Source organism: Papaver somniferum, chromosome 5 (genome assembly GCF_003573695.1).
Source record: "Papaver somniferum cultivar HN1 chromosome 5, ASM357369v1, whole genome shotgun sequence".
In the NCBI taxonomy this organism is placed as follows: domain Eukaryota; kingdom Viridiplantae; phylum Streptophyta; class Magnoliopsida; order Ranunculales; family Papaveraceae; genus Papaver; species Papaver somniferum.
Window position 1 is genome coordinate 166720001 of NC_039362.1, and position 72089 is coordinate 166792089.

Consider the following 72089-nt stretch of genomic DNA (forward strand, 5'->3'; position numbering starts at 1 on the left):
TCGTAGTTGTTGGTGTTGTCTGTGTAGTTGGATTTGAAGGTGAAAATGTGTAATGGAATCTTTTAGAGGTTTGCATTTCTAGCAAACTATTCTAAGAGCCATGCAAACTTCATTCTTGTTGTTTCTGGTAGAGCCGTCTAATCGTAGAGAAAAGTATCCTAATTAGGTGAATCTCTTACGACTGCTCGTTTAAATACTTTTGTGGATCAAGAAGCTCTACGAGTACCATTGGTAGGAAACTAGATAATTGCAGTGTTATTAGTTTTCGATTGATTTAATTGACTAACAGTTATTGAAACTTTGGTTGCACCTAGTTTGTTTATTCTTGAGAATCTTCTTTTCTGATATAAGATTCACTCAAACTAGATCGAAATATCGATGGGATCTTTAGAACTGTTTGTAGATCTAAAGACATCTTGTGATAATCCATTGTCAACAGACTTCGTTCTGTGTGTGATTGATACAAGAGATTCAAGTGGTGTTATGCAGGTTTTTATTAAAGATTAAAGAAGATTTGAAGACGAAGAAGATTTCTTGGTAGTTCTCGTATCTTTCTGCGTGCACAAACCTTGATCGGCTGAGATCCAACTAGAATCGTATTTATTCGATTGATTAGTTGCGCGAGATCGGCTCAATATATTTCTTTGAGATTTATTTTGATCGAGTGCGAATCTAAACTTAATTGCTTTGGTGGTTATTAGATAGATTGATCTAACCATGCAAAGGAGTTTATCTAACTAATATAAAGAAAAGAGGCTTTTTCTCCGGTTGCCAGTTAAGTTACTCAATTGTCCTCCCGTGTTTTTAATGTATGTTGGTTTTCCCGTTGATTCCAAAAATATCAGCACCTAAACTAGACTTTTCTGCTTTCTCTTCTTTCTTCTTCGTCGAACAACAGAGAAACCCAACTCCAAAATCATAGTTCAATACCTAGGGTTTCCATTGAAATTTTCTCTTGTTTCTTCGTCGTCCCTAAATCGAATAGAGAAAAACCCCAAACCCAAAATGAATGATCTTTTTTTTTCTTTCTTCTTCGTCCCCTGAATCGAACAACACAGAAACCCCAAAATCATTACTTAGTTCAATCCATAGAAGTTTCGATTGAAATATTGGTCGAAATATGTCACATCCAACCTAAATTTAATACTTAGAGTTTCAATTGAAATCTCGGTGACTCTGTTTGTGGAAATTCCGGTGATTTGAAGATTTCAATTCGTTCCATTTTCTAAAAGTTTGCCAAACTAATACAGGTGCTGATGCATGTTGATATATTGTCTTTTACCACATTTTGGTTTATTTGACGTCCTTTAGAATTGTTTCAATTGCACGAATGGATTCAGATTTAATGGTTTTTATGACATAGATACAATTGTGTAAGATACAACTTCTTTTACATTTACATGAACTTCAACTAATTCCCCACTGAAAAACTTCAAACTACAATTCAAATATTTGAGGTTGAATATTGAATTGAAACTCAGTTGCTTGACAATATTAGAAGACTTGGTGACATAAGAACATGACCTACCAGTATTTTGCAGTTACAATTGGTATTTGGGGTTGGCTGCTCAATTGCTCTATTCTCACCCGGGTTAGAAAGAAGGTCAGTCCTCTTTACATTTCTCCAGCTGAAATATACAATCTCAAGAATCAATTATATTTTGATGTTTTACTGTAATAGATTAATAGTGCTCCCTTCTGAGAGACAAATGGTAAACCAATGAAAGCCCTAACTCGGGAGCCAAACACTATAGCCTGACTGGGCTGCTTCCTTATGAAAGCCCTCCGATGACCAAAGAGAAAGTTTGAAGATTTATTTTTTCGATACTTGAAAGCCAAATTGGCAGAGCAGTGGATTCATGTGCATGGTTAGATGGCCATGAATTACTGTATATCTGAAATGGTTCGTTACCATTTTAACTGTGCAAGTTGGATAAAATCCAGTTAGATGGGAAACTTCTATAACGAAAATCGACAAAATAGCTTGCTAGACAGGTTTTTTTTTTTTAAATACTGATTCATGAAAAATATGTAGGTCACAAAAGTATTCCACACTGCTTAATTTCTAGAACAACATACGAGAAACCTCTTCATTGTGGCAGAAACAGAAAATTAGAGTCAACTGTATTTGATATCAAATTGTTTTACTTGTGTATGGAATCATGGTACTCGAAGAATTAAGACAAACCAAATTGATATAATCCTGGGAACTATCCGAACTGCACAGCTAACTCTAAAGTGAAGCATTAGAATGCTAGCGAAGAAAAAAAACTTACTAAATAGAGATAACTCGGGCAAGTAGCTAAGTTGCTGATATATAATGTTAAAGTTACCCAAGGAACAACATAATTTCGCGACTGATATGCATGGGATCGCCGCCTTGACCATTGTATAGGTAGGGATCAAAAGAGTATGGTGTGTTTGCATCCAATTTTAGTATGCAGTCATAAAACAGTAGGTTCAAAGAGGATTCCACTCGATACTCACATGTTCTACTATTATTGTAGGTTGTGGAGAAAATGTTGTTGATTAATTTGGTTGTGTTTAGTTTTATGGTTTCCTTGGAATGATTTGGTCTTCTTATTACGCAAGAGGTTACTAATTTAAATTCTGGATAAATTTTTAGTGATATACTGAATTCTTAATCTTAATGCCCACATTACCTTCTTTTCTCATAACTTTGGGTGGTATTGAACTCGAAAAGCTTTTCGGCTGGAAGATTGAGTCGCAAGAAGTTGATACCTATGCAGAACAGTGAACGGATTGTTGTTTATGTATCCAAATTGTTGCGCAACTGAAATATGACTGAAGCTGAAGAAGGTGTTGCAGAACCTGCAGGTTTTTTGTGTGTGCCACAAAACGGAAGTGAAGGTATCTATTATGATGAAAACAGTTGGTGTGAGAATTCACGACGAAAAATGTCTTCGCTACTATATATAGAACCGCCACTTTGCATACAAATATACTACATGTTTTTTAAGTAGGTAGATTGTTTACCCAATTTTGTGAAGTCTCAACCGCGAGCACGTTAATATGTACCTCTGCAAAAATTTATTCTGAATCCATTCTCAATCTTTATAAACAGGAAGTATATACAAATATACTTATTATATAATCAACAAAGCAAGTTTTTTGGTACCATGTTTTATAGCTTATGTCATCGAAAAGTGTTTGATGGTTAATGGATGGACCGTATTAGATAAAGTGAACAGGGGGGCAGGCACATTCCGCGTGCGTGGTATAGCAGTTAAATTAAACGGAAGAGCCTTTGCATATGATCTGGGATATCTTTATCTTGAAAGAATCGAAAGATTTGTTACTAAACAGATTTGTTATTCCTTTACTGTTTGGAATACGATCCAAAGGAATTGTTCCATTGCTTGCACTTATTGAACTCGGAAGCGCAGGGATACTGAGGAAACTAAGTGAACTAGGGTAGTTGTTTGGTCTCAACTATATGAAGTTGGTATAGATTTCGTATAGCGGCTTAATTTTGAGAGTATTCAATTCTGGACTAGGTCCCGGGGTTTTTCTGCATTTGCAGTTTTCCTCGTTAACAAAATCTTGCTGTGTGATTTACTTTTTTTTTCCGCAATTATATTTGTTTATATAATTTAAAGTAAATTACACAAACGTTAACTCCGATATACTTGATAGTGATCCTATAGAGTTTGGTTACGTCCGAACCTATTATCAAGTATCACACTTTGGTTGTCGTATTGTCTCGATCTCGTATCCATAGACAATCACACAAAGTGTGAATACTGATTTGTTGCATTGTCTCGACTCTGTCCATAGACGATCACTTTCGGTAAGAGGACTTATAGGTTGAAAACAAAAAGATAGTAGTGTATTTGGGTACCCTCGTCTTTTCACCCTTTATAAATCATGAAATTTAGAACGATGACAACTATAATGCAAAGTGGTACAATTTAATTTTTGTTTTAAAATCGACAAGCGTCGTCGTGGTGAAACTTAAGACCATGACGGTATAAGACAACCCCTCTCGAAAACAATTTTTTTTTTTAAAAGAATCATCACGGTCATATTTCATCGACGGATTGCAACATTTTTTATATGAAAAAAATAATAATATACAATTAAATAAAAATATCTATCAAAAATTGTAAACAAAAATTATAAAAAAGTGAAACAAACATTTGAAGTAAATTCACAAATGAAACGGCACATGTCACAATCTTCGAAGTTAGGGTAATGTGGTCCGTTTACAGCATCAGACACCCCTTATCAGGATACCATGAATGTGACTAGATTTTATGTGTGCATCCACCAATTAAACGAGACAAATTAAAGACGAGAATTCTACATGTTCTTAGAAGGATTCTTGTAATTCTAAGACTAGATTTGATGTTTTTTCTTTTTTTAACTTTCTCTAAAGCATCCTGAAAATATATAAAAGTCTCAAATTTGTGTTTGATTAAGACTTAGCAAAATATTTTTCTATACGAAACACTTCTAAAATTCCACGACCTTTAAAAATTGGGAGAAAGCATTTTCCGCTTACCTTAGTTTTCGTTTATGATTTTCCTTTTCCATCTTTAAAAAGTAGTTTAAAAATAATAATAAAAAAAAGAATCAAACTAGAAGTTGATGGTAAGCGAGGAATTGTTTCTCCCCATCTAAAATTCCAGGAAACATTTTTTTGTTTTTCCCTTTCTGTTAGGAAGAGAGAATTTAATTCAAAGAAGAGGAACGTACAAATCACTACAGTAAAACTTCGCTAAATTAATTCACGATAAATTAATAACTTCGCTAAGATAATTGTCAGTCCCGATTTGGTCAAGTATACTAAATTAATAACCCCGCTAAATTTATAAGATAATAAAAATTTTAAGTTTTCAACCGTCCCAACTAATATATAAATTAATAATCAATGTGATAACATTATATTATGGTGTTTATTAAAATAGGCATCTACAGTCATTTGTTTTTCTTCATATTTATAATACATTGGACTTCATTTTTAATTTCTTGTACTCCCGTGAAAAGTTCCGAAATGATTTTATTATTTTTCTATTTTTCTTATTTTAATTTTTAATGTATACATTGATACACATAATATGCCATAAAATAATTTGAATTGAATATAAAATATCCAGATGTTTGATGCTACACAGTTATTTCATAAATTTACAGTTATATTTAGTATGTTTCGATATAATAATAACTTATTAATTTATCGATAAATTAATACTTCGCTAAATTGATAGAATTTAGCAGTCCCAAGATTATTAATTTATCGAAGTTTTACTGTACCAAGGTTGTAGTATAAGGTAGAAAGAAAAAAAAGAGGAGAATTAAACAAAAACAAGACTGTAATTGTTTACAATATGGGACTGGTTTAAGTGAATTCTATTACCAAAACAGACAGTCCAAGTTAGCAGTAAAGATTTGGCGTATGTGCATAGTTTTTCTTCAGTTTTGAAACTGTAATTCTCTACAAAGGTATGACAGTTCCTTGCCCTCCTTAAAACCCAAACAACAGCCGCATGAATGAGGTCCCATACTACTTTACCATTTGAAGATATATGATTATTGAACCGTGATCGTGATAACTTAATCATTGATTCCGGAAATACCCATTCCCACTGATCATTAGGGTAATAGAAAACCAAATCATGTAAGCTACTTTACAATAGAAGAAGATGTGATCTTGATACTCAGTACAATCACCACATAATTGCACGAGCTATAAATATCAATCCTCTTGTTCTACATCATATCTTGAGAGTTTAGATTACCATGAACATCACACCAAAGTAAGAAGTTGAATTTTGGTGGAATACCAGATACCCAGACGAATTTACGAGGAAAGTTATCTATTCCAGCATCACAAATCATGTTAGCTTATAAAGATCTGACTGAGAAAATTGCACTTGAGTGTAAAGACCATCTTCTGGTATCGGGAAAACCATCAAGAACATGAAGGGTTGAACCAATAAGGTTTAAAAGAGCTACTATAGAATTAGTTTCTTCATTTGTAAGACTTCTTTTAAAATCAAACTTCCAAGACCCATCTGCAGTGATATGCTCAACAATACTAGCATTCTTAAACCTGTCAAGTTTGTATAACTTATCGAATAAGTCCATAAGGCATGACTCTCCTTTCCTTCTATCATGCCAGAAGGAAATATTTGCACCTGAATGGATGCGAAGATAATAATTTGCAGTGGCCAGAGAACTGCATTCCAACATGATACTCCATGAGGAGTTTTGACTATACCAGGAGTTCAATAGGAGAAGTTAGAGCCGTATTTTTCCACCATGAGTTTAAACCACAAATGAGATTTTTCAACACCAAATCTCCAACACCAGTTTGCTAGTAAAGCTTGGTTCATCAATCTCAATTAAGAACCCCAAGACCCCCTCTCTCTTTAGTGGCCATAACCATCTCCAGTTAATCAAATGAGAGCACTTACTGCCAGAATTATTATGTTCCCAGAGAAAATTTCTCATTTCTTTTCCAAAATATTAATAATGGAAATAAGATCTTTGAAGAGAGAAAAATAATACATTGGTAGAGAACTAAAAATGTGCTTTAGGAGAGCCAATTTACCATCTTTTGAAAGAGAAATTTTATTACAGAAAGAGATTCTTGCATCAAACCTTTCAAGAATAGGATTCCAGTTAGATTTGTTATTATGCTTTGCTCCTATAGGCATACCAAAATACATAAATGGCAGTACATCGGTCTTGCATCCAAATTCATCATCTCACTCATTCAGCTCTGGAACATCACCAATTGCAATTAATCTTGTTTTAGAGGTGTTAACCTTTACACCTGCGATGAATTCAAAACAATGTAGAATAGAAAAAAAATTTGTAATTTGTTTTTTTTTAATGATCCATAATGGTATCATCAACATAGTTTAAGTGATTCACTACAAGACCATCCCCCACCACTGAGAATCCATTAAACATACTTAGATTAGCAGCTCTATACAAGTATCTTGAGAATCCTCTATAGCAATGTTGAAAAGCAAAGGAGAGATAAGACATCCATGTCTAAATCCTCTTGTACTTCCAAACAAACCAAAATCATATTCATTGATCAACACAAAAAAGGATGCAGTTAAATAGCAGAATATGATCCACTCCCCCCACTTGTTACTCAAACCCATCTTTCTCATACCATGCTCCGGATAACTCCAACTGACCTTATCAAAAGCCTTCTCAAGATCAATCTTGTAGATAATATCGCAGATTAACCAGATTTAAGTCTTGAGTCCACTGTCTCATTAACAATTAAAGTGCCATCAAAATCTTCCTCCCTTTTATGTAGGCACATTGCACAAGAGAGATGAGCTTAGGCATAACAAGTTTTCTAGTAGCCAGTACTTTTGCCACTATCTTGTATATGCTGGTGAATAAGCAGACAGGTATGCAATCTTTAATAGATTTAACGAGATTCTCTTTAGGGACAAGAGCAATAAAAGTAGAGTTGTGCTTCACATCAATACTACCTTTTTCACATAATTCTTGGATTGTACCCATGATATCTGATTTTAAGAAGTTCCAGCAATTTGAGAAGAACATGATGTGAGAAGTTCCATCAGGTCTCGAAGCTTTATCTTGACCCAAATCTTTAATAGAAACCAACACTTAATCCTCAGTGATGATGGCATCTAGAATGTCTGATTCCATTGTATTAATGCTATCAAATTCCATGTCTTCCAACACTGGTCTAATGATCTCCTCTTCCCTGAATAGATTCTTATAATGATCCATAATGTGTTCTTGCAACTGGACTATATCATCTTCTAGCTTTTCATCAATATACAACTGTCTAATCCTGTTATGTCTTCTTCTTGCTGTTGTTTTTCTCATGAAAAAATGAGTATTTCTGTCTCCTCCGGTCAGCCAAGTTGAGTTTGATTTAATTTTCCAAACCACTTCTTCTATTTGGGTAAATTTATCAAATTCTACTTTGTGTAGAAACCTCTCATTCAATTGCTCAGCAGACAACTCATCTTCTTAAGCCATCCTGTCTAGGGTTTGAATCTCAAAAAGAATGTGCTTTATCTTAGTAGTATTATGCCCAAAAGTATCTCTATTCCACTCCTTTAACTTGTCTTTTAGAGCCTCCATCTTACATCGGAGTATTGTACTTGGACTACCTACAAAACAAAAAGAAGACCACCGATCCTCCAACATGTTAATTAATTAATCTATTCTCCAAGAACCACATTATTTCAAATCTGAAAGGGATAGGTCCCCAAGAAGGATCATAAATGTCAAGAAGAATAAGAATATGGTCTAAGGTAGGTCTAGCCTTGGCTAACTGAGAGACAAAAACGTAATGGGTTTAAAAGGAGTGAGAAATTAAGAATCTATCAAGTCTTGACATGATAGGGTATATCTGACCATATGAACAGGTGAATCTAGCACCTTTAAGAGGAATACCAATATACCATGATTGCAGATGAATTTATTAAATCTCTTCATACTCTTTGAGATCTTAGTGCAACCTTTTTTCTCAGAACATTTGGTAATTGTGTTGAAATCACCACACAAACACGAAGGAAGATTCCATAATCTGCAACAATTAACTAGTTCTTCCCATAATGCTTTCCTTTCATGTGGATTGTTGGACCCATATAAATTGGTTACAACCTATTCAAAATCACCACTCTTATCTTTTACATAATATGGATAATGTGAAATCATCGACAAGAGAGTCGGATACCTCCAAAATATCTTTATCCCAAAATATGATCATCCCACCAGAATTTCCAAAATATTATACAAAAGTTGCATAATGTCATAGTATGTACAGTGCATCATGTTTGTTACCTGTAAAATTATGATTGGAGCTCGGATTAACTGAATCATCTTCTTCACTATGAGTCTTCTATCTGGAGAGCATAGCCCTCTCAATTCCATGAGAGAATTTTTTAGACTCATTGATCAACAGAAGAACCCCTATTTTTCTGTTTTTTGTAATAAAAATTCCAACTTGTTCAAGAATAAAATGTAATCGTTTGCATTCAGTCACAAGTATTTTAGGATCTTTTGAGACTGGACTTGGAGAGCATGCTTCATCCACGATATCATCATATATAGGATCAAAACCATGTGGATACATTGGTGTAACAATTGAAGACTCTTTGTCAGAAGCTTCACTATCAAAACTAGTGATGAAGGTGTCCTCTAGACCACCAAGAGGAGGAACTTTATTTTTTGGTTCATGGATAGATGTGCGTAAAACTTCATCAAGCAAGATTAAGGTTTGAACTACAAAATCCTATACAATTACCGGTTCTGATGTGATGTGATCTTTTATTTTAATAACCAGACCATTTAGAGAAACTTAGCCATGCTGATTTTTTTTTAATGGTTAGATATCAAATTAAAACTGGCATTCAAAGTAACTCCAAGTTGAAACGGTTTTTGGACTTCTGTAATAACTCAGTTTGGAACGCTAAAATGCTGACGGTTGTTGTTTGTGAAAGAATGGTAAGGAGGCACGGTGTAAACTTGTTGTGGGGTGTTTGATGTTTTGGATGTGGGTGGTGTTTTGGACATGGGTGGAGTTGTGAGAATAGGTGTAATTTTGATGATGGGTTCAGTAGGCATGGGAGATTGCATGATAGGGATGGTAATTAGTGGATTGATGGTTCTAGGTATTGGTTGAATGATGGAGTAGAGTTTTTGTGGGAAGGTACAGATGATTTTATGTGTGGTTTTAGGTTTGGTTGGAGGTTAAATTACAAGATTCTCAGGTACAACAATTTTGAAAGAAGGTATAACTTCAATGTCCATTTGCGTGACTTCTATTACTAAATCTGATTTCTTTGCCCAGTGATGATTTTTGTTTGGCTTAGGGGTTTTCTTCTTTCTCGACTTGGAATTTTTCCTTTTTTTGACTGTTTGCTTGAGCCATGATGAGTTGTTTTCTGTTGAGCAGGTTTTGGAAAATTTTGCTTATATGGCAAGTCATGCGCAGAAGAATCTGCCACTATAGTCAAGTCCTGAATTGACCTAGCTAAACTGCGAGAATTAAGCTTAACATTACCTTCTTTAGGTTGACTGATCTAAATCATTGATGTTCAAATTTATGGGTACGTGAGAGGTAGGTGCTTCAGCAATGAAGATATTTACAGTGAAGATTCCTGACTCAGTGACCAAGTTAATTGCTCTAGGGATGTGATTTATTCCTTTAGAATTTCTTATCTTCATTCTGATAGCAAGGAGATCCTGCAACTTCAAAGTGGATGGGTTTATCAACAGAATATCACCACAGACCTTGCCTAATGAATGCATAACTTCGGATGACCAGAACTGATATGGAACACCAAAGATTTCGATATTGAAATCTACTGCCCTTATATTACTTGATTGCCATAACTGGTTGTTCCATACAAAGACAGATAAGTTCACATTTAAGAAAGTGAATATGAATTCAAAAACAAAGTCAACTGTAAATTTTTCTTCCACATGAAAAATTTCCTGAAAAGAGTTAATTAGAAAAAAGCCTTAATGGAAAATTCCGTAGAGTCTAAAATTGAATAGCATGACCAATGCTATCCCATGAGATGATTGGCATCGGTGATGAGATCATAAAATCAACCTTCCATTTACCTAAGGGATGATGTCTATCTTATTGTTTGATGTTAACAGTTGCGTACGTTTTGGATGGTGAAACATGGATGGGTGCGGCGAAACTGTCACAGAAAAATGGAGAGGTTTTCAAATCTTTGGATTTAGCTGGAGTAGGTTTTAAAGGTTCTGCTAGTTAGAAATTCTTTGGTTTTGAGATCGGAACTTGGGAATAAGATCGATTAACATTGTCTTTAGGAGGTTGGAAGTTCACATGTTTATTAAAAGATGATTTAATCTCTAATATTTCCCCTACAACAGAAGTAAAGGTGAAGCATCCTTAAAAAAAATTACCAGAAGGAATGTAGAAGGAAACTGGATCTGCTTGTTGATTATGTTTGGATAACGTAATGAATAGGTAAAATCCATTTTTGTTTGACTGTTTGTTCACTATGAACCAGATCTTGTTTCTCAAACTTCTGTGTCTTTTTACCAGCGTCTCCTTTTTTTGCTTCTTCGAAAATAATACTATGAAGATGCTTAGCTAGAGATAATGGAAAAACGCCATGTGTTGAACCATTGGAGCAGAATTCTGTTATGGTTGTGAGTATGGAATGAATTTTTTGAAAGACGGTTTGCAAAAGAAGTTACGATTAATTTTTGCATATAGATGTTTAGAAGGCATGATGATGGACTGATGGATCAAAAGGAAATCTAAAATATTCTAAAAGGATTTAAAGGATCCAAAACCTAAAATTTGAAGAAGAAAAAAAATGCAAAATATGGAGAATGGAGAGCGGAGAGAAAGGAGAGACAAATTCATTTTTATTCCCTAAAACATTTTTCGTTAAAGTAAAAGGCGACAAATAATTCCTCAGTAAAGTAACTTTTTGATTCCTCGTTAGATATTGGATTCACGGGTATATTCCTCACAACTACTGTAGGTGCATGCAACTGAAAATGGGTTTGTGGCCGGATCGGTGCCACGAAGCTTGCAGAGAGAATTTTCAGGCGTTTGGCGTCGGATATGGACCGTCAAGGAAGTAGGCGCCCATTTTTTTTTCTGTGGACCGAGGAGAAGGGGGCTCAGCGGTAAGAGGATTGTACCATGAGATAAGACAAGGAAAAATCTGGGTATACTAGAATGAATCAATTGGTCAAAACATTCAGTGCACGACCCGGTGATCAAATTCTGGGCGGAAATCATCAACTCTATAATATTTTAATTACGGGTCACGCTTTTTTAATGATCTTTTGATGGTTATGCCGGCGATGATAGGTGGATTTGGGAATTGGTTTGTTCCCATTCTGATAGGTGCACCAAGTTTTGTATCAACTCCTTTCCTATGAAGGTGTCATAATGCTCATTCTTATGTTGGACTGAATGTTAACTTTCCATTACATATAATGAAAATGAGTTGGTGTTCTTAGCGACTCACTTCCACCTAATTAAGATCGTAAAAACTCAAGTTTAACCTCATTTTCTCCAATGGATACATGCCTAACTTTGTATAAGTACCCCCTCCCTTTGATATTAAGATGCGGTAGGGTAACAAGTGCGAATGAAATTCATCTCTTCCTATTGTGCTCATGCTTTAAGTATATGCCATTTCATCTCTTCCTAATATGCCATTCCGATTCTACCTTCCTCATGAGTACCATCTATGTTTGGTTTATATAACACCCAAATTATATTTACATAGGAAAAGATTTAAATAAAAAGAAAAAATGAAGCACAAGAAGAGATTTAAAAAAAAAAAAAAAAAAACTTTTAAGCATAGAGAGAGATAAGTCTTCATCAATGATAATCAGTTGAGTCGATGTTTACATAACACCCAAATTATGTGTAGAAACTGATGCAACAATCAGGCATCAAAACCGTTGCAACACAAGTCACAAACAAATTGACCCAACAACGGTAAAAAAAGTAAATGCCATGAGTATTTTCTAAAGGGTACCGCTTCTGGGTATTCCATATTTGAATAATACTCTAATGCGGCTCCCAAATGTTCAATTACCAGAATGCGATTAAGATTTGGCTAGCCTTGCTCGACGTTCAGTGGATAGAACCTTAGCAAAACGAATTAGGGCGTCTCCGTAGGTGCCTGCTCCTTCAACCACCTCAGACATTCCAGTATCTAAGTTAACCCTAGAGAGGCCTTTATTCAGCTGAGCTTCGCCTATCTTAATCAAATTTCGCATATTCTCCTCTGTTGATATGTCTGCTGATGAGGTGTTTCCTACTAAGTCATCTGTCTAAGAATTCATAACGAGAAAACAAGAAATCAGTGTGAATTGTGTTTATACGACAAAACATAACCTAAAAATATAGAAACCAGAATAATTGGAAAAATGTATGGTAGATTGAAGCTAATGTACCTGAACGCGTAGGTAGTTTTCCTCGCTTTGGAGTGCATTGAAGAGAGTGGAGACATGAATATCAACCATATCTCCACTTGCTTGGGTGAAAGCATCAATGAGAGGAACATTACCTCCATCATATAACCACCCTAAAACACCCCATTTTGAGACAACTGAAGTACTGTATTTCTGTTCATTCTTAGCATTTCCTGTCCCTAAGGATAAAATCAGGTATTTCTTGTAGTCTGTGGCTCTGACTGGTGCTAAATCTTCACGTTTCATTAATAAATCATTTGTGACCGTATTCATCGCCAGTAGAGTCTGCAAACATGTTCACTCAACCCCACAATCTCAACAAAAGGAAAACCAATTTTGTTTTGGAAATTACACATATATGTACTTTATAATAATGCAAGTATGATTAATGATACTAACAGGGTTACTGGCTGCAACTCCACCATCTACGAGGTTGAAACTCCTGATGTTTCCTTGTGAATATTTGGTTTCAAAGTAATGAGCTGGGAAAATTGTAGGTGCAGCAGATGTACTAATGCACACATCTGCTAAGAAGGCATCCTTTGAGACATCCCTGTTTGCCTGTGTGTCAAATGAAAAATGAAGTTTCATCACTTTTTCCTTTTGTTTCTCGCTCGAAAAATATGCAATATATATTAGAGATGACATATGCATATTGGTGTGTTCATTATGTTATCCTTGTGTGATAGTTTGGAGCATGACAACCCAAGCTAGAAGTCATTTTCAGTAGTCAAGATTAAAGGGAAAAAATTTTGAACTCGCAATCCGAGTTCAAAACTGAATTTGGAGCCCATAACCATCGGATTAACAAAATCCGATATCATGTAACTATGGCTTTTAACCATAGTTATCTTCCCGGATATTTAGTGACGTGTGTATCTTTATCGGATTTTCACACTTATTCAAACTATTTCTTAAATCAATCTGATTGCTTCCATTTTCATAAATTTATCAATTCCAGTTAATGCTTACTATCGATTGACTGCCATTATCTTTTTAGCGTCAAAAAAGATTTGGTACATAAGGAACACGAGTTCATGTTACTAATTTATACTATAATTTCAGATTATATTTTTTCGAGTTTCTGCATATTAACTCTTATGATCCATCAACGATGACAATGTCGAAAGCATTACTAAAATCATTATCATCATCTTTGCCACATTTGTCGCCATGGACAAGAACAACATGGGATTATGGGAGTGAAATTTAGTGTACCTGTTGTGTACATATGAAAATAAACAAACAAGAGTCTAAGTTTTCCGGTGAGATTTGAGGAGACATGAATTCTGAACTCTGAAGTACATACGTACACAGGTACACAGCACAACAAAAATCAATTATAAATGGACTTTGAATTTATTTTTAGGATTTTTTTTCAAGAAGTAAATCTATCCACTTTATAGTCTTCATCATTGAGAACATAACCTATACCTATTTGTTCTTATGTCTCGGATGAAATAAGTTAAAATCAGTTCACCGCAAGGTTAAAGCATAAGAGACATGGATACCGATTTCAGTTAGACTTCTTGATAAGCTTAGTTTCAAGCTTCTATGTTGTTTTAAGTTTTATTTGACTGAAAGATCGTGTACTTGGTTTGATGAATGGAATTCTAGGTTTTGAACCAAATAAAAATCATAAGCTACGTAGAAGATTTTCTTGGCGCGAGATATACGGAAGTATTCCATAAAAGACGTAGTTGGAATATGAAAAATCCTCAGTTCCCTAACAAACCGGGCAAATAACTATGGTTAAAGTCTATAGTTACATGATGTCAGATCTTGTTAATCGGATGATTATGGGGATGCGAATTCAGTTTTGAACTCACACTGCGAGTTAAAAAAATTTTCCAGATTAAAGCACTTTTGCTTCGTAAGATATATTTTTATTCTTATAGATAGATCATCTAAAATATGGTTTCCAAAATATTGAATTGGCTTTTAATTTTTGGACTTAATTATGTTGAAAAGCCACTTTTTATGAGGTGCCCAAACATATTCGTATACTTATAGACATACCTCGCTGGTTGAGAAAATAATAGGCTGAAGAAGCTTTATATCGAAGGTAGGTATAACAATGGATGATAAGGTTTGATTAATTTTGCTATCTCCAAGAAGTTTTTTCAGTAAAGAATGCAAGTATTTTCCGTCGTACTTAGGCCCGGCCACTGTCCCGAAAAAGTTTATAACTGAACCAAGCAACCCTCCACTGCACAAATGAATTATATACGAAATAAAAAACCAAGATGTGCACGCACGTCTAGTACTAACTTCTGCTCTACGTGTATCATGGTTTTTGAGGCAGAAAAATAGATTAAAACACAGAAATTTTAATCACCTTGATGTTGTCCTGCACAACACATTACAGTTTTACAAATAGGATACCCATGTGAAGGATAATAGTGTCATTGCTAAATCTCCATAATAAACTTAGCTTATAATATAATATGGAAGGGTCGGTTTACTCGTTACCAATTGATTTCAAGTCGGAAACCAGAAATCTTTATTTTTATAATCTAAAAGGTTTTTTAATTCCATGGTCCATGGGGGATAATGAAAATGTTACGAATTTTATATTTAAAATATAATACCTGTAACATTTTTTTTGGACCGTTTCTTGCAAGTCCATGATGAGACAGGGTATTACCTGTTTTTATGAGGGAATATCTTGGGAGAATGCTCAAGGTAAAACGGAACGATGTCTTTGGCAGCATAGAGAGGACGGTTGTTTTTGTCCGGAGTAGTGATCATGGCGGTTATTAGGCCACCAGTGCTGGTTCCTGCGATAACATCAAAGTAATCGGCCAATCTCACCTCCTTCCCATCTAATTTCTGTAAATAAACAAAACTCATATTACGCGTAAGGAAACACCCATATTCATAACTCCATGCATATCAAAGATATGCATAATATTAACTGGTGCCGGATATTAGTTAAAGTTTGCATCGATCAATAGTTAGCCAACAAAGTAATTTAATCGACCATAATATATGTATACACATGGATATATATAGTACCTGCAATTCAGCCTCAAGGAAAGCAAGCACGACTCCAGGGATTAAACCCCTGACGCCACCACCATCAATACTCAAAACAGTTACCAACTTCCCCAAAGCACCTGAGGGACTCATCTCGCTCTCCATCTCTGTCTTTCTCAAGAAATATTGCTCACATAAAAATGAAACTCCCAAACTAATTGAATTATACTAACTAATAAATACTCCAGCAGCAGCTATTAAACTTTGGGAACCAAGTGGGTCTACAACAATGACATAAGAACTAGTGTCGATGTAAACCAATCTAAACAAAGACACGCCATTGAAATTCTGATGGGGACATTTATTTCGTTGAACTCTATTAATCAGGAAAATAATTGTATCAAAATGCAAAATTATTATTTCTTAAAATAAATGTTTTTTATCTATCATTTTTAAATAAGAGTATGAACGGATTTTTAAATAAGAGTACGAACCGAGAAAAAAAATGTGGTAAATTCTTAAACGGGTTCAACCGTATCTTAATTCGTGTGTTTTTCGTCAAACATGCATAAAAAAGAGAGGATATTTTGATTTTGGATCCCAACTTTGTGATCAGAATTGTATTTGAGTCCTAAAAAGTTCAATATTAGAATTTGGATCCTGGACCGTAGTTAACCGTCTTGACCGTTACAAAAATATTATTAATTTTATTTAATTCATTTTTTAGTTAATTTAATATTTAATTAGTTCATATTTAATCTTGAAGAGGCTCAAATATTGAACTTTTACTTCATTACATTTACTTTTTTTTGTTTACTTTTTTTTCTCAACTGTTTTGAATCGTATCTTATAGGGTGTTAGTCCTCAAGAGAGTTGGGGGAGTTGGGTGTAGTTGTATTTTTCCCGTTAGTCGTGAGGGAGTTCGAGTGAGTCTCTCAAAATCCCTGTTAGTCGTGGGAGAGTTTAGAAAAGTCTCCCCAACTCCCTAGAAAACTCCGTTAGTCGTGGGGGAGTTTGAAAGAAACTCTTAAACTCCCTGTTAGTGGTAAAAATTAGAATTATAGGGAGTTTTTTTTTTTGAGAGTTCTGGGGAGTTCTAGGGAGTTTATAGTGTATTTTTGCCTCACTCCAAATCTCTCAAAAAAGTGGAGATTTTGGGAGAGTCTCTCAAACTCCATACACTCAACACACCAAACTCTCTCAAACTCCCTATACTCTCTTACACTCCCTCCAAATCCCCAAAATTCAAAATACATTAAACTCCCTCCAACTCACTCGTGGACTAACCCCCTGTATTATGTTATTGGTATTTTGTGTAGTCTGGAGGAAATTCATGGGCATAATCCAGAAGGAAAATTTCTTGTTTGGTCCTAGGCCCATATAGTTATTTATAGTAGGGTCCAACCGGATCTTTTTTTATCCGGAGATCCAAAATTAATTAAAACATGGAAATGTCCATAATACCCATTACTACCAAACGTGTGTGTCTGCCCTGATTACAAATTTGAGTACATATCTGGTACACTGCTTAAAAATTCGAGTACATATTTGCTACACTGCTTACAAATTTGAGTACATATCTGTCACACTGCTTAGAAATCTGAGTACATATCTGTCGTACTGCTTACAAATCCGATTATATATCTGAATGCTTACAAATTCGAGTACATATTTGCTGCACTGCTTCCAGGTAGAGTACAAATCTGTAAGAATCAATGATAAATAAATTAGAAAACGTATTACATCACATATATTATAGGATCATACAAATTAATCTATAATATTTCTTCAGTACAGTATTAAATCATAGGAAAACCTACAAATCCACAGTAAACACAGAAAAATTTATACAAAACTAGCACATATTTCAGTATTGAGCATAAGTACTGATGGGTCAAACAAAAAAAAGTGACAAAACTCTGAATAAAACAGAATCAGAAGTTTCTATCAGTACGCCCTGGCAGATCATATGAATTAAGTGAATAAAATTTATGAATAAAACATAATCAAAGCAGTTTTTTCAGTGTTCAATATATGTACTATTGATTCATAGTAACCTAAAAATCAACAGATAAGTAAGGAATCTATGAATATAACAAAATCAAAAGAAGTGATAAGTCTATGAATAAAAAAATTAAAATCAAAGCATCTTATTTCCAGTATGAGATATGTGTATTGTTGGATCAAACAACAAAAATCATTATTTAAACAAAAAATAAACAATTAACTAGGTTTTTTTTCAGTATAGCATATATGTACTGATGGTTCATACACAAACAACCGAAAAAAACCTAAAAGCAGCAAAATAAAACTATTATAATCATATCTAGTAACAAAATGAATAAAAAAAACGTAATTATTCAGTATGCATATATTACTGCTGGATCAAACAACAACAAAAAAAATTATTTAAACAGAAACTAAACAATTAACTAGGTTTTTTGTCAGTACATCATATACGTACTGATAGTTTATACACAAAAACAACTGAAAAAAAACCTAAACCCAACAAAAGAAAACTAGTATAATCAGATCTAGTAACGAAATGAATAAAGAACGTAACTATTCATCTAGATCTGGATTATTTTCATGAAAATGAAGGAACACTTGATTAATCATGCGTGCAAATTGGAAAACATAATCAAACATCAACTAATTAATGATTAGATCTTGAAACCTTCGAATAAACATTACGAGAAGAAGATTAATAAGGAAAATCAACTTACCAAAGGCTAGAATCGATTTGGGTTCTTGAATCGATCAAGATGTTCTAAAAATATATTACCACACTGTTTCATCACAAACTAATCGATCAAGATGTTCTTTGTTTCCAAGCTTTATCCTAATACAAAAAACTAGAAATTAAAGAATGAAGAAAATGAATTGATTTCATTAAACCCCGCATCAGTAGAGAAGAGGAGAGGCGGAGAGAGAGAGAGAAACTGAATCTGAGAAGAAAAAGAATATGGAGAGAAACTGGCTTATGTTTCTGTTATATATAGTAAAGGCTATTTTGGGAATTCTAAAAATGCACATAATATTTACACACGTGTACACGATCTGGGCTTAAAAAATTAGGTCCATTTTTCTCTTTTCTTTTAATTATGGACCTACCGTTATTGGGCTTTAGTGGGTGGACCTGCCATAACTAAGAACATATAATAGTACCTACAGGTAATTCCTACAATCCAGAAAGGTACTTAGTCATCATCCAATCTATTGATAATGTCGGCATTTTGTATCTTTTTTGGTTTTTAAATATGTAGTGATTTCTGTAGTAAGCATGAATTGGTACTATATGCATACTAAACCTCTTTTTTGGTGCAGGCGACACCCTCGCGACTTTCCCGAATATGATTATCTTTTGATTGATTCACCATGGAAAAGTCTGTATCTCATGGTGGATCCTTGGCAAGAAATGCTACGCATTGAATACGCTGGATACAATGAGTTTGTTGAGAACCAACAACATGAGCCTGCTCATATTACAAAAAAAATTTCAAGTGATCACGCCAAAGCTAATACTGACTGTGAGGAAGCTAATGGAGGTATGTTGGTGTAGTTCTTGAACTCAGCTAATCTATAGTTGGTGGCAATTATTTCCTGTGAGTAACTGACTACCTATTAGATTATCAATTGAAAAGTCTCCTCTAGGATTCATATGTTCTAGTTTACTCTAATCCTAGTTCTTGATCTCCCATTAGTTTGTAAGGAATGCATGAAATATAGAGAGTATCTGGATTTTCGTGCCCATCTCAGGTGGATTCAATTTGTTTTCTTGTCATTCATGAAAGAACCTGTGAATTGTGGTAAATGATTTATTCAAACAGACTGAGAAGATTACAATGATGGAGAAGCTTATTTATAAGCTTCATTACAAGAATGTAAAAGAGATTACAGATACAATAGTACAGCTGGGATGAGCTGGAGATGTGCTGTCAATAACCAATGAATGGTTAACATATGTCGAGTATAAATGAGTCAGCAACACAGTCATACTTGCTCTAACATTCCCCCTCATGAGCAGTCGAATAGTGCATCAGTTTGCTTGTATAATTGCCTGTAAAGCTTTCTCATACTCGGCCGTCACCTTTAAGCACAGAATGATATACTTACTCTAACTAGCAGCTGAACCATAAGCTTACTCTTGAAGAAGCTTAAACTGACGTGCACAATATCTTCCCAAACTGATTACTGCTGAAAAAACGGGGAGTCTAACAACACCACTCAATATTTGCTTAGCAATCTGTATGGACAAACTCGAATATACTTTTAAGAGAATCAACAAGACTCAATCAATTAATAGTATATCAACGAGTTTATATCTCTCTCTCTTGATTTAATTTACTCAAGCAGGAACCGGAGTTCTAATCAAATGCAAGGAATAACTTGGATGGTACCAAAGACCAATATCCAAGGATCAATCAATGACATTCAACAACTAAAGGTTGGATTACTCTAATTGATGATCGAACGCACAACCTGTATTATTTCAATTATAAAGATAAAACAATATAATGCGGAAATTGAAATAACACAGACACATTTGTTAACGAGGAAACCGCAAATGCAGAAAAACCCCGGGGCCTAGTCCAGATTGAACACACACTGTCTTAAGCCGCTACAGACACTAGCCTACTCCAAGCTAAATTCGGACTGGACCGTAGTTGAACCCCAATCAATCTCCCACTGATCCAAGGTACAGTTATGCTCCTACGCCTCTGATCCCAGCAGGATACTGCGCACTTGATTCCCTTAGCTGATCTCACCCACAACTAAGAGTTGCTACGACCCAAAATCGCAGGCTTTGACAATAAACAAATCCGTATCACACAGACAAGTCTATCAAAGGATCAATCTGTCTCCCACATATAAACCCTAAAGGTTTTGTTCCGTCTTTTGATAATAATCAAGGTGAACAGGAACCAATTGATAATCCGGTCTTATATTTCCGAAGAACAACTTAGAGTTATCAATTATCTCACAACAATCTTAATCGTATGGTAGCGAAACAGGATGTTGAGGAATCACAAACAATGAGACGAAGATGTTTGTGATTACTTTTTATATCTTTCCTATCGGAGATATCAATCTCAAGCCAATCAATCTTATTGTACTCGTACGATAGAAGATGCAAGATCAGATCACAAAACTACGATAAAAATAGTATCGCTCTGGCTTCACAATCCCAATAAAGTCTTTAAGTCGTTAACCTGGTTTTAGAAGAAGAAAACCAAAGGGTAAAGGAGAATCGACTCTAGCACGCAAACTAGTATCAAACGTAAGGTGTGGGGATTAGTTTTGCACAATACTAGATGTCTCATTTATATAGTCTTTCAAATAAGGGTTTGCAATCAATGTTAGCTTAGTGACAAAGCATTCAATATTCACCGTTAGATGAAAACCTGATTTAGATTCAAGTTAATATTTCTCAACCGTTAGATCGAAAACTTAGCTTGTTACACACACTTGACAATGCACGCTTCTAGGTTTGTTAACCGTACCCAAACGTATGCACTTGTTGGTTCAACAATAGTTAACCAAAAGGTTAGCCATATGAGCTTTTCGTATCAACCATGTTCTTATTCACCATAACTAGTTCAAATGACTTCAAATGAACTAGTTAGAGAGTTGTTCAATTGCAAGGAAATCTTCTGTACTACACAAGACACAATTGAAGCAAAGATGATCTGATTCACTTGAATCGGTTCATGAAATTTTATAGCCACGGTTTGGAAATTGGATTCCTTAGTCTTTTTAAGTTTAAGTTCAGAAATCATCTTTAGATATATAACCTTCTCAAGTTCACAGACTAGGTTCGCGGACTTAAGTTACCGGGCAGAGTTTACAAACTCCAGCAGAAATTCTCGGGTATGAGAACTTCTCCGGTTCGCGGACTGAGTTCGCGGAATTAGCTTCACTCAAGTATTTTGTCAACTCCAACAGAAATTCTCGGGTTTGAGAACTTCGGCAGTTTGCGGACTTGGCTCACGCCATTCTTCCGGTTCTCTTGATCAACAAAGTTCGCAAACTTTGGTTCAAGGAAAAGGACTTATACATAAATGTGTTTCCACAACAATGCTTCTGTCCACCATTGGTTATGTAATCTAAACTCTCATTTCAATCATTGAAACATTCTTAGAGGACGTTATATAGTTGTTATACCATTTCTCGTCGAAGCAATTTTCAAGATGATTGAAACATATCATGACTTTCGTCACATGGTAAAGATAAACTTGATCGAAGCGAAAAGCTTACCAAAACTTATTTTGAGATATAGATAGGCGAGGCGTACTCGGCTCGAAATACCAAATGTGTATAATCCAAGCCTATATATATAGCATACGACTTCTTGTCTCAAAGAGTAGGAGATAGAGTAGATAGACTTTTGAGTGATAGATAAGTTCAAGTCTTCACATACCTTTTTGTCGAGAAGTTCCACCAGTTCCTTGAGTAGTTCTTCTACTTGTATGATGAATCTCCATGAATTCCTTGATCTCAAATACACTTTCTATCCTAGTCCGAGACTTAGCTATAATAGACTAGAAATCAAGACTTATAGTTTTGATCACTAACATTGACAAACATGCTTGAGATAGCAACGCATGCGAGTTCGACCGAGTAATGATCTAACAACCGCAGTAATTGCCTTCAAGTGCACATATATATACCAGTCACATCTTGAATATGGTAGAATAAACTTCTAGCACTAATCATTGGTGAACCATCACTAATCATTGGTGAACCATCACTAATCTATGACTGCAAGACGACCTTGTGCTTGAGACAAACTTGTATGACCAGTAGAATCAGAAATCCATATAAGTATCAAATGAAAATCAATCTACTATGATGCCTGGAGACATTCCCCCTCAAACTAATCACTAAGGCATTAGTTTGTCTCTCAAAAGGTAGAATAAGGCCGGTGTTCGACAGCAGATCTATGCAATCCAAGCACTCAAAACAAAATTTCCCAAACTGAGCCATCCAATGACACACGCCATAAAGAGCATAGAAGTACACTTATTCCTTCAGATGAAGCTACACCTCAACCGGAGATAAAAGAAGCAACATTATCTTCAACTTTCATGCTTGCAGCAGCTATAATATGTAGACACCCAAAATATGAAAAAAGAGACTGGTAATAGACAACAAATAACATGCCTAATCATATCAGCGGACCACTAGTTTCCCTGCAAAGTCTTGACAAGACCATGAAATCTGAAGTATGGCGTCTAATCCAAGAACCTCCGTAAATTGTTAGTGAGCAAATACCAACACACAAGTCTTGAGACGTAAACAACCGCCGACACCATTCGAGAAGTAGTCAACACCATTCGAGAAGTATAACAAAAATGCTGATGTGCTATGAGTAATGGCTGGAGCATACTCGAGGTCTCATACAGCATAATATGGGAAAGAATCACACAGGGATATAGAATTGGCTAACTATCATATCCATACAAGAATTCACACATATGAGCACAAAACTTCACCAACAGAGTCGTTAAACCATCATGTGAGCACCGACTAATACGAAATCAATTAAGAACATGAGATGTTATAGAACTTATCTGAAATCGATACCAAGTCGTCATCAGCGTGATGAAAAGTCACAGATTGAACACGAGTCTTCATCAATTAGATGAAAAATCAATGAAATACAAGCAACACATGACGATCTGGATTTGAAATGTGAAGTAAAATTATCCCCAATTTCGAAAAAAACACCACTATAAACATTGATGTACAACAGTAGATCTTGAATCATTACTCTGTCCCAAAACCAAAATCGAATATAACACTTGAAGAAATCGAAACAAGAATCTCAGAGACAATTCTGCAAATCTGAAGTAAAGTTTATCCAAATCTGATTTCCAAAATCACCACCAAAACTATTTGAACTGCAGAAGATCTTGAATTCGGCACTTGAATTGAAACAAGAACTGACTAATTCAGATCTGAAACCTGTAAAATATAAAGAAAACAAAAAAGAAAAAAGGTTTGAGACATTCGAAATGCCTCTTCAGGTTGTAGTCCCTTTTCAGGGTGTAATTGTATAGATAGTGTGAGGAAGTCGAAATTCCCCTTCAGGTTGTTGTTTGTTGTTGTTTGGTTGTAGTTGTTGTTGGATGTTGTTGTTATGTACATAATGATGTTTTTGATTTTGATTTTATGATGGTAAAGATGAACTGGTAGTGATTGTTGTAATGAGTGGAAGAGGAAGATGAAGAAACTCCATTAATGGAGGTTTGAGTTTCACAGTATCAGAAGAGAGAAAAATTCCCCTACGGGTATCTGATACCTTGAAGGAATCTTTGAATTGTGGTAAATGATTTATTCAAACATACTCAAAATATTACAATGATGGAGAAGCTTATTTATAAGCTGCATTACAAGAATGTAAAAGAGATTACAGATACAATAGTACAGCGGGGATGAGATGGATATGTGCTGTCAATAGCCAATGAATGGTTAACATATGTCGAGTATAAATGAGTCAGGATCACAGTCATACTTGCTTTAATAATTCATAATTTATGTTCCTACTTTGTGGCATGTGAATGGAGTATGATCTGGGTTGGAAATGGGGCGGGTAAGGTAGCAGGTCATTCACAAGAAAGGGGGCTTGTATCAGCTGAAGCCTTCAAATATGGAGTAGTATCTGAGTTGGATAAACCTAAGGATTATGAGGTTGTTAAGGTAGAAGGTCATATACAAGAATCTCGAGAAACTGAGGTTGAACCTGGGTTAACTACATCCAAGGTAAATGAGGATTATATGGTTGTTAAGGTACTGAAAAATGAGGTTGAACCTGGGTTAGCTAAATCCAAGGTAAATGAGGATTCTATGGTTGTTGATTGGAAGACGGAAGCGGTAACTGCTTCTCCAAGTGGGAAAACATGTGGTAGTGGTAATAGGAAGACGACATCTTCAAGGAAGAGAAAAGAGAGGAAGAAGCGACACTTGAACCGAGGTGTCAGATCGCTAGAGGGTTTTTCTCAAGCTATTCCTATTCTGATAAAACATCTTAAGATTTCATTTTTTTATATATAATATTTCATTTATTCTGACATTTCAGTTGGAACATGGTATTGAAGGGTTGTCTATCGATAGAGATAAACCCTAAGAGCATTTGTATTTATATAAGATTAATAGGGTTACATTCTTAGATTACAAGTTGAGTATAAGATAAATATAGAAACAGGATACAATCTCATATGGAAACTATAAACCTTAGAGGATACAGGTTGTACAGGAGGTGTATGTGCATATGCTCTAACACCCCCCTCGTTCCATGCGGGTGTTGACAAACAGTCAGCAAGGAACACAGTGATAGAAAGCGGTCTTTAGACAGCGCTTTGGTAAATATATCTGTTAGCTGATATTTAGAGCAAACAAAACAAACAGTGAGCAGCCGATTCTAAATACGTTCTCTAACAAAATGGTAATCTATTTCGATATGTTTAGTTCTTCCATGGAAGATTGGATTCATAGTCAAGTAGGCAGCACCCAAGTTGTCGCACAAAAGAATTGAAGGAGTGCGAATAGGAGTCTGTAGTCCATGAAGAAGAGACTCAATCCAAAAAAGTTCAGCTGTAGCAGTTGCCAATCCACGATATTCGGCTTCAGTACTTGATTTCGAAACAGTATTTTATTTCATAGCACTCCAGGATATGATATTAGGGCCGAGAAGACACAGTACCCACTTGTTAATCGAGGGTCAGTGGGGTCACCAGCCCAGTCTGAATCGGTGTATGCCATGAAGTTGATCTGCAAAGATGGTGCTGGTCTAAGAAATATTCCATAAGAAGAGGTGTCCTGTAAGTAGTGTAGAATTCGCTTCACAAGTTGGAGATGTGCAGTCGTCGGAGCATGCATAAATTGGCACACTTTGTTAACGACAAAGGCAACTTCAGGTCTTGTGAGGAGTAAATATTGCAGGCTACCGACAAGACTAAGATAAGTCGTAGGATCAGTAAGTGTGGAACCACCAGTAGGATATAGATCAGTAGAGGTACTAAGAGGAGTCACGACAGGCTTAGCACCATCCATTTTAGCAAGACGAATAATATTTTAAATATAATGTCGTTGGGACAAAAATAGACCAGTAGGAGTCTAAGTAGCTTCTATGCCGAGAAAAATGACAACTGACCCATATCCTTAAGAGCGAACTCATTATGTAGAGTTGAGATAAGTGACTGCAAACAAGACATGGAAGAGCCGGTAAGAACAATGTCATCAACATAGACCAAAAGATAGATGATACCCTCGGAGGAACGTAGGATGAATAGAGATATATCAGCTTTAGAGGTTGTAAAGCCCAACTTTTGTAAGAAAAGACTTAGGCGTTGGTACCACGCCCTAGGAGCTTGTTTTAGTCCGTATATAGATCGGTGAAGCTTGCATACATGATTAGGGAATTGAGGATCTGTGTAACCCGGTGGTTGCTTCATATAAACCTCTTCATCAAGAAAGCCATTCAAAAATGCATTTTGAATATCAAGTTTCCTTACTGGCCAGTTATATGTCAATGCAAGTGTGAGAACAACACGAATTGTTCAAGGCTTGATTACAGGGATGAATGTCTCTCCATAGTCTATGCCCTACCGTTGATTGAATCTTTTTGCGACTAAACGAGCCTTATATCGCTCAATGGTGCCATCAGGGTTTCTGTTTATCCGGAAAGCCCATTTACAACCAATGAAATTCATGCCAGCAACATAAGGAACCTTTGACCATGTACCATTCTTCATCAGTATGTGGCACTCTTTATCCATGGATTGCTTCCAATTAGGATTTGATTTTTCCTGTGTATAGCAGCTAGGTTAAAAAACATCATCAGTAAGCTTAGCATGTTTAGTAGCTACAAGGGCCTTCGGTTTAAAAATTCCATCTTTGTTGTGGGTCACCATGCCATGCTCATTAGAAACAACCGGAGGCGGTAAGGTGACCCGTAAAGGATCGGGATTAGGTACAGTTGGACGATGAGATCTATGAGCCTTAGGTTTGGGTGATAGTAAAGTGGTGAAGGATGGTAATATATCTGGTAGAAGGATATTATGATCAGACGAAGTGGGAAGTGAATCAATATAAGAATCTGGTATAGTACCAATGGAGTTTATAGGAGAGGCAGGTGAAGGTTGTATATGGAAATCAGATTGTGTACTTGGGCTAGGTAGTGGTGTGGATGAAATCTGTACAGAAAAACTTGAAGTGATGTTCTGACGCATAGGAGAGTCAGTGGGACTTGTTGATGGTAGATTTATAAGAACTGGAACAGACTTAGTAGAAGAGAATAAAGGAAAAGAATAAGAGGTAGGAGAGTGTACCTGCTTAGATTGCATAGATGAAGGTAGTTCAGCAGCGGCATATGGGAATGAATCCTCTACAAAAAAAACATGTCGAGACCAATATATTTTACCAGTATGAGGGTGGAGGCATTTATATCCTTTTCTAGCATCATCATATCCAAGAAAAACACAAGCGAAAGAACGAGATTCTAGTTTGGTAGAACGATAGTCTCGTAAATAAGGAAAACACAAACAACCAAAGGTTTTTTAGAGATAAAAAATCTGGAACTCTATTGAAAAGAAGCTCATATAGAGAACCGAGACTCGGTTGGTGAGGAAGGAATCATATTCATAAGAAAACAGGCCGTAAAAAATGTGTCATACCAGAACTTGCTAGGGATAGACGCCATAGATAACAAGTAGGCCAATTTCTACAATATGCCGGTGACGTCTCTCTACTAAGACATTTTGATCTGATGTGTGTGGACAAGATAAGCGATGTAGAGTTTCATTTTCACGGAGAATTGGTTTGATACGGTTGTACTCGGTTCCGTTATCAGTTTGGAACATTTTTATTTTGGTGTTGAAAAGGTTTTCCACATGCTTAGAGAATAATAAGAAAATAAAGACAACATCGGTTTTAGTATGCATTGGGTAAATCCATGTGAAGAGACTAAAGGCATCAATAAAGATAACATAATATCGATAACCTTCATTAGATAGAATAGGTGCAGCACCCCAAACATCAGAAATAACTAAATCCAAAGGTTTGGAATAAACAGTATTACTGGAGCTAAAAGGGAGTTTGTGACTCTTATTTTCTAAACATGATTGACAAAAAGAGATTCTAGAATTAGATACTGGAAGATTATGTTGAGACATGACCGACTTGACAGTCTGTAATATAGGGTGACCTAGACGATTATGCCAGCATTGTAATGTAGTTCGTTATCCGACCAAAGCAGCAATGGAGGGAGAAACTGGACTTAACGTGTAAAGTCCATCCTTAAATTTTTCCTGCATAACTACCTTCCATGTATGTCGTTCCTTTATGAGACAACAAGAATCATTAAATTAAAATTGAACATTATTGTCACGGCAGAATTGAGAGACAAAGAGTAGATTATGGGATACATGAGGAACGTACAAGGTATTAGGAAGACGAAAATTACGGGTTGGGGTAGGTAATAGGGCCGAACCTGTGTGTGAAATTCCTAAATTTGAGCCATTATCCACATTTACCTGATCCGTACCGTCGTATTCAACAGGAACATGGAGGTTGGAGATGTTGTTTGTCATGTGATGGGATGCACCACTATCAGGGAGCCAGTCATAAGTGTACATACTAGAGGGTGTGGTTGCATAAGCTTTTGGTGCAAATCCTTGTGATGAAGTAGATCTCGAGTTCCTATTAGGTGGCTGCTTGCGTGGAGGCTTAAAGTTGCGATCAAAACGCTTCAAATACCCCTGAGAAGGTAATAAGGTTTGACACAAAGTTGATAAATGACAGAGTTCGCACAATCATTGGGAGAAAAGGGCTTTCCACGAGTTGGAGCAGATCTGGCGGCATTAGCTTGAGGCTCTATAAGAGGTTTATTCTGTTTTTCCACACGACGTTCATAAGATAAAAGATGCGCTTCAAAAGTTTCAATAGTGAGATGATCCATGGAGGTTTGAAGAGATGCATAAATAGATTCAAAATATGAATCAAGGCCATCAAGAAGGATATGGCGAAGTTCCATATCAGAAATAGGGTGGCCAGCTGAAGAGAGAGAGTCATCAAGTTGATTAGCATGAGTTAAATACTCTGTAATAGAAATATTACCCTTTTTAATGTATTGAAGTTCTCACAGTATATCCAGAACCTTAGCCTATGATTTGGAAGCAAACAACTCGTGAATTTTAGTCCATGCTGTAGCACAGGATGTACAAGCACGAACTTTTGCAAGGATTTATGGTGAAAGTGAAGAAAACAACCATCCAAGAAGGATTTTGTCTTCACGAATCCAAGTAGAGAAGGCAGGGTTTGGAAGACCAGCAATAACTGCCGGTGGACAAGGCTTAGCGCTAGTGAAATAGTGGTCGAGATCATAAACTTGAAGGTAGGGTTCAAAATGTGCTTTCCAAAGAAAAATATTCACTTGATCTAGTTTGACAGTAATAGCGTTTTGTAGAACAGTCATGGCCGTCTTGAATAAAGGGTTTAAAGAGATGGAGATAGGCATAAATTGCGATCCAGTAGTAGAAGAGGTGCTGGAGGAGGTTTGCTGGAAGAAGAAGATGAAGAAGTGGCCATTGGGTCGATGGTAGTATGATACCAAGTTGGAACAAGGTATTGAAGGGTTCTCTATCGACAAAGATAAACCCTAAGAGCGTTTGTGTTTATACCAGAGTAATAGGATTACATTCTTAGATTACAAGTTGAGTATAAGATAAATATAGAAACAAGATACAATCTCATATGGAAACTATAAACCTTAGAGGGTACAGGCTGTACAGGAGGTGTATGTGCATATGCTCTAACAATTTCCCTTGTACTTGATACTGTCATACTAAAGTGTGTGAAAAAGTTCAAGATTGATCTTGCCTTAAATAAGGTAGTAATGCGTCAACCTTCCCTCGTTTGGTAGACGAGCCTAGGATACACCATAAAATCTATAACTTTATTTTTTTTCCCAACACCTCCGTGTAATTCGAGTCGCAGAGAGCAAGAGAAACCAATTCCTAGGTGTTCACATGTCTACTAGGGAACTACACCAGGAAGATGCACTAATTGCATGAGCGAAATACTTTCCCCGCAGAAGCAAAGCGGTAAAGAGGACTAATGTCTCAACATCATATACCTTTTGTAACTTACCAAGTCACTGAGTTGCTTAACCTTCCTCCTCATACCTATTCAGAAATGGGAACATCGTAATAGCACCTTTATAAGAAAGAATCTTCTTCAGGTTAATTCTTCGGAGTTAGAAAGCGTTAATTTCTTATTTGATCCTATCTTGTCGCGGGTACACGATAAAAACACCACTGGACATGCTTTAACACTCTATAGACCATGTTCAAAACATAACTACTTTGATATAACTGCACAGACTGAAAACCCAAAATGACGTTACGACAATACAACAATTCAAGTAGAAGCTCAAATTAAATGATACTAGCTTGCCAAACTTTTGATTTACATACAGTAATTAAGGTCTTCTTTGAGATTCTACATTCACATAAATTCTGGCATACTAAACAATGTGTTTTCTACCATAAGGCTATAAAATTTGTGAGTTTCGGCTCAAGTATAAGAAGTGGAGGTTCATACAACATCATTCTTGCTTGTATCATGAATAGTAGCATCATCTACAGGTCGAGGAAGTTGAAAACCCTTGAGACCAAGCAAGTTGGAAGCAGGGTCCAAGAAGACGTTGTTGAGAAGAGAAAGAATCAAGGAGGCTCTTCACTAAGTATGCATCAACGTCAACTGGTGTCAACTCCTACCTAAATTTATTAAATTTATTACACAACATGTCTCACAGGTGGGTTTTGAGAAGGTGGATTTGTATTTTAATTTATTAATCCTACCTAATATATCAAGTAATTCTTTAGCAGATTGAACACCATGAACAAAGATTAAATCATACCACAATTAATCATACTGGATTGGCGACTGGGGTTAACAAAAACGCAAGGAGTAAGAGTTGTTAGAGATGGGAAATGGAAAGGGAACTCGTTTAGAACGCTTGGCCTCGATGCTGCTAGATCAAAATTGATTTAGCAGTGCGGGAGATATTTTTTTCCTCGATTGTGTAGGTTGGGGATTGTTGAGGAAAGAGTTCTTACAACAAAAGATGTTTTTGTTGTTATTATTCGTAGATCAGAAAGTGTTTCAAACTCCAGGCATTGATTTTGTGGGTTCAACCAAATTAAATTTGAGTTTCTAAATTACGGGGTTGTTTGGTAACATTTATTATAATGGATAATCAGCTCATAATCCATTATATAACTCATAATGGATTATGTATGTGTTTGGTAACCATTATAATAATTAATTATTTTAATCAAAATTGTAAAAATCCATTATTCTCATAAACAGAAAAAAGTTATTTTTAAAAAATTACTAGAGTCAATTATTTTTTTAATAAAATGGAGTTGGGTTTTTTCTTCTTATTTTCTCTACACTATCAAGAGGGAGTTAAACAGACAATAGAGGACTTAAAAGAAAATCCTAAATTAATAAGTTTTCCTCTCCTTTTTGAGAGCATTTTTCATAGATAATCAATTATTTGAGAAATGGGTTTGTGATAATTAATTAAAAAATGATTATACCTGTCAAAATTAATTAAAAAATGATTATACTAAAATCATTTATCTGTTTAAGATTATATATAATCATAAATTTTACCAAACATGACCTACGGGTATTTGTAGAAATGTCTACAAAAAAGTACAATTCAAATTAATTCCCCTCTCGGCTGAATTAAGGTGTTTTTGATTCTGAACTCTTACATATCGTTATGCATGTTCTTTACTAAATCTCTAATTTATGTTTTTAAGTGACGTATGCTAATTGTTTTTATTTTTAATGACGCATGCCAATGATACTGACGTTGTTGTTGGATTTTACAATATTGTTTGCGGCTACGAAAGGGGAGTCCTGGGTGGAGACAGCCTTATCGGATGTGTTTGACTGATAGGTCAGGTCGCGGGTTTTAAAATTTAAAACCTAATTCGGTTTCCATAATCTTCTAAAGTAACGTCTCTTCCCATTAATGGATGATGATCTTTGAAAGTGTCTGTTGGAGAAGAAAAGACATCTACAAGAGGCATGAAATCCTCTATAAATTGCGACGGATTCTTCCCCTCAATACACATACAAAATCTCTGTTTTCTTTTCACTTTAAGCATCATTAGAATATTATAATGTGTATTCTTGGTTAGATCAAGGGAGTACAACTCTTGAATCAAACAACGTTGTTAAGGCTTCATCCTATCTTGAAAGCATTATCCCACTGACTAATTGTACTCGCCCATTACTTGCGAATGGTCGAAATATTTCCTGAAAAGAATCGAAAGGCTTTGAAGCTTAGTGATACAACATTCTTTTTTTGTTCTTTGTTTTCATCTTCTGGTACCCTATTTTTCAACAGTTGTTAGTTATCTAAATAAAAATTTAATTAAAACAAAATAAAATTTTGATAATTGTCAAGACGGTCAACAACGTTCCTGGAACCCAAACTCTAATTTGAAACTTTATATGACCCAAACGTAACACAGGTCATAAAGTTAGGACCCAAAATCTAAATATCCCATGTTTTAATTGTTGAATGAAATGTATCATAGTTGTTGAATGAAATATTTTAGTTGTATGAAAAAAATGCAGGTAGGAGATGCAATTTTCTATAGTTCTTTCGAAATTCATCAACTAATGTTCAAATACTATGTTATGTAGGTGTGATGATTATAAAACAACAATAACCTTATAAACGTGTAAAAATCTCATGGATGAAATATATTTTGTAGGTGTCATGGTTGCAAAACAGCACAAATTTTATATTATTTATAGATAATTAAATATATTTTACTCAATAATTGAGATACATCAAATTTTCATTAATTTATTCTTCCGAATTCCTCTTACTGAATAGATTTAGAATCATTATGATACGCTTTGCAAAAGGATCATCCTCACTTTTCGTGGAAATGAGGGAGGATATAATTAATTATTGGCATTTATCATTATAACCTGGACCTCCATCATAAAAACCATAACCATTTGTACCATGATGGTCACTGTCAATTTCCAAATCATAGCAGTTTTGATTCGTAACTTCTTTAACAACATTTTCAGGGTCCTTGATCATGTTATTTTCATCAAATACTTGAACCCAATTAAAATAACTCGAGGTTTTTAAACCACCTCAGAAGGGAAATCACCTCTACCCATTTTTGTCGAAGTATGTTGTCCTTTACTTTTCTCATTAATGATTTCTCCACCCCATTCTACTGATGTTTCTTTCTTTGATAATTCCGTAAAGAGAGCACTTGGGTAATAATCGACTGGAATACCTTGTAATTTTACCCACCAATGTCCACTACTTTGATCCTACCAAGTTAATCAATGTTGATTTTTGGATCTAAGTTGATAATAGGTAAGAAAATTTGATCACTTTTACTTTCATACCTTTTGAATAATGAAGGTAGCATCTTTTTGGTCGTCATTGAAAGTGAACACCTATGTGAAAGTACAACCAAGGGAGATATTTGATGTTGTTTGCACAAAACCATCGCAAAGGAGGTTGTAGCAACCCTGGCTCAAGTATCCGTTTGTATAGCCGGAAAAACAATTTAAATGGTTTGACTTTTTTAAGAAAATAATGCTAAACAATAATAGATATCTTTCCAAGACTCCTCGTTACCATGTCATTTCATATAACAAAAGGAATAATAATGTTTATCGTCCAATATATGAAAAATCTGGTATGGTCATCACCATATATGCGTGGATACACCTACAGAAAAATTTATAAATTCATTTACATATAATTTTGGACGAAAACTTACTTGCCATCCAACTTCAACAGTATTCAGATGTTCGTGTTCACCAGCTGAAACCCAAATTTGAGATATACTCATTTCATTTGTTTCAGTAAATGGTTTCCAAAGATTTATTTTTGCTTGTCCTCCAAAACCCTTGCACTCCAATTATAGCGTACTACAAAAAAGCGTATTTTAATCACTAGACTCCTAGTCATTCCAATGTAATACTCGTCTCGAATCATTAATACAAAGTTATTTTGGGATCGCAAATTGTTGCAAGACTCCCTGCCAACCCTGTGTAATGACTCTTTCTGTTGTTCAATATAGGCCCTGTGAGGTGCTTTTTCATAATAATAATAATAATAACAATTATATGTGATTTTATATACCTCGTGGACCATGTGGTCATCTATAGTGTTTTTTGATTGTGATGTAACAAGAGTCTTATTAGGTGATAATTTTTTATTATGATGTTTGCGCAAAACTGTGGGATTGTAACTTTTTCCTTTTCTACGAATAGGGATAGTTCCTTCTGGGCATAATCCATACATATGCCAAGTTTGTGTAAGCCGAAGTGTTCTCAAATTATCTAATTTCGTTCCTTTCGGGTACAAACTTGGTCTCATCTGTTTCATAACAATAAAAAATAATTAATTTCTTAAGCGTTTATATATAATCAGAAAAATTATTTAAGAAATATAAAATAAACCTGAATTGTACGGTTACGAAGCAAAGGATGGTTAGACTAGGTTGGCTGTAAATATCATAACAATCGATGATCTCTGCTTTTTCAACCTACAAGATACAAATCAATGAGATAAGTACGTATGAAGGAATAAATCAAGAATCGTGATACTAAACATATGCTTTCATATAAAAATATTACTTCACCTTAATGGCTTTGATTATGGTTTTCTTTAGTGCTCTCTCGTTCTTCCTTCCACTAATCATTCCTTAACGAATATTGTTAATATGAGAATCCAACATGTTAATTCGGTAAATTTTGACATCATTAATTGACTAATACACAAGTGTGATATGGTTGATGAAGGAGATTGATCATGAGATTATATAGATATGTCTGATTTCCTTTCTTGTATGATTTTCTTTTGTAAAAAATCTTATTCATTTATATCATTTACATATTCTTCATTATATTGAGATATTTCATTGATTTTTATTATAAATGCAAAAGGATTTTGGTATAAATTTTCATTAATTCTTAACATTTATGTGGTTCTGTCACTTCGGATATCCTTATCATTCAGACACACCGAAGATAGTTTACCATGGCTACTTCATGATTTATAGTCACGTTGAATCTGTAGTACCATGGACATCCTTATTTTCAGACACATAAAAATACATTTTTGCATGGACAATTCGTAAGTTATATAGTTACTATAAATCTGTGGCACCATGGCCACAAACTTAATGAAGACACGTCAAAAGTTTTTCAATGTAGCCACTGTTTACCTTTTGGACACGAGAATCAGACAAACCATGGGTCTAAACCTTTTAAAGTCATACAAAACGATTTTAATGTGGCCAGTGTTTATATTTTAGCCACCAGTAATGGTTTTCAGCCACTCAAAATTTATAATTTTGGCAGCTCTATTTATTCTTTGGCCATGCTTTCAAATATAAGTGGTGGCTTAGTTTTATGTTCAACCACGGGAAGCCCGTGTAGCAAAACTCTTTAATAACCTTCACAAAAATTAATCACTACAAATAAAACTGATCCAAAATAATTTTTATTAATCTATATGATAAACGTCTTATGATAATAAAATTTCAATTGGAGATTAAAAAGTTTAATCAATCAAAGTTAACGGGTCGTGGCCACATCTCTTGATAACTAGGCTGAGGTCTTAAGTCTCTAGCTGGATCTTTGAAGCTTCCATTCCCGGTACTTCATATTAGAAAAAGTCTATACTTCTTGTTCTTCTTAGTCTTGGGGCCAGCACCATGTTCATCAGGATCTGAAAGTGGCTGCGCGATCTGTAGCAAAAAAAAAAGTGGATGTATAAGGAAACCACCCGTGCTACCGATACAAATCTACGCTTACTAAAGATTCAGAGAACTTAATAATTGGATTCATTTATCACACATCACATAACATTATATGACATAGCATTCAGGTGAGTCAAGCATGTTCTGAGCTAAAGATAAAGATATACTAGCAAGAACATGTACATTTGAGCAAAAGAGGGATATCTGATGAAATCTGATTACTCTAAAAAGTCAAGATTATGATAAGATTGTAAGTAAAACAGAAAATTTATCTTTTTAAACCAACTTTGTTGATGAGTTTTCAGCATTCATTTTTATTGTCGCGTACTTGTTATAACAGGCTCGATAAACTAAATTATGATATAAAGCAACTTACAGTAGAGCAAGAGGTCACTAGTGTTTTCGAAGAAGATACAAAACTATCAACAACATCAAGTACTATTTTAAGCTTGCGAGATGGCAAGGGTAAGAAATTATTCGGCAATATGGCTTCTTCAATCGGCACTTGGCACTGATAAAAGAACAGTTCCCATGTATTATGGGCTAGTCTGCTAACATATACGCTTATTAACATCAACATATTGAACATTCAAGACACTATATATTTAAACATATCTGCAAAAAATAACATTCCATTGGAAGTTCAGTTTTGTCTTTAGATGCCATTGACTGAAATGCATGTTGAGAGTTAGAGGATTGATGCTTAAATGGAAGATACATTTGTTTAGTTATATCTGAATCCTTCCTTTCAGTTGGAGAATTATATCTAACAGGGGACTCAGGCGTAACATACTTTTCTCGAGTAGGAGATTTGTTTGTAGGAAGAGAATATGGTGGTATAAATTCATTTGAATGCTGGCTAGATGCAGGAGATCCTTGTGTAGTTGCAGGAGCGGAGTGATGTGTAGATGAAGGAGATCCTTGGTGGTCTCAATGCCTTCATGTTCATGTTCATCATTCTCTATAAGTTTAAAAACCCACAACAATCTATGTAACTTATTGTAAAAACACGATGTAAGAGTAAACTCATCGTATTTAAGCCAAAAGCAAAACAAGTACAAACAAGCTAGTATAACAATTCTAACATTACCAAGATGTTCAAAACTTTTGGAGGATTCATCAGAACTGGTGCTACCACCATCACTTTCATCGCCTTCACCCTTTGACTTTCCTTCAAATTCTGTAAGGCTTGAATCTCCAAGGCTTTAGTATCATAGTCAGAATATACCCATCATAGTCTGACTCTCCACTCGGATTCTCGTGCGTAGTCATGTCAGAAACTGCATATATCATTGAACATGAACATAATTAAGATAATACGAGTGACTCAAATTTAGGCTCTGTAGCATCGAACATTCTATAACAAAAATCAAGCATAATGATGATTTGATTACAAAACGTAATATTATGCCCTAACATTTGAGTTGATGAACATGCCTGGTATTCAATAGAACAGTGTAGATCACTCAATTCATGAAAGGAACATCAACTATAGGCTTATTTTCATTTTCGGGTAGCAAACAATGCACTAATTATTACTCTGAAAATTGAACAACTTAGGAAACAGTTGAATCAGAATCAAATTGAACAAACATCTAGGCCATTAAGGAATAAACCAACCGCAACAAAATGCTCAAGTGTAAAACCCACAGGATCAAAAGAAAAATTGAAGTATTTTACCCAAAATGTGAAAAACACCTAGAATATATTCCTAGATTAAATATTCTGTATAAAACCCATAATCCGAATCAGATAAGTTTCCTGCCAACAGAAATTAAAATCAATTTAGTGTTTGAATAAAAAATCAAGCTTATGGTTGAAGAGAAAGTCGAGAAGAAAATATACCTTACTAAGATGGAAAATTGGATGCAATTCTACACGATTTTGGGACTGTCTATACGGTTCAACTATTTGATTTTCATGCTGCTCAAAGATATTTAGGGTTAGCTGGGAAAAAAGATTGAGTTTTGTTCTTCGATTTCTTTTTACAGAAAAATCCTCCTAAAAATACTTTACTTGAATCAGTATACTTTTAATCCTACGGCATTGACCGGAATCGCAAAATGCTTCCAAAATCTTAAAGATCTAATTTCCATTTTACTCTAACAAAATCTTAAACATCCCTTAATTTTCAACCAAAAAGAACGAAAAGTAAAATATGCCTCCAAATTTCCCATCGTTAATCCAATTAATTTTGAACCTTGTTTTAGGGCACAGAAGAAAATTCGCGTGCAAAATCACTGAACCAACTAGGTGGGGTATAAGGGGTATCTAAAGATATGTAAATATCCTATGATGTCTCTCATCAATTGATTCTGACAAAGTAAGTTATCAGGGAATAAGATAGAAAAGGACAGGGAACCCGCACTCTTTCTTTCTTAACTTGTTTGGCATGCATAGCAAGCTGCATTTATGGTATTTATTGTGGTACACGCGAAAATTACCAGTAAACTGTTCATGCCCACAGTCCTAGCTAGTTACCTTCCCCAAAGACGACTCATCTATAATCTTAAGGAATAGTCAGCTTTGCTTACACACATGCATTTTCTAAGAAGACTCACGAAATTCCAGTAACAAATACAGATTGGTATATAGGATCGTTATGTCATCCGACTCGTGCATAGTATCAAGAGAAAGACAAATGCCTGTTACCTAACAAGTCTAATAAGTCTATGTGCAATGGCAATGTTATTAAACTAACATCGAAAGAAAAAACAACATTAATTAACGGTAATCCACACGCTAGTAATACAAAATTAACTAGTGTCGTGTTTCATGTGACGGTAGAATTGATTAATGGAATAGTGTAGCTCGTAGAGAAATAAGATTTTTCCATTTGAACACTCAGCCAAGGAGGCAAGATCCTTTATCCAGTGGGGATCAAACCCAATTGGCGATTTTAATTTTTCTATACTTGTTTGACCCTCGAGTAATAACAAAATTTCCAATCTCAACATTTACATTTTATCCCACACAACAGAAGTACAGCACACTAAATTTCCAATCTCACCATTTTACATGTGGTCGAAGTTTTCAAGTCGAAACTAATCATAACGAAATACTCTAAGGACTTTCGCCTAGCAGAATGCATGCTTGGCCAGAGCGTCTGCTGTTTCAGTTCTTTGTTCTAACATTACTCTCGGGCTAGGGAATTAATCGATTGTTGTGATGCAAAGCCTGTCCTGCAAGCGGAGCCGGGCCTCAGGGTGTGCAGGTCGTGCGACCGCACAGGGCCCAACTCTTTGGAAGGCCCTTTTCTCCTTTGTACTTTCCTCTCCAAATCCAATCCAATCTAAAGATTTGTTTTTAAAAAAAAATGCTTTTAAAAGGACTCGAACGCATGACCTTGTGTGAGAAAGGCAAGTACGCCGATCCACCAGGCCATCGGACTATTCTTTTTGTTATTCGCTAGCCCCAAAATTGTACTTAGGCTTGAATATTTATCATATTATTACGTGTATGGCCTGCCCATGGCTAGGGCCGTTCATGATCGGTTTTGGTTCGGTTTCTAGCCAAACTAAAACCGAAACCAATACTATTGGTTTCTAAAAATCTAAACCAAACCAATCCATTAACCATTGGTTCGGTTTTCAAATGGTTCCAGTTGGTTTCGGTTTGTCCCAGTGATTTTTGGTTAACCAATAATTATGTAAAACCAAGAAAAAATACAAATTTACAGATATAAAAATCATAGTTACCGATAGTACTGGTTTACACAAATTTACAGACAAAAAAATAAAAAAAATATCAAGAATAGTTAAAGCTTACTCCAATTCTAGAGAACAAAAGAAGATATATAATATATCTTAATTTAGTTATTGACAAATAAAAAAGAAGGAAGACGGGAAGAAAAAAGTCGAGTAGCAGCGGCTGTAGTTGGGGGTGGAGAAGGGAGGCGACTGAGAGAAGGAGAAAGAGAAAGAGGGAGAGTATCATAATGAAATATTATATTTAGGGTTTCTATTTATCCTCAAAATCAATGGGTAGAATCTAATACTTGTAAATCAACGGTAGAAATTAAGTTTAAAAATTAATCAGTTTTCCAATGGTTTTTGGTTCGGTTTTAGAGGTCAAACCAAACCAAAACCAACACTATCGGTTTTCCACTTTCTACACCGTAACCAATCCATTAGGAAATGGTTCGGTTTGGTTTCTTTTTAATTGGTCTGGTTTGGTCCGGTTCCAACGGAAAACCGAAACCATGTTCTGCCCTACCCATGGCCATTTTTTTGAGTTTCCCTCATGTATTCTTTTTCTTGTAGGTGGACATTAACAAAAAAAAAAAAAGGTTACTACTCCTGTTTAACTTAACATTTTATATAGTGCTTCGTTGTCTATAATTTTATAAATTATTGAATTTTTTTGGTTACTGTCTTTGTAAAATTATCAAAAAAAATATATATTTGACCTTATAAAAGACCCTACAACTTTTTTCGCACGGAGTCCTTTTAGACACAGGATCGGCTCTCCCTGCAAGCACCTTTATGGACTGATGCAACAGGTTGCCTTTGTACGTAGTAAAACACGGAAAACCACATAATTTGACACGATATCATATACTCCTATATTTATGATCTGTTTTTTTTTTTTAACAAAGGAAACTCCTATATTTATGATCGTACACAAACATTGCACGACACATGGTGCCATTTGACATGATATGTGGTATATGCGTATGCATAAACACGCAACACAAGAAGAAACCCATCATGTTAACAGAACATCAGATCACAAGGTGTAGATACCCGAAAATGCCCGAGGGAAGACATGTGGCCTCCCCATACCCTCCAGAGGAGTGCTATGGAGTGTCCCACCCACTCCTGGCATAGACATGTGCTGCATAAGGAAAGGATATCTAGAAGAACCTAAAGTACACATGTACAACAACAAGAATAGATGCAAGATAAGAAAAGATAGGAAAGGATACATAATTAACACCCCCATTTAAAGAAATGTCTATAAATAGGGGTCTGTCTAATGGTTATCATTTGTGGAAATATGTATTCTACTTTATATGTACCCTGTATTCCCGTACAATGTACATTTTGGCGACCACAGTGGAAGATTTGGTCACAGGATTATTACACAGTTCCGCATGGAAGACCTGAGCGCCTCGTTATCCCACGCGTCTACGGACCGTTAAATGAGGTCGAGCAAATGCTAGCGGATATAAGTGAGAATGATCGTCAGCGACGCTCTCTGTTGACGAGACTCGTAGCGATCAACCCCATCCCCGAGGAAAACCGAGACGATGGCTTGGGGTCGCCTCAGCGAGAGCAAGGAGGCGGCTCTAATCCTGATCGAGTATTCGAAACCCCGCTGGGGCACTCACAAGCCAACCCGTATGTAGGCCAACACATGTCTGAAGAGCAAGCTCGGGTGGCTTTGTCCAGGGGTGTGCAGAAAAACCGTAACCGCGGATTTCACCCGCAATCGTCCGCAAAATTGCGAGTGAAAACCAATCCGCAAGAGTCTATAGGCCAGACACGGTTGAGTTTTCAAATCCGCAAGGTTTAGCGGTTTGGTTGCGGTTGGTTCGGTAAATCCGCGGATTCACTCGCACCGTAGGATAGTAAGGGGATTTAATAAAATCACTAAGGATAATATTGGAAGTTTGAGTTTTATATATAAGCTTCTTTATCCTGACAGAAACTCAAAAACCTAAATCGAAACCCTCCTGTCTCTCTTCCATGATTCCTACTGGAAACGATACTTGAAGTAGGATTTTTGCAAGATTTCTCCTGCAAGAGTTGATTTATCTTCTCCTTCTGTCAATTTCACCGTTATTCAAACCAGAAATATCAAGAAATCGGTAAGGTATGCTGAAATCAATTAGGTTTTTCTTCCTACATTTTTTTATTCTTTTCTTAAATGAATTGGTTAGATTACTCTGTGATTTAAGTCATGAATTCGTTTGATTATTGTTTGACATCACATGATTCTGTGCACCTGAAGATTTCATTGGTTGTTCTTGTTGCTAGAGATCCTCGGCCAAAAAATAGATCACCGACCGGTCATCAGTTCTATTTCCTTGAGTTAGATTCTTTATCCAGGTAAAATCTCTAGATTTCTTCCATACTTCATTTTTTTTTTGAATTTTTCTTGTCCCAGTTGTGAATTGAATTCTGATGGTAGCTATTGTGTAATGGGTGTTTTGCAATGGATGAATATGTTTTGATTGTTCAGGAGATTTAAGATTTGAAAAATGAACGTTTCTTGTTTACTTTCTCAGTTATTAGAATTATGTTTCTGGTACAAGTTCATTTGGTATGAGCACATGGTGGATGTATCAAATGTGTCATCATTAGATGGAAAGTTATTGTTGTACAGTTAAGTTCACTGTTGGTTATGGAAGGGAAAATCTTGTTATTGAAACTTGGGGAGGTTAAGTGTCCCTCTAATTGGTTGTTTAATATTCTGTCTAGAAACCTACCTATATTATTATCTGAGGTTAAGTGTCCCTCTAATGTCTCAATGAAAATTATTTTGACCTTTTCCAATTTTTAAGAGAAGTTGGGTACTGCTGTTTTGTTTGATAAGTTCTTGCATTTGTAAGATGAAGATCTAGCCAAATGTAGTTGAAAGTCGTACATTGCTACTTCATAGTTTACTTGTAATTAAATGGAGGAGAGGTAAAATGTGCAAATACCTTGGTGCTGAAATGCAAGTATACCTCGGTGGTGTGTGCTCCTTTTATGTCATATAAAATCTGTATTCTATCTTTTCATTTGGGTGCAGAACACATTCACATCCATCCTAAACTAGGTAGGAGTCCGTTACCTAGTATCATCCTAAAGTGGTTAGTTGGAGGATATATGATGCTTGTGATTCTACTGTCAAGTATAAGCAGATTCATTAAATATGCACATTACTGTCATTGAGTTTAGATGATGCAAGTAATAAATTTCCACTCCACTGGTACTTAGCTTCTGCTGGTCTAAGTGTCAGGTTCACAAATTTTGACTTTATGCATCTCCCTTATCAAATATTAATAGAGAGGCCTATTTCAATCTTCTTTTAAAAATAAAAATGGCTCCACAGTAGTGGTTTCTGTAAGTTCAAACTCTAGTGTATATGCTAATATACAAAGAAAATGTGGCGAGTTTTTGTAATATTCTGGTGGTGTGGTGCGAAACAGTGGGTATCTACTGATGTACTTAAGTCTTTTTTTTATATGAACTTGATATCGGTTTTTTGTTGAACTCTTCTTTGGTTTCCCGTCTTGTCAAAAATCATCACCTTTCATTTTGTTTCTCTTTTATAGATGCGGAAGGAATCTTGAAGGAAATTCCTGACATATCAATTATGGTTTGGATGAACTAGTACTCAAATCCAAGGACTCTTTTTTGGCAGCAGAAGTTCATGGCACCAGACTTGTTGTTGCATTTGATAGTTTACCTTCCGTTGTTGCAAGAATTAGTACTTTTTTGTTTCCGTAAAAAAGAACACAATACTGTTTTGTGTTAACAGTACTACTATCTTTTGTGTTAAAATTTCTAGTTTCTGAACTTAGTATTTTTATTTGTTTTACTTTTTTTTTCTTGACTAAATCCGCGGTTAGTCTGCATCCGGCCCGTATCATCCGCTGATGAGAAATCTGCTGGTGATTGGGCCGTACACGGTTAGATTTTCCAAATCCGCAACTTTGACGGTTTTGTTGCGGGTGACCCCTAATCCGCAACCGTCCGGCTGTTGCACGCTCCTAGCTTTGTCTGATGAGCAGTTCACCAAATTGCTCGATGAGAAGTATGGGCTGGAAACCTAAGCAAGCGCTTACACCATCGCGTCTCCGATCCCTTCTGAGATTCTCGCCAGGCCCATGCTAGCGAAGTATAAGACGCCAAAGTTCAAGTTATTTGAAGGAACCGGAAACGCTACAGAGCATATGCACCATTTAACCATGTCTCTAAACGAATACGCTCAAGATGAAAACATATGTTGAGAGAATTTGGGAAAACTCTGACTGGAGATGCGTTCACCTGGTATATCTCGTTGCGACCTAACAGCATACGCTCTTGGGGAGAGATGCGCCAAGCATTCATGCAGAAGTTCTATTCTAAACCAGTAAAGATCTCGATATCAGACCTTGGGAATATCAGACGGCGGAGTGGCGAGAAACTCAAGCCTTTTTCCAAGCGTTTTAGAAGCAAAACACTGAGATGCCGAACCGAGGTTCCGGAAGAAGATCTAGTCGGTATTTGCATATCTGTGTTAGACTCAAAGACATGCAGGATATTTGAGAACGCTCAGATAACGATGTTTGCTGGAGGAAGCGTTCGCTAGAACGGACGCGACAAATGAAGAAATCGACGCTGCAGCCAAGACCTGGTCTCACTCTGTAGCTTACGCTAAGGAAGAAAGCTCTGGCGCACCAAGAAAGCGTGGCCCCCAGGGAGGTGATAACCGACGAGGGAAAAGAAGAGCAGCGCAAGAGACGCCAGACTTCCCTTGCTCATATGAGCAGGCAGTTGGACTGCTAAAGGAATGGGTTAAAAACGGCGACATTACGTTGCCAGAACCCTGTAAGATACCAACTGAAGTCGATAAGCGGAACCCTCAATACTGTCTCTACCATAGAAGAGTAGACCATCCTACGAGGGAATGTCGAACATTTGAATGGGCTATCTATAACAAACAGCGGAACGGAGAAGTAGATGTCGAGGGAGACAATCGTATACAGAATGATCCATTACCTGATCAGGCGGTTGTGAATTTTACGCATGACCCCATGGAAGAAGAATTTTGTGCTGCATTGACGACAGAAGACGAAGAAATATACGCCGTATCTCCTGCTAGCACGACTGAGCAAATCGCAGAGATGGTAGCACGGAAACCCCTGTTCACCAAATTCTTCGACTCGCTAGGTTTTGACGCCGATCAAAGACATTTCGCTTCGATATTTCTAACAAGGATTGCAGCAAGAGAGGATGTAAACGCATATTTAAACAAAAGGTATCCATTACCAAAGGATGTAATTACCTTTACGGAAGAAGACAAAGCCCTCCGTAGCGATCATACCCGCCCCCTCTATCTCACTACTAAAGTAAAGGACACTTTTAAAAGGGCTTTCATCGATACGCTCCAGCGTCCCTTAATCTGATCCCACTACACATTCTAAAAAGCACAGGGGGAGGGAGTCCGAGATCAAGAAGTTCCAAATGAAGATCCAAGGGTTCGGCGGCCTCAGTCAACACACGATTGGAACAATCAACTTGGAAGTAAAGGTCGGACCCATCCGAGCTATTGAACCGTTCCATGTGATGGATGTTAATACAGCTTACTATATTCTCCTAGGACGGCCCTGGCTGCATAAGCATGGTGTCATCTCATCCACATACCACCAATGTATCAAATTCATTCTCAAAGGGAAGCAAAAGCGTGTGCAATCAACTTGGTGGTACTACTCAGTCCTAGCAATAAACAGATTGACAAGCTACATTGCTTGTATTCACTGACATAAGACAATCAAGTTGAACTACTACATTGTTGGATAACAAAAATGTAACCTATAGCATGTCCTGGGATTCAATATGTGATTCATCATGTCATGTAGCTTAAAACTCTGGTCATGACGCAAATCATTCGGGGCTGCGCCCCTCGTGAGAAATATATTCATGGCAATCAGTGGAAAAAGATGAAATATACACATCAAAAACTACATTGTTGTATATGTAACAGGTTCAACAACTACATTGTTGTATCAGAAAAACCAAAACCACCAACAATACATATGAAAAACTAACAATATGACCTAATATTCAGTTTCTGAATGGTTTTGATATTCGCTAATAATAATCAGTTTCATTGTGTTTCAAAATGATAATCATAAATTGAAAAAACAACTTATTCAAAAGGTACAAACATGTAAAATTTACGGTTAATCACAAAGGATATGAACAGAACAAACAATTTGTACATTACATTATTCAAAATAAAGATTAGAGAAAAAAAGAAAATCCTACCTGTTAACGAGATTGAACTTGAATAATGAGAAGAAATCAAATCGTTTGATCTATGAAATTAATGAATCAAGCTTCGTAATATCTCTGCAATCGATGATTCAACCAAAATCAAAATAATGAAAGAAGCAGATCTCTGCAATCGATGATTCAATCTAATCAAAATAATGATTCAAGCTTCAGATTCACGAAAACGCATCAACTTCTGATTTCAGCTGAATTAAAAAACGATTTCAATATATCTACTCAGTTTCAAAACAATTATTCTGAAACAGAATTAAAGTTGAATCTTCTACTTCAATAGAACTTTGATGAAATCAGTGGAACAAATATTCTGAAACTACAATCTTCTACTTCGATGAAACTTCGACTACTCTGAAACCGCTTAAACAAATCAACTAGATTCAAAACTGCATGTTTAAATCTGAAGTTCCTCTGATTTCAACTATGAGCTCTCTCTAATCTCAGCTCAAACTCTCTCTGAAATTTCTTCCTCTCTCTCAAAACTCGATTTTATCGAGAAAACGAAATCTGGGAATGTTCCGACATATTAAATATAGTGGAGGTTAAACGGAAATCAATGCCTTATTGGGTATTAAGCCGATTGCAAAGATTCCCCCGAAGGGTGTTCGTGTAAAACCCGTGGATAGTAGGGGAATATATAACATTCCCACAAAAACAATCTTTCTGGATCCAAGTGATGTAGTTAACATTGCAACAACACAAATTGAATGTTAAATTGACAACCAAATGAGCCATGGATAAACACCAGGAATAAGATAGTAAAATCTCGAAATACAAATTGACAACCAAAAGACACCGACAATAAAATAATAAAACCTCGAAATACACTCAACAAAATGAGCCATAATTGCATGGCACAGTTGTAAGAAAATGTAATTTTAACGGTGGTATTTCATGAAGGCGGTGCAGTTGGATTGGTGGCAGCTAAGAGTGTTGGGACTGGTGAAAGTGGTGAAAGTGGTAGCTACCAACGAAACTCAAGAAATTCGGGTTTTAGGATGAAAAAATTATACTAAGGGATACCAATATATCACGACCAAGTTAAGAGACAATAACCACAACCTCAGTTTAGTGGAATGCTTCTCTAGTTCTCTTTAACGACCTCATAATATGTTTTTTTTCGTAGCAATAACCCATGCTTCTTGCTAAATATTTTGTATTAACTTCTGATTCTATAGTGTACCTATTGTGTTTGTTTCTCTTTAGTCAGTTTTAGACATAGTATACCCTCCTATTTGAAATCACTGATTCAGGCCTGCAATTTTTTCTTTTACCCCTGTTTAGTTCTTCCCTCTCTTAAGTCCCGAGTTGTTTGTTGTTTTTTTCTTTAAGTCCAGTTCTAATTTTCTAGCTTATTGGTGTCATTGCTTCTAGATTGAGTTCTACTTTGCTGTTTTTCTGGTTCACTAATTATAGTTAATAATTAGTGAACCAAAACATTTTACTTATAGCTTATCACCCTTTGATTTCACTTGGCATCTTTCCAAACCTCTCAGCCACATCATTTTTCTCATCTTTTTAATTCCTCTCAACATCCAGTTCCAGTCTCAACTGTTAACCATGAACATTTTGCCTTGGAACTGCCAGGGCATCAATAATCCAACTACAATACAACATCTAAAAGATATAACCTCTTTACACAAACCTAATATACTCTTCCTTTCAGAAACTTTAGCTAATGAAAGACACATGTCAAGACTTGCTTAATCCCTTCAATTCCAAAACCTAACCTTAGTTCCCAAAGTTGTTCGAAGAGGAGGACTTTGTCTCATGTGTAACAACATAAACATTCAAGTGCTAACTCAATCCCAGAGTTTCATCCATGTCCTTGTCACTCCCACAGCTCCGGCACAACCATGGCTTTGCATAGGCATTTACGGTCCTCCACATCCAGTGGCGAGATCTGATTTTGGAAGGATTTCCCAATAATTTTCCTCAACATAACCAATTCAAACTCCTGGGAGTTGATAGGAGACTTTAATGAAGTAACTCACCAATCAGAGAAGAAAGGAAGAAGACAAGTCAACTATACCGAGACTCAGCCATTCCTCACAATGATAGATCAAATGGGATTCATCGACCTAGGATTTCATGGGGATCCATACACTTGGATAAACAATCAGCAGGGTCAAGACAACATATTAGAAAGATTGGATAGAGCTCTTGCAACCCCTTATTGGCGCACAACGAATCCTCATGCCGCTGTCACTCATCTTCCTAGGATAGTGTCTGACCACACATCCATCCTTTTGCGCACCAAAACAATTGAATGGCAGGGACAAAAAAATTACAAATTCGAACATTTATGGTTGACGCACCCTCATATCAAGCAAGTTGTAGCTTCTGCATGGACTCAACAAAGTGACGCTGAACTGCTCTGTACCTTCAGCTAAAGCTAATCACCACTGGACAAACTCTTATGGATTGGAACAAGGACACTTTTGGGCATCTTCAAACACTAATGCGCAATTCAACTGCACAAATTCAGAGGGCACATCATCAGTGCGTCATTCATAATAGCGAGGAATTAGCATACTGGCTAAATCAAGAAAAAGAGCTAAGGAATCAGCACCTAACCTAAATCCAATGTCATGCCACATATTGTCAACAAAGATCCAGAATACAATGGATCCAATCAGGAGATAATAATACGACATTCTTCCACACCAAAGAAACCATACACCGAAGTCGCAACACAATTACAAGATCATCAAAACAACTGGGTTTCCGAAAAGGATCAAGTAATACAGATCATCCTGGGTCATTTCACAACTCAATACACAGCTCCGAACACAATAATAGATGAAGAGCTATTTGAGGAAATAGCACCAATATTAACATCCACATACACTCTCGGCAGAAGTAATAGTACAAGAAATCAAGCAAGCTCTGTTCTCCATCAATTCAGAAAGTGCCCCTGGACCGGATGGTTATACAAGTAAGTTTTTCAAAGTTTTCTGGATACCACTCACACACAAATAATAGCTATGGTTCTAAGTTTCTTTAATTCCTTAAATATCCACCCCCTCATGAACCATACAAACATTACGTTAATTCCAAAAGTAGACCACCCAACAAAACCATCTCAATTTAGACCTATCAGCCTCTGCAATGTCTGTTACAAAATCATATCAAAAATTCTAGTCAACCACATTCGACCCCTACTCCCATTTCTAATAAGCCCGTATCAGAGCGCCTTCGTCCCTCAATGCTCAATTCATGATAACATCGCAATTGCAGGAGAGCTATTCCACAACATCAAAACCTCGGCTATCACCACAGAATCCAAATCTCTTAAACTAGATATCCAAAAAGCCTATGATAGCCTTGACTGGGGTTTCATTAAAAAATCCTTCACCAAATTAGGATTCCCGACAATTTTTGTGGACTATATCATGTTATGTATCAGCTTAGTCACCTATTCCATAAACATCAATGGCACCCCTCACGGTTTCATCACACCGACGAGAGGCATAAGACAAGGTGATCCCATATCTTCATATATTTTCATTATTTGTGCTGAAATTCTATCAACAAATCTTGCCAAACTGGAAGCCAAACAGCTGGTTCGGGGTCTCAGAATATCGCAAAAATCTCCACCTATATTACATCTGATGTATGCATATGATATCCTAATCACCTACAGAGTCTCCCAAGAGAGTAACATCCACCTAAAAAATATACTTCAATCTTATGGAACATCGGCAGGACAAATAATCAACACAGACGAATCAGCAATCATCCACCATCCGAGATTACTGTCACACAATATAAATTATTTACACCAAGTTTACAACATGTCAACCTCTTCAACCCCTCCTATATATATTAGAGTCCAATTTAAACACGGGAGAACATCCCACCACATCTTCGAACCTTTGCTTCAAAGGCTAGCTCGTAAAGCTCGAGGTTGGATGACAAAATGCCTTACACCTGCCGGGAGGTTAGTTATCATTAAAACCTCCTTAACCACAACCTCCAACCACCTTATGCAAACACAATTTTTCCCCACTCATGTACACAATCAAATCGACCGGATCACCAGGAATTTTTTGTGGGGGCATGATTCCTCAGTTAGAAAACTTCACCCTTTGAGATGGAACAAACTCCACACACCGATAGAAAAAGGAGGACTCGGCATCAGGAAGAGTAGTCATCACAATAAAGCTTTGCTCACAAAAAGACTATGGAATATTCACGATCAACCACATTCCATCTGCACCTGTATATACAAAGAGAAGTACCTCCAAAAGAAACCAATTTTTCAAGGTACGATCATTTTTCCTTCTACTGCCAGCCCACAATGGAAGCAAATGGCATCTCTTATACGTTTTGTAAAACAACAGTTATTTCATCGCATAGGAAACGGTTTTAGACACCCCCATCCAAGCTAATTGGATAACTCATTTTCCTAACCTTGATCCTACCCATTGCTATCCTATCCAAATTGTGGCTGATATAGTTGACCCTCTTACTCATAATTGGAGACATGATTAGCTACACAACCTTCCACCAGATGCAATACAACATATTATCAATATCCATCTTCCCTATGGACAACATCCCAGATAAAATAATCTGGCCACATTCGAAATCCGGAAAATATACCTCTGCTTATGGATATAACTGTTTAGCCCAACAAGATAACCATACAACCATAAACCCCCTCCTAACCACCAAATTTCTATGGACCTTACCATGTCCTCCAAAAATTCATCTTTTCTTGTGGAAAGCTATCAACGAAGGATTACCAACCTTCACTTTATTACACCACATCAACTTATCAAATTCAAACATGTGCCCCAGATGCATCTATGACCCAGAAACGGTAACACACATGCTTATTCAATGTCCTATGGCAATAGCGGTGTGGACCAACCTCTTAAACCGCATACCAACAAGTCATCTTCAACATAACAATCAACCAATCACCGTAAATCCTCAAACAACCATATTGCATCTTCTACAAGCTTCTACATATATAACCACCATCACATATTTCTGTTTTCTTTTCTGGGCACTATGGACAACCAGAAATGAACTTTTCTTTAACCAATCCCAATCTCACTATCAAAACATCCCGAGGAATTCTCTAGCACAACAACAAGAATTTGAATGGGAAAAAAAAATCTCCCCACCGGTGCTACCAGGAGATCCAACTCCAAGGATTGCAACAACCATCATAAGAACAACTACAATCATTCAAGTTGGATGGTCTAATCCAGATTCGGGCTGGATAAAAATAAACACAGATGGGGCTGCTAGAGGCCATCCAGGTATGGAGGGAGTGGGATTCATTTGCAGGTACTCGAATGCACAAACCATTATGGATCTTGCTAAACCTCTAGGTTTAACTACTGCGCTGACGGCAGAGACATGGGCAACCGTAATAGCAACCAGAATAGCAATGGCCAAGAGTGATAATTGAAACGGACTCTGAGAATCTCATGCGCTTTATAAGAACATTAGCGGAAGCTCCTTGGTATAAATCACAAATGATTGCAGAAATCAAACAAAGAATGCGCAGCATACCTTCCTGTTACATTCAACACAACTATAGAGAAGGCAACCAAGCAGTTGATGGTATAGCAAACTTTGCAATAGATAGAAGCGAAGAAGGAAACTATTCGACAACAATATGGGATCAAGAAAATACTCCTTTTATTAATCAAATTCTCTTAAATGACTCTATGGGAATTACTTTTCCCCGTGTAATCTCTATTTAGCTCATTTTTTAATATATGCATGCTTCAAAAAAAAATGATTCATTATAATATTACAAAAAGTAAGGAATTGATTAAGCTGAAAACTTGGATGCTTCCATCTAAAAAGTGCTAAGAATACCTTTCGCTCAAGAAATGACGTGCTCACCACTTGTTTGCAAGGTTGCTAATTGGAGTGCTAATTTGTTTGGGGGTGTACCAACCCCAAGGTAATACTCCCTCAGTCCCACTATTAGATGACCTACTTCAAGTTTGCACAATTCTTAAATCAAGGAATAGGAAAGAGTATATTTAAGTATTTTTTTACAATTATACCCTTATGGATAATAATTTGCAAAATTTAGAAATGGTTTATCTTTCAAATTATACCATGGATTTTCCTAAACTTTGTATCATTGGAAAGCATTTTAAAACACCTACATAACGAGTATAAACATGAATATCAAATTATATAATTTATTATACTAACGATAATCAATCAAAAGGATAATTTTAGAAATATTCCATTGTTTAATGAAATAGGTCAACTAATGGTGGGACAAAATTTTAAAGTAAATATGTCATCTAATAGTGCGACGGATGTAGTAATTATTTTGTCATGTTTATAATTTGGTACACCCCCAAACAATTCGGTCCCCCTATTAGCAATCTTACTTGTTTGGAGGAAGTCAATTTGTACAAAGGTGGTAATATCAAGATGCATAAAATATAATCTAGCTACGAAATTTATTTATATGAAACATTGCCTGATTTGGAATGATTTTTTAGAAGACGCTTTGATCTTTTGTATAGTCTATAAAAACATGGCATAAATACATGGTACGTAAAAGTTATGCAAAAGATTGCTAAAGAAATTTCTTCTTCAATTTATTTTTGCGGATTTCATCAATGTTATAGATTTCATTATACAGTTTCAGACAGGTAAAAATCCAATAGCTATCTGAAAGTGACAATTGGTTTTGTTAATAACCTTAGAAGAAATAAAGAAAAAGTAAGAATAGAGGTGGAAAGTAAAGATTAAAGAACTAATTGAGTTACCATCAAATACTTCCTTGCAGCTACAAGTCAAAAAGTTATAAAAGTACTAGATTAGATGCCATCAATTATGGTCTTCAAATACAAACTCTCCTTTTTACTTTGTCAAGATTAGGAAATATTTAGTGTATTGGACTCTATTACAACAACAAAGCTCATCCATATTCCCTTTTTTCATTACCAATTTCAATGCTTAGGTGTATCCCAATATACAAAGTGGGTTTCACATTCGATGTTCACATTTAAACCTTTTTTTTTGAAGCATGATATTAAATAAGAGGAGTTAGGATACAATTTGTCGTGGGTATGTGGTGCCCACAGAATCATGAAATAAAATTTGACTAATAAAAGATGGGATAGCCTGGTCCCATATTTTAGTTGATAAATTCCCCGTTTGACTTCCATCTGCTGCATGATTGGCTAGCCCGTCTGCAGCTTGATTTGATTCTCTGTAGTTGTGCTGAATAGCTTCCTGCGGGATTTGCCGAAATTTGAATTTTATTTCCTCTATCATACCTGATATGTGCCAAGGTGGTGGGGTAGAGAAAGTGATGAATCGCAGGAGGTTCTCTGAATCGGTTTCAAAGAGAACTCTTTGCCATTGTCTTTCTATTGTTGTTCTTGATGCAAATAGCAACGCCCAAGTTTCTGCTGTTAAGGCAGTCGTGATTCCTAGTGGTTGAGCTAGAGGCATTAAACTTCGTGCTTTAGAATCTCTGCATATAAATCCTGCCCCCGAAAATCCCGGGTGACCTCTGGCTGCTCCATCTGTATTAATCGTAATCCAATTGATGTGTGGCATAGACCATCCTATCGATATTGTTGGTATTCTTTTGTCTCTCGTCGGATGGTTATATAATGGTGCATCTCCTGTTATGATTGGTGGTGCAGAGTGTAGTTCCCCGTAGAATTCTTGTTGTAGTTTTTGTGCCCATGCTAGGATTTCTTCCGAAGTTGTCTGTTTTTGTTGGTATATTAGGTTATTTCTAGCTATCCATAAGGTCCAGAATAGAAAACAGAAAGAGGAGATCACAGAAGTTGATGCAGGTTGTTGTGGGATTTGAGAAATGGACGTCTGATGCGTAATAGTGAAAGTGGGAGGGGGATTGGAGTTTCATGAAATTGGAAGTTGAGCTAGTAAGGTGTTCCAAGAGGTAGATGTCATTGGACAGTGAATAAAAAGGTGACTTGCTGATTCTGGATCAGTGTTACATCTGGGACATATGTCTGATTTGGTCAAATGAATGTGATGTAAGAGTGATAAGGTTGGTAATCCTTCATTAATGGCCAAGAAAAGCCGAATTTTTGGTTTACATGGTAAAGTCCATAGGAATTTGGTAGGTGGTAGAAGAGTGTGGATTGGGTGATCATGGGTTAGACATTTGTATCCCGATGAGGTGGTGTAGTTTCCAGATTTTGAGCGTGGCCAAATAATTTTGTCCTGAGGGGCATTTTGGGGAAGGTGGATATTCATGATTTTTTGGGTTATGGAATTGAGAAAGGAGCTTAATTTTTCGTCATTCCAAGTGTGGTAAAAGGGATCTATGATATCTGCTACCATTTGGATCGGATAGCATTGTGATTGGTCCAGGTTTGTTGAGTGTGGAATCCAATTGGCTTCTATTGGAGTTGATAATCCATTTCCAATACGGTGGAATATCAAGTGCTGCATAGTAGGGACAATTGCTGCTACTTGTCTCCATTGAGGACTGGATGAGGAAGGCATGGAGTTAATGCCCTGTACAATTGGTTGTTTTTTGAGATATTTTGCACTAAAGAGACTTCCGCATATGGAGTTAGGTTGTTCATGAAGATTCCAGATTCTCTTCATGAGAAGTGCTTTATTATGATCACTGCTCTTCGTTATTCCTAATCCTCCTTCTGATATTGGTTTTGTTACTTTATCCCATCCTATAGGGTGAAGTTTTTTAACGGTTGAATCATGTCCCCAGAAAAAATTTCTGGTGATACGATCTATTTGTTTATGAATATTACTAGGTATATTTTGTGTTTTCATAATGTGGTTTGAGGTGGGAATTAGGGAGGTTTTGATGAGAGTGAGTCTCCGGCCGGAGTTAAGCATATTGTCATCCAACCTTTGGCTTTTCGGGCTAATCTTTGTAGAAGGGGACCGAAGGTTTGTTTGGATGCCTTTCCTTGTTTGAATTGGACTCCTAGATAGATTGGAGGTTTTGAAGTAGCCAACATATTAAATAATTGTTTAATTTCTGTTACTTTGGTCGGGTCTAGATTTTGGTGATGGATGATTACTGATTTAGAAGTCTTAATTATCTTCCCGGAAGATGTTCTATAGGAGTGCAGGAGGGTTTTAAGGTGCTGGATACTCTGATTGAAAGCTTTATATGCAATTAGCAAGTCATCCACATACATTAAATGAATAATGGGTGGTGGTTTTTTTGATATGTTGAGACCCCGAATTGACTATTGGTTTTGTAGGTTTCCTAGATTTGTAGAAAGGATTTCTGCGCATATAACAAAAATATAGGAAGATAGTGGGTCTCCTTGTCTAATGCCTCTAGTAGGGGTTATGTAGCCATGGGGTGTACCATTGATGTTGATTGAATATGTAACTGTTGTGACCCATAACATAATGTAGTCTATAAAGGTTTATGGAAATCCAAGTTTTTTGAGTGAGGTTTTGATGAAATTCCAGTCTAAGTTATCATAGGCTTTCTGGATATCAAGTTTGAGAGCTATTTTTAGATCTTTGGTTAGGTTAGAGGTTTTGATATGGTGGAAGAGTTCTCCAGCAATCGCTATGTTATCGTGTATTGATATTTGTGAGACAAAAGCACTTTGGTAAGGGATTATTAAGAATGGGAGAAGTGGTCTAATTCTGTTGACTAGAATTTTTGAAATGATTTTATAAGTGACGTTACAGAGTGCTATGGGTCTGAACTGAGAAGGTTTTGATGGATGGTCGACTTTAAGTACTAGTGTTATGTTTGTGTGATTCATGAGAGGATGAATGTTTAGGTTATTAAAAAAACTTCGAACCGTTGCTATCAATTGGTGTTGAGTTGTTTCCCAAAACACTTTGAAAAACTTACTTGTGTATCCATCTGGACCTGGCACACTTTCTGAATTTATGGAGAAGGGGGATTGTTTGATTTCCGTTGTAGTTACTTCCTTTGTGAGTAGGTCTGATTATCTGGGAGTTAATCTGGTCTGATATTTGTGAAAAGATCTTCGTCAATCATTGTAGGTGGGACCGTATACTGCTGAGTGTAGTGATCTAGAATGAGTTGAAAAACGTCTTCTTTCTTGTTAATCCAGTTATTTTGTGGATCTTGTAGTTGTTGTATATTGTTACAAGCTCTGTGGATGGTAGATTTAGTTTGTGTTGAGATCCCCTGATTGTAACCATTGAATTCTAGATCTTTGTTTCCAATATGTCGCATGGCATTGTAAGAGTTCCACATGATCTATTCTTAGCTTTTTTTCTTGGTGTATCCAGAATTCCAGGTCAGAGCCCGATTGGTTTGCACATTGATGTTGTGCATGCTTTATCTTGGTTGTTGATTTCTTGATCATAGTTGGTAGGTGGACAAAAGTTTATTTGTTCCGTTCTAAGAGGGTTTGACAGTTTGTTATGATTTTTAGTTGGAGGTTGAGGGTAGGTTCACTATCTTTTTGTTTCTCCCATGCTGATTCGACTATCTGCTTGAGTTGGGGATGAGAGAGCCATAAGTGTTCAAATTGTAGATTTTTGTTCCTTGCCAATCCATTGCTTTCCTTTGTAGCAGTATTGGGGCGTGTTCGGAAGCTATTCTTAGAAGATGAGTAATTCCCGCATGAGGATTTTCAGTTCGCGAAAGTTGGGTTGCTAAAGCTCTATCTAATCTTTCTAGAATGTTATCCTGCCCCATTTGGTTGTTTTAAACCTATTTGATGTTGGATTTGTCATGCCTTCAGAAACAAAAAAAAAATGTTGGATTTATCACATTTGGGAAATAGAATTTGTTGTATCTAGAAAGACGGATTTATTTTAGTCTCAATCTTAGTTGGTAATCGCTTTCATACTTACTATAAAAGAATTTTATCTTTTGCTTAAATTTAATTTTAGTGGCCTTATCAAAAGTATTCAGTTCTCAACCACATAATTACATGCTTTAAATTTAATTTTATTTAACTTCTTTTTTTTTGTGAAGCAATTTAATTTTACTGGAGTACAAAGATACTTTACTAAGGAATGCGCATTTCACAAGGTAATAATTTGTGGATTTATCTAGAACTTTCATATCTTTATCCGAAAATTCATAACTATATACATTTGTATTAGATGCAACTAATTCATGTTTAAATGATAAATATATCCCTTTGTTAATAGTGTGCTTTTTGTATACGATTTGTTACTACGGTTATTTGATATTAGCTATATCACTTCTTGGTACAGTGATGCAAATAGTACTATGTGTTTATTGGGCACCCTCGTCTTTTCACTCTCAATGCGCGCGGAGGGGTGTCAGAAAGATCTATTCTTGGTTCTGTGGAATCTGGATCCCGTATGAAAGCGTCGCGACAACTTATTTCCTCTATCAACTTGACAAGGGAATGAAATAGAGCATTTATCGTTTCTTCGAGTCTGACTAGAAATATAGTTTTAGATCCTTACCTTCGCGCTAATTCAGATAAGATGATTGGGGTTATGACTTTTTTGGAAGCTCCGTTGGCAAGGTCTGGATCAGCAACTCCATTGGCGAGGCTTGGATTAGTAACTCCATTAGCAAGGATTGGATCATAAGCTTCATCGATGAGGCTTGGATTAGCGGTTCGGAAAGATTGGGTGCATTGTCGTTGGAGTTGATAAGAGAAGTATCAGGATAGATTGGGAAAAAAAAACTATGAAGAATAACAGAGCTTTGGGGTATGAAAACTTGTTCTGTTTTCTGAATAGGCTATTAACGTATTAGAGTTTTGTATTTTTGGCCATAACATGTTTATGACCTGTGTGAGTGTTTATCTCAGCTTAGGTGGGAGATTTGCGAGTTTTGGCCGTGATTAAATTTCCATAACCACCTAGGTTAGGATTGATCCTGGTTTTTAGGGATTAATGGCCTTGGCCGACTAGAATATAGAGTTTTAAGTTGGCCAGGACTTTTATTACCGTCATAAAGTCTTATGGACTAGGCCACCGCGTGTTTTATGATATATGGGGTATTATTGAATATGTTATGGACTTGGACATAGCTGTCCAAGGTCTCATAAAGTCGCATCTCATGTGCTATGAAATTGGGCACGACTGGCCAAGGTCGCACATTTATAACAACTGTGCCACAGACTTGGCCACGGCTGGCCAATGTCCCATAGTTATGATACAAACTTGGTAGCGGCTGGCCAAGGGCCCATGGAACGATAAATCACTTGGACAAGGTTTAAGAAGCCGTAGGAAATCTTCCATGGGATCTAGCGTTAGCTTCCCAAGAGGATTTTTAAGGGTAGCATATGAGCTACGTACTTGGCCAAGATCCGTCCAAGTTGTATGGGCGTGACAGGCTAGGCCATAAGCTTGGATGCAGCTGCCTAAGGTGATATTAGCGTAGCAAGCCGTGCAATAGACTTGGCCAAGGTCATGCTAAGTTGTATTAGGCTTAGAAAGTTGCGCTGAACCGTCCAACGGTTAGGACCACCTAGGGTTTGCATGTTGGCCGCGATTCACGTCATGTGGGCGTTATATTTGCTATGCCACAATTTCGTCCATAGCTTGCCATGATCTCTATGACACTGATTAAGATTTAATCATCACGTGATTATAATTTAGAGTTTGATATATGGTAATATGTCATACCTAAATTTAGAGTACAATAACATTCTAGTATAATTGAATACGATAGCGCCAATATAGAATGTTCAAGGAACCCGGTCGTGGGATTTTGCGTCTTGAGACATACTCTGAAAATGCGGGGGTCTAACAAGCTCACCTAATATTTTGATTAGAAATTTGTATGGACTAAATCCAATATACTTTCTAGTGAATCAACTAGACAGTCAGACTCAATCTAGAGTAAAGTATATCAAAGACCTAATATCTCGATCTCTCGGTTTGATCTATACTCAAGCAAATAGAAATCTGTGAGTCTTTATCAAATACAAGAGAGATAACTTGGATGGTACCAAATACCAATATCCAAGTGTCAATCAATTTAAATCAACAACCAAAGGTTGTATATTCTAATTGATTGATCTTAATGCACAACCTGTGATATTTCAATTATATAACAAAATATAATGCGGAATAGAAATACACAGACACCAGAAATTTTGTTAACGAGGAAACCGCAAATGCATAAAAACCCCGGGACCTAGTCCAGATTGAACACCACACTGTAGTAAGCCGTGACAGACACTACCCTACTACAAACTAACTTCGGTATGGACTGTAGTTGAACCCCAATCAATCTCACATTAATTCAAGGTACATTTGCGCTCCTTATTCTCTGATCCCAGCAGGATACTACGCACTTGATTCCCTTAGCTGATCTCACCCACAACCAAGAGTTGCTACGACCCAAAGTCGAAGACTTTAATAGACAAATTTGTATCACACAGAAAAGTCTACGATGATAGATAAATCTTTCTCCCACAGACAAACCTAAGAGTTTTGTTCCGTCTTATGATAAAATCAAGGTGAACAGGAACCAATCGATAACCCGGACTTATATTCCCGAAGAAGAGCCTACAATTATCAATCACCCCATAATAATCTAAATCGTATGGTAGCGAAACTAGATATTGTCGAATCACAAACGATGAGACGAAGATGATTGTGATTTATTTTTATCTTTCCCTATCGGAGATATAATCTCAAGCCAATTATTCAATTGAACTCGTACGATAGAAAATGACAAGATCAGATCGCTCAACTACAAGAGAAGTAGTTTCGTCTGGCTTCACAATCCCAATGAAGTCTTTCAGTCGTTAACCTACAGGGTCTCGAGAAGAAACTTAAGGTTAAAGGAAAACCGACTCTAGCAAAACCAACTAGTATCACACAAGAAGTATGGTGATTAGTTTTTCCAGTTGCTAGATGTTTCCTTTGTATAGTTTTTAAATCAGGATTTGCAATCTAAGTTACCTTGGTAACAAAGCATTCAATATTCACCGTTATATGAAAAACCTGATTTAACCAAGCTAATATCTTTCAAACGTTAGATCGATACTTAGCTTTTCATACACAAATAAAATGTATTTCATTTAGGTTTGAGTAACCATACCTAAACGTGTACACTTAGTTGGTTCACAAATAGTTAACCAATGGTTAGCCATATGAGTACTTTCATATTAACCGTATTCATCTTCTTCACAACTAGTTCAAATGACTTCAAAAGAACTAGTTGAAGATTTGTTCAATTTCTTAGGTCTTTATGAATAGACACAATTGAAACAAAATCGGATTGATCCACTTGAATCAATTCATGAACAATATATCTACGGTTTGCAAAGATTGCATTCCTTATTGATTTGTTGTTTAATTTCATGAACTTCCGATTTAAGAAATATAACCAGCTTGGGTACGTGTACTATAGCTACCGGATTTGAGTTTAGAAACTCAGCAGAAATTTTCGGTTAGAAAACTTCCGTGGGTACACGTACAGATACGCGTACCTAGGTGACTGGTTTAACAGTTTGCAAACTTACAAACTCAACAGAAATTTTCGATTGAAAACTTCCGCTGGTACGCGTACCCAACCTGTCTCCTTCACCAATACCGTATGCACACATATGCACACACTTGGTTTCCGACATATGGATTTATACACTAATGTGCGAACACAATATATATGCTTATATCCATAATTGGTTACGGAATCTCAACTCTAAATGTCAATCATTGAAACATTCTTCTATAATGTTATAACAGTCGTTATTCACAACTATCTTCATCAAATCTATTTTTAAAATTGAAACGTCATCATGACTTTCGTCACGGGTTAAGATGAAAAGTGGTTAAAGTGAAATCTTACCAACACATATTTCGATAAAAAGATAGGCGAGTAAACTCGGCTCGAAATAGCAAATGTGTATGTATGAAAACTTTCATACTTATACGACTTTGTCTCAAGATTAGGAGATAGAGATGTAGACTTTTGAGATGAAGTTTCACCGGTTCCTTGAGTAGTTCTTCGTCTTCGTAAGATGATCGTCATGGAGTCTGGAGCTCAACTACACTTAACTGTCCTAATCAGAGACTTAGCTATAAGTAGTCTAGAAATCAAGACATATGGTTTTGACAACTAAACTTGACAAACATGTTTGAGATAGAAACACATGCAAGTTCGACAGAGAACCACTCTAACATACTCGATATGGATATATATTAATATAATACTTTTATTAGCATATATATTTTGTACAGGCAGAGACCAATTGAAGGGTAGTTTTAACACCCCGTGTTTTTAGCATAGTACATGCTCAAAGATGCGTCATGGCATGATATGAATCTTCATCTCAATATTCGTCGTGTGTTAATAGGAACATTGTCCTAGAGCCAACATGGCTCCAAGTAAGGTGCATTGCGAAGATATATTGGCCAAATGCCTATATCGCACCCATAGGGTGCAAGTTGTAAGTTATATTGTCCAAGAGCCAATCTCGCACCGATAGTGCTCAGGCCAGTTGGGTAGATGGCCTAGAAAAAATTTGCACCACAATGGCGCAATACGCATGTTATTGTCCTACAGCCAATATCGCACCACAATGGTGCAACATGCCAGAGCAGGCTAGCTTTGGTAATGTACAGTCATCATGGATGGACATTGGAAATGTCTATGGGCCAAAGCCGGATATGCATCCATCACAGTCCTTCACTGGACCTGGCTTAGGAAATTTTCATTCGTCATGGATAGACGTTGGAACTGGCCGGTGGGACAGAACTAAATGTACAACCATCATGGATGGTTATTCAAAGAAGCATGGCAATGAGCATGAATAACGTGAATCAAGCACCTCAAAAATGGTACTTGGTGAATGTCATTTACCTCCCCAACTTTAAGTTGTAAAAATTTCAATCAAACATATATAGCAGACTATGCACCAAGTAAACTTCATAACTTAGTCGGAAGAGTATAAATGATGATTAACCTCATTTAATAGTTGCGTATCCTTGCCATTAGAGCATAGTAAGCCAAGCTTTGAATACAAGCTTTGAGTATAAATGATAAACATCAAAAATCTCCACAATCAAAATGGGGTTGCACACAAAACTTGCAAGTATACAAGGCCAAGCTTTATAGTATAGGGATGAGTAGGGGTTAGTCCACAGGGAGTGGGAGCATACAAGAAATTATCCTAAGCTATCAATGGGTGCAAAGCACTATGGCAGTGAGCAAGGCAAGGTAACAGTGGTAGTGAAACAAAGGCAGCAGCCTAAGGCAAAGGTATTGAGCAACAGTGACAGAAAAGGAAAAGGATGCAGAACTGTGTGAAGTTACTAAGGAAATTGAATCCACCTTGTGCCCTAATCAAGCAATGCAATCTAGGTTGAGTTGAAAATCCTATGCATACATCTAGAATGGGAGGAAAATCAGCTTGCTCACTGATATGCCCCTAGCATTGACTGTCTTTTGACAGCACAATCAATCACAGGCATGCCAGAGCACTGATTACTTCCCATTGCTCAAGCAAAACAGGCATCAAGAAAACTATCCTAACAATGCATCATCTAACAGTGCACTAGGCTTCATCAGAGCCTTAGTTGCAGTGAATTAGCTCATGCTAGACATGAGTATAACAACAGCATTCATCAAACAAGCTAAATTAAGATACAACATGCACACAGGTTACACACAATCAACTGTAGCTAAAATGGAATTTGGAAAATGAAAATTGATTGCAAATATTGTTCACTGGCTAGCCCAGAGATGATTTCTACAACACCCATAACATCAATTTATAGTTTTTACAAAACCCTAAATTTCTACAAACCCTAAATTGAAAATCCCCAAATCAGCAGATTAGGGTTTCGATAAATGAAATTAACTCACCCTCTGATGCAAATAGACTCGACCCATGCTTGTACTTCTCCTCTGGTAATCCTCTACTCGAATTTCTCCCAAATTTTGTCTTCTCTTCACTGTGGTGAATCCCTGGTTATGTTTGTCTTCTTGGTAGCATCAAAATCAATGCTAAGAACAAGACAGACACGACTAGGGAAGAGGTAGGCGATGGTGGTGGTGTCCTTGTGGTCGTGGTGGAGATGGAGACGGCGGAGCAGACATGGCAGTGTCTGCCATGGTCGGGGGAAGAGGAGAAATTTGGGGGAAGTGTATTTGGGGAAGAAGAGAGTGGGTGTTTGTTTTGGGTCGATGGGTTGATGCTTAGGTGTTGAGCGGGCGCATCCATTTGATGATTTGCGAAGCTCAACGGTAGGATGATGAGATGGTAGGTGGATCCAACGGCGATACGGAGGTAAGCGTGGAGCGACCGTCGGATGAAGGGATGTAGCAAAACGGACGACCCAAGATGGAGATGGGCGTTGCGATGTAAAGCGGGGGCTTCGGAGTTTGATGTGCGATGATGGAGCGACCGTAGGATGCTGAAATGCTTCGATCTGACGGCTGAAATCCGAGACGGGCTTGGATATAGAAATGGTTTGGGTAAGGGTTTTGGGCCTTGGGTATGCCAAGCCCATATCTTCTTTAAGACAATTCTTCTTCTTCAAGCCCATTCTAGCCTTTTGGTTTGTGCACATTCTTCGCGGCTTCCTTGCGTAATTCTTCCGGCTTTTCACACTCTTGCTCTTTCCGCTCCGCAATTCATCCACTTTATTTATTACCTAAAAATGCAAAATTAAGTAAGAAAAATATTTATTCTTGAAAACAATGAAAATACAGAATATGGGATAAAATGTAGAATTAATGCACAAAAGATGAGTTAAATGCCAAAAAAAATATATAAAATACATTTTGGCACTCATCAAATACCCCCAAACCTGAATTTTACTTGTCCTCAAGTAAAACAAAACTAAGGAAATCCTACCTATACCACTGTCGCTGGTCTCTCGAATGCATTTAGCGTATGCACTAAGCCTTTTAAACCACTAAGTGTCCCTAGTGGACGAGTTGAAGTCTCGTGAAGGTTTGCTTAGAACGTACCTACAAAGTTCTAGGTCAAAATATAAGCTCAGATTCCATCAAATGTGACATGTGCAAGTCAGTTTAAGCTCACAGCAAAATGGAGATGTCAATCTAGCTATCAAAGGCACAATCCTAGCACTGATAACAAATAAAGACATGTGATAAGAGTGTAAAGTGTATCTACACATGTGTAAAGAAAGATCGGATGTTATGACTACTAATCACCAAGAGATAGTTTCTCAGGCTAAGAACCAAGGTCGAAATCTAGCTAGCTGTCCGGACTTTACGAGAATTGTGAATGAGTTGGAGGTATTTCACAATTACTCGCGTTGTACATCAATGGCATACACCCTCCTTGCTTATTACAATGAAACAACAAAATGACTTTACATGACTCTTATTTACATTGACTACTCTCTTTTATTTTTGGAACAAGAGAGATGGAATTGATAAATACTTGATTTTTTTGTATTTTTCTGATATTTTTTTTTTCTGAATATATACATCGTTTTTTTTTTTTTTTTTTTTTTTTTTTTTTTGAAATTTTTTACATGGTAGTCTTTTGATACATAACAAAAGAAACAAAAAATTACATGACACTTTGCAAGAGGTAGCCCTTTTTGATGCACCCAGTTAAATTCGATGGTTGTCTTTCTTAATGTAACCTCCACCTTCTATCCCAACCAACCAAAGAACAAGCTAGTCAAGTTTCGTTCAGTATTCTAAAGTGATTGGCAATCGTAACTTCCTATCAAACACCTTGAAGATCGAGGCCATACATGTATTGGTAGATCGTGCGCGTGCAAATTTCTTATCACTATGTGAATTGTGCTAGAATCAGGGTGCCTAAATATCTAGACTAAGACTCCTAAAATTACATATTTGCACAAGAGTCAACATTTCAAGGTAAATGAGCTCCATTTTTATGATTTTTTAATTTTTTAATTTTTTTTTGAATTTTTTCAATTTTTTCAAAAAGAAGGAGTTTGTTTTCAATTATGGCATATTATCGTGGTATCTACTCTATACCCCCAAACCTAAACTAAACATTGTCCTCAATGTTTCAAAATATGGAAAGAATTATAAAACAATATATGAAGAGGAACATGCTGAGTAGAGTAAAAGGAGAGAGAATACCCGATTGTACGGCGAAAGCTCGATTAAAACTCCGTTATTCAAGGCAAAAATCCATCATATTAGGAGTCACAATGGATGAGCACAAAATATATACAAAAGGAAATTTAACTAACACATTATCTACAAGAAAATTTGGTTTTTAATGGGATTGGACTTTTTGGAAAAATTTGGTTTTGTGGGAGACATTTGGAAAACTTTTTGGTTATTTAGGGAAAGAGTGGACCAGTTTAGTCCACATAGACGGGTCCTCCAGGTTGGTTGTTTCAATGTCGGGTGGAAATGGCTCAAGGAATGGCTTTAATCTCTGCCCGTTGACTTTGAAAACGTTCTTGTTGGAGACATCCTCCAGCTCTACAGCTCCATGAGGAAAAACTGTGCGTACTAGGTACGGACCCTTCCATCTGGAACGCAGTTTTCCTGGAAAAAGATGTAATCGGGAGTCATACAGCAAGACTTTCTGACCAGGAGTGAAGGATTTGCGCAGAATACGCTTATCATGAAACATCTTCATCTTCTGCTTATATAACTTGGCACTATCATAAGCCTCATTTCTCAATTCTTCCAACTCGTTGAGTTGAAGTTTCCTTTGAATTCCAGCTTCGTCCAGAGAAGTTCAGCTCTTTGATTGCCCAGTAGGCACGATGTTCTAATTCCACAGGTAGATGGCACGGCTTTCCATACACTAGACGATAGGGGGACATGCCAATTGGTGTCTTATAAGCTGTTCTATAGGCCCACAAAGCATCATTCAATCTTAATGACCAATCTTTCCTAGACGGGTTAACCGTCTTCTCGAGAATGTGCTTAATTTCCCTATTAGAAACTTACTTGTCCACTCGTCTGAGGGTGGTACGGAGTAGCAACCTTGTGAGTTATGCCATACTTGCGTACTAAAGACTCAAAGTACTTGTTACGAAAATGTGAACCGCCGTCACTGATGATAGCTCTAGGGGTACCAAAACGTGCAAATATGTTTTCCTTTAGAAATGAAAGTACCACCTTGTGGTCATTTGTTCTGGTTGCTATGGCTTCTACCCACTTAGAAACGTAATCAACTGCGACTAGGATGTACAATCTACCGTCAAATAGGGAATGGACCCATGAAGTCGATCCCCCAAACATCAAAAATCTCCACAATCAAAATGGGGTTCAATGGCATCATGTTTCTCCTCGAAATGCTTCCTAGCTTTTGACAGCGTTCACAAGCAACACAATAATCATGGCAATCCTTGAACAATGATGGCCAATAGAATCCACACTGCAAGATCTTTGCAGCGGTTTTCTTGGCACTGAAATGGCCTCCACATGCTTGGTCATGACAGAAAGATATCACATCTTTCTGTTCAGTGTTGGGGACACATCTCCTAATGATTTGGTCGGGCAGTACTTAAACAAATATGGGTCATCCCAAAGGAAATGTTTAACTTCAGCCAAGAATTATAGCGGTCTTGTCTCGACCAACGTGAGGGCATCTACCTGTAGCGAGGTAGTTAACAATATCAGCAAACCAAGGAAGGTCTGATAGACATCAGCTCATCTGGGAATGATTCTCTTAGCATACTCATCAATAGACTCTAAAGTTAATCTAGACAAATGATCAGCAACCACATTCTCACAACCTTTCTTATCACGGATTTCGAGATCGAATTCCTGTAATAAGAGTATCCATCGAATAAGGCGAGCTTTAGCATCCTTCTTGGAAAGAAGATACTTCAAAGCCGCATGGTCAGTGTATATGATGATCTTAGATCCTATAGATAAGATCTAAACTTGTCTAATGCGAAAACGACGGCAAGCAATTCCTTCTCGGTAGTTGAATAATTGAGTGGATCATTAAGGGTTTTGCTAGCATAGTATATCACGTATGGTAGTCTATCAACGCTGTCCTAAAACAGCACCAACAGCATAATCAGAGGCATCACATATGAGTTCGAACGGTAGTTCCCATGGGTGGTCGGACTATAGGAGCGGTGGTGAGAAGGTTTTTAATTCCTCCCAGCTTCACACAAGCATCATCGAAATTGAAGGTAACATCTTTGGAGAGAAGACTGCACAGAGGTCTGAGATTTTGCTAAATCTTTGATGAATCGCCGGTAAAAACCAGCATGACCTAAAATGATCTGATTCCTTCACAGAGGGGTTTGGTAATGTTGATGAGGTCAACTTTAGCTTTATCCACTTCAATTCCTTTTTCGAGATGATGTGTCCTAGAACTATTCCTGAATTCACCATAAAATGGCATTTTTCCCAATTTAGAACAAGGTTCTTTTCTTACATCTGGATACACGAGGGAAGATGCTTAAACATTCGTCAAACGAGAACCAACAAAAGAGAAATCATCCATAAAGATCTCGAGAAAACTATCTATCATGTCAGAAAAAATGCTCATCATGCAACGCTGAAAAGTAGCAGGTGCATTACACAACCCGAAGGGCATACGTCTATAAGCAAACGTCCCAAATGGACACGTGAATGTAGTTTTTTCCTGATCTTTGGAGCAATGTGAATTTGGTTATAACCGGAAAAGCCATCTAGAAAACAGTAGTGACTGTGTCCAGACACACGTTCTAGCATTTGGTCAATGAAAGGGAGCGGGAAGTGATCCTTCCTTGTTACTGTGTTCAACTTCCTGTAGTCGATGCATACTCGCCATCCTGTGGTTGTACGAAGGGACTAATTCATTCTTGTCGTTCTGAACTACAGTAATGCCTGACTTCTTAGGCACAACTTGAATGGGACTAACCCATTTGCTATCGGGTATTGGGTATATGATACCCGCATCAAGTAGTTTCAGGATTCTCCTTTGACTACATCTCTCATGTTAGGATTAAGTCTCCTTTGCATTTCCCTAGATGGTTTGGCATTCTCTTCAAGGTTAATGTGGTGCATGCAAATGGTGGGACTAATTCCTTTGAGATCTGAGATGGTCCATCCTAAGGCCTCTTTGTGTTCCTTAAGTACTTCTAAAGCTTACTTTCCTGTTCCGTGTCTAAACATGATGAAATAATGACAGGTAAAGTATCAGAAGAACCTAGGAATGCGTACTTCAACGTACTAGGCAATGTTTTCAATTCAAGCTTGGGTGGCTCAACAATGGATGGAATGAGCTTGGAATCAGAGAGTAAGGGTGGTTCCACTTCATATTTCCTTTCAGTGACGTCCATTTGAGGTACAGATTCGAGCAGAGATAGGACGTCACTACAGTATGCATCATCATAGGAATCTGAGTTAAAGTTCTCCATACATGCTTGAAAGGGGTCGACGGATAGAATGTTAGTCAACGAATCTTGTATTAATCCTTCAATCATATTAACTTCATGCACATCATCATCATCAAGATTCACAGGTTGTTGACTAATATCGAACACATTCAATTCTACCGTCATGTTGCCAAAAGACAGTTTCAACACTCCATTACGACAATTAATGATCGTTGGACGTAGCCAAGAAAGGACGTCCTAAGATGACAGGAATGTGACAGTCTGGGTTTTGTACAGGTTGAGTGTCTAAGACAATGAAGTCTACGGGAAAATAGAATTTGTCAACCTTGATCAAAACGTCTTCGACCACTCCACGAGGAATCTTGACAGATCGGTCTGCCAGTTGTAGAGTGATAGATGTTGGCTTCAACTCCCCAAGACCTAACTGCTCATAAACAGAATATGGCAGTAGGTTAACACTTGCACCTAGGTCTAATAACGCTTTATTGACCGTGTGTTCTCCTATAGTGCAAGAAATTGTTGGACATCCTGGATCCCTAAACTTGGGTGGAGTTTTGTTCAGAATGATGGAACTCACCTGCTCAGCTAAGAAAGCACGTTTGTGCACATTGAGCTTGCGCTTTTGAGTACACAAGTCTTTGAGGAATTTGGCATAAGCAGGGATTTGCTTGATTGCTTCAAGAAAAGGAATGTTGATGTTGACTCTTTGAACAGATCTAACATCTCATTGTATAGGTACTTTTCTGTTGATAGATCAATCTTTGAGGAAATGGGGCAACAGGAGAATGAGTTGGCAAAGGGACATTCACAGCAGTAGAATTGTCAGATTTTCCAACTTGCTCAGGTTCTTTGGTTTTCTGGGGTGTGAGAAGTGTTTGTATCAGATTCATTAGGTTCGCCACGTTGTTCTCGATCTTACCACTTCGGAGGGTGGTAATGGCATGGACTTGATCGGGTGAGGTTTCAGTGCAGGATGTTGTGCCTGTTTGAAATATCCTCTTTGGATTTTGTTGGGGTTGGCTAGGAAGTTACCCTTTTCTCTCTCCTCATAATGAGTTCCATCTTTTGATCAAGATTTTTCTGACTTTGCACCAGACTCTGGACCATCTCCTCTAGGGCGGATAATCTCTTGTCGGTATTGTGTTGAGGATATGATTGTTGTTGAGAGTTTGATTGTTGTTGAGGGTTCCTAGGATATTGATAACCTTGATTGTTCTGAGATCCCTGATTGTTTTGATAGCTCTGATTAGGTTGAGATGGTCCTCCCTGAGTGGGTCCTTTGGACCATGAAAAGTTAGGGTGGTTTCTCCATCCTGGATTGTAGGTCTGTGAATAGGGGTTATGCTCTTGTTTTTGAAACATGGCATGTGCCTGTTCAAGCCTAGATTCCTGGACTGCAAGCAAATCGGGGCAATTTTGGAATTGATGGTTGGGATCGTTACAAGCGGCACATACAGACGAAGCGACATGTTCTCGGAGAGTAGTGGTGGAAGGTTTTGAATTTTTATGTAGTTCTAACTCTTCTAATCTCCTAACTATTGATGCCATGTTTGATTTTCCCTCGAAATCTGCTTCAATCCTAAAAGCCTTAGCTTCGGATGTAGTCTTTCTGGGTTCACAGATGGATTCCCACTGTTGCGTCTTTTCAGCTACTTCAATCAAGAAGTCCCAAGACGCATCAGCAGTTTTGTCTACGAATAGACCATTGCACATCGACTCAACCGTTGTTCGGGTGGACACATCTAGACCCTCATACAAAATTTGCACAAGTCTCCATTTTTCAAAACCATGATGGGGACATTGGAGCAATAATTCATTGAATCTCTCCAAGTATCTAGCTAAGGTCTCTCCCTCTAATTGCACAAAGCTATTCAGACTTTGACGAATTGTCGCAGTCTTGTGATTCGGGAAAAACTTTTTGAAAAACTCCTTTATGAGGTCATCCCATGTCATGATGGATTGAGGCTGTAAAGCATAAAGCCAGGCCTTTGCCTTATCTTTCAGGGAGAAAGGAAAGAGCCTTAACTTTAGGGTTTCGTCGGACATTTGAGTGAAACGCAGAGTTCCACAAATTTCCTCGAATTCTCTCACATGGTGGTACGGGTTTTCATTCTCAACACCTCTAAAAATAGGAAGCATCTGTATTGTGCTTGATTTCATCTCATAATGGCCATTAGCCTCGGGTAGCACAATACAAGAAGGTTGACTGGCTCTAGTTGGGTACATATAATCCTTGAGGGTACGGGGTTCTCCCATTGTTTTTGGTTGATCTGGACTGTCTCCCTCAGAACTTAGAATTTCGATAGGTTCGTCTGGGTTAATTCTAACAAGTCTGTTTGTTTGGTCTCTGTAGGTCACAATCATGTCTTAGTAGGTACCTTAACTAACATTTTAGTCAGAGCAATTGGAAACAATTTTGGACCACAAAAAGGCCCAATATTTTGGTTTAAAATGGGTTTTGATGATTTGGTTTTTGAGTGGGTTTTGGTTTTAATAAGGGATTTTGTTTTTGGTTTAAAATTGGGCTTTGGAAAATTTTTTGAACTAAACCTAGCATAAATTAGCACAACCCATAAAAGAAAATAAAAACAATAATAATAATTAAGACAAGCCCATAAAAGAAAATGAAAAAGAAAAAGAAAAAGAAAAAGAAAAAGAAAATAAAGGGAAAATAAAAATTATTACAATCCCAACTAAATAATTAAATTAATTATTACAAGCCCGAATTTGAATTTAAATGAGGCCCAAGTGGGTTAACTCATGGGTTAGGCTTACTTGATTTTTGGAGGGAAGCCCAAAAATAGGCTTTTGGTCCCCTTTTAGTTGCACAGCCCAGTTGGGCTTTAGGATCGTCCTTAGCAACTTCGCGCTCAAGCCCAGCAACAACAGGTGGAACAGAGCCCAGCAGCAGAAGCAACGAAGCCCAGCTCACAGAAGACCACGAGCCCAGCAACAAAAGAAGGCAGAGCCCAGCAGCACTTGGCAAGCCCAGTTCAGTTGAAGTTGGTGAAGCCCAGTTCAGAGAAGTACAAGCCCACCAGTAGAAGGCAGAGCCCAGCAGCTTCAGTTGGCAGCCCAGTTGCTTTGGCTTGGCAGCAGCAGGCTTGGTTCACCAGCTCCAGCAACAGCAGCAGCAGCAGCAACTCAGTACAGCAACAGCAACAACAAAAATACAGCACAGCTCCAGCAACAGAAGCAGCACTAGCAGCAGTTCAGTTCAGCAGCAGAGCAACAGGAACAACTTCAGCAATAGCAGCCCAACAGCTCCAGCAAGGGCAACAGCTTCAGCAACAGCAGCTGCACCAGGGTCAGGCAGCTTCTCCTAGCACCATCTCCAACAGCACCTGCAAGTGAACAAGATTGCAATGATCTAAGACAACTCTGCAATGATCTTGTGCAATGATTGCAGGGCAGGACAGCAAAGGAAATCAGCAGATGGCAGCACCACTCCCCGGCAGCGGCGCCAAAAACTTGGTGGGAAAATGGGGTTGCACACAAAACTTGCAAGTATACAAGGCCAAGCTTTATAGTATAGGGATGAGTAGGGGTTAGTCCACAGGGAGTGGGAGCATACAAGAAATTATCCTAAGCTATCAATGGGTGCAAAGCACTATGGCAGTGAGCAAGGCAAGGTAACAGTGGTAGTGAAACAAAGGCAGCAGCCTAAGGCAAAGGTATTGAGCAACAGTGACAGAAAAGGAAAAAGATGCAGAACTGTGTGAAGTTACTAAGGCAATTGAATCCACCTTGTGCCCTAATCAAGCAATGCAATCTAGGTTGAGTTGAAAATCCTATGCATACATCTAGAATGGGAGGAAAATCAGCTTGCTCACTGATATGCCCCTAGCATTGACTGTCTTTTGACAGCACATTCAATCACAGGCATGCCAGAGCACTGATTACTTCCCATTGCTCAAGCAAAACAGGCATCAAGAAAACTATCCTAACAATGCATCATCTAACAGTGCACTAGGCTTCATCAGAGCCTTAGTTGCAGTGAATTAGCTCATGCTAGACATGAGTATAACAACAGCATTCATCAAACAAGCTAAATTAAGATACAACATGCACACAGGTTACACACAATCAACTGTAGCTAAAATGGAATTTGGAAAATGAAAATTGA

The 72089-nt window shown here is 36.9% G+C and overlaps 1 protein-coding gene and 2 long non-coding RNA genes across 3 annotated transcripts; 2 read left to right on the plus strand and 1 right to left on the minus strand.

The window, feature by feature from the left end:
- Positions 1-852: 852 nt before the first annotated feature.
- Positions 853-3135, plus strand: LOC113283551. The gene is made up of 3 exons (XR_003327512.1): positions 853-1250; positions 1542-1603; positions 2705-3135. It is a non-coding gene; the product is annotated as an uncharacterized LOC113283551 (long non-coding RNA).
- Positions 3136-12329: 9194 nt separating this feature from the next.
- LOC113278077 (patatin-like protein 2) lies at positions 12330-16111 on the minus strand. The gene is made up of 6 exons (XM_026527010.1): positions 15976-16111; positions 15605-15789; positions 14977-15166; positions 13357-13518; positions 12940-13242; positions 12330-12816 (listed from the first exon to the last, which is right to left on the minus strand). The coding sequence occupies exons 1-6, from the start codon at positions 16099-16101 to the stop codon at positions 12589-12591; spliced, it is 1194 nt and encodes a 397-aa protein (XP_026382795.1). The 5' UTR covers positions 16102-16111; the 3' UTR covers positions 12330-12588.
- A 25315-nt stretch (positions 16112-41426) lies between these two features.
- On the plus strand, positions 41427-43283 carry LOC113278079. Its single transcript, XR_003325285.1, has 3 exons — positions 41427-41585; positions 41750-41821; positions 43033-43283. It is a non-coding gene; the product is annotated as an uncharacterized LOC113278079 (long non-coding RNA).
- The last annotated feature ends 28806 nt before the right edge of the window (positions 43284-72089 follow it).

Coding starts and splice junctions, on each gene's coding strand:
- LOC113278077 (XM_026527010.1), bottom strand. CDS start 16,101: ATGGAGAGCGAGATGAGTCCCTCAGGTGCTTTGGGGAAGTTGGTAACT. Junction 13,519..14,976: donor TTATTTTCTCAACCAGCGAG/GTATGTCTATAA, acceptor TTTGACACACAG/GCAAACAGGGATGTCTCAAA. Junction 13,243..13,356: donor GAGTTGCAGCCAGTAACCCT/GTTAGTATCATT, acceptor ACATGTTTGCAG/ACTCTACTGGCGATGAATAC.